This window comes from Muntiacus reevesi, chromosome 18 (assembly GCF_963930625.1).
Source record: "Muntiacus reevesi chromosome 18, mMunRee1.1, whole genome shotgun sequence".
Taxonomy (NCBI): Eukaryota; Metazoa; Chordata; class Mammalia; order Artiodactyla; family Cervidae; genus Muntiacus; species Muntiacus reevesi.
The window spans coordinates 25,857,057-25,926,110 of NC_089266.1; the positions used below are offsets into that span (position 1 = coordinate 25,857,057).

The 69,054-nt window shown below is 51.1% G+C and overlaps 2 protein-coding genes across 5 annotated transcripts; one reads left to right on the top strand and one right to left on the bottom strand.

Moving 5' to 3' along the window:
- Nucleotides 1-5,551: 5,551 nt before the first annotated feature.
- Nucleotides 5,552-15,296, top strand: SGCA (sarcoglycan alpha). Of its 3 annotated transcripts, XM_065910282.1 has the most exons (11): nt 5,552-5,756; nt 6,233-6,291; nt 7,136-7,258; nt 7,363-7,517; nt 7,694-7,766; nt 8,091-8,289; nt 8,717-8,879; nt 9,965-10,173; nt 10,357-10,383; nt 14,667-14,859; nt 15,126-15,296. In XM_065910282.1, the coding sequence occupies exons 2-10, from the start codon at nt 6,255-6,257 to the stop codon at nt 14,845-14,847; spliced, it is 1,167 nt and encodes a 388-aa protein (XP_065766354.1). In that variant the 5' UTR covers nt 5,552-5,756; nt 6,233-6,254; the 3' UTR covers nt 14,848-14,859; nt 15,126-15,296. The 3 variants fall into 3 exon arrangements, 2 of the variants coding, with proteins under 2 accessions (XP_065766354.1, XP_065766353.1); XM_065910281.1 differs by lacking the exon at nt 5,552-5,756 and having other exon boundaries at nt 6,011-6,291; XR_010659705.1 differs by lacking the exons at nt 5,552-5,756; nt 15,126-15,296 and having other exon boundaries at nt 5,977-6,291; nt 9,927-10,173; nt 14,667-14,779.
- A 7,630-nt stretch (nt 15,297-22,926) lies between these two features.
- On the bottom strand, nt 22,927-40,652 carry COL1A1 (collagen type I alpha 1 chain). 2 transcript variants are annotated; one of them, XM_065910826.1, is made up of 51 exons: nt 40,426-40,651; nt 38,748-38,942; nt 38,549-38,583; nt 38,403-38,438; nt 38,212-38,313; nt 37,315-37,383; nt 37,053-37,097; nt 36,841-36,894; nt 36,593-36,646; nt 36,033-36,086; nt 35,862-35,915; nt 35,476-35,529; nt 35,344-35,388; nt 35,174-35,227; nt 35,013-35,057; nt 34,792-34,845; nt 34,444-34,542; nt 34,313-34,357; nt 34,117-34,215; nt 33,931-33,984; nt 33,657-33,764; nt 33,525-33,578; nt 33,162-33,260; nt 32,929-32,982; nt 32,744-32,842; nt 32,077-32,130; nt 31,832-31,885; nt 31,661-31,714; nt 31,509-31,562; nt 31,032-31,076; nt 30,841-30,939; nt 30,467-30,574; nt 29,788-29,895; nt 29,526-29,579; nt 29,265-29,318; nt 28,948-29,055; nt 28,808-28,861; nt 28,636-28,689; nt 28,335-28,496; nt 28,136-28,243; nt 27,883-27,990; nt 27,725-27,778; nt 27,523-27,630; nt 26,928-26,981; nt 26,702-26,809; nt 26,303-26,356; nt 25,915-26,022; nt 25,419-25,701; nt 25,120-25,310; nt 24,588-24,830; nt 22,927-24,473 (listed from the first exon to the last, which is right to left on the bottom strand). In XM_065910826.1, exons 1-51 carry the CDS (start codon nt 40,526-40,528, stop codon nt 24,327-24,329), a joined length of 4,392 nt encoding a protein of 1,463 aa, XP_065766898.1. In that variant the 5' UTR covers nt 40,529-40,651; the 3' UTR covers nt 22,927-24,326. The 2 variants fall into 2 exon arrangements, with proteins under 2 accessions (XP_065766898.1, XP_065766899.1); XM_065910827.1 differs by lacking the exons at nt 27,725-27,778; nt 27,883-27,990; nt 28,136-28,243 and having other exon boundaries at nt 27,523-27,607; nt 28,420-28,496; nt 40,426-40,652.
- Nucleotides 40,653-69,054: the final 28,402 nt, after the last annotated feature.

Genomic DNA, 69,054 nt, shown 5'->3' on the forward strand with positions numbered 1-69,054 from the left:
TCTATTACTTCTCAGTGATGACCTCAGCTACCTTCTTCCTGGTTTTGGAGAGACCTGCCCAGGCACTTCTATTACTTCTCAGTGATGACCTCAGCTACCTTCTTCCTGGTTTTGGAGAGACCGGGGCCCATGTTGGCAAGTCCTCGTTAAGACAGTGAAATTTTGTTTATCTCCTAATCCTCCAGAAGAGAAGGCTTCTAAATCTGACCTCTCCCAGCTCTCAGGCTGTGCTAGTGCGCTGACCCTGGGCAGCTGTTGCCTCGCACTGTCAGTTATAAATAAATAAAAGCCCCCTTACTTCCTCCAGAGTTTTACAGGTTATAAAGCACTTTCACGTCCATTATCTCATCAGTCCCTATTGCCCCCACTTGACAGAAAGGAGTGCTTGTGCAGGACTCAGCTCCAAGTCCAGAGATCGAGCTGTGCAGATTACTTCGCTGTGAGACCTCAGACAGACCCTGTCCTTCCGTATCTCTTCTGTAAGCTAAAATGTTTGGCCAGGGCTGGCCTCTGGCCTTCTCAGACTCAAGATTGATAGCTTTGGGCCGTCAGGAGGCTCAAGGAACCCCTTTGAAGACAAGTTCACCGATAAAAGGCCGAGTGGGGGAGGGGTATTATGGGTACACTTAGGTCCTCAGGCTGGTTCCCCCAAATGTCGTGCGGGTGGGTAAAAATGGAATTGTCCTTTTAAGTCCGAGCAATGATATAGATGATGGGGAAGGTAGGAAAGAGGGCATTGTGTCCAGTCCCCTGCCTCCTCGCGGGTCCTCCTCCCTGCTTTGGTGTTTTGGGAGAACATCCTCTGGACCCGGAAGGGGAGGACAAGAGGCTGTGTGTCCCCTCTAGCCGCCGCGCTCAGCAAGCGCCTCTGACGTGTATCCCTAGCCCGGGGCGGGGCGCTCTGCTGAGATTCCGACTGGCCACCCAGCTCCAGCCCAATATTGCGCAGGCGCAGGTCCGGGCTGGAACAGGCGAATGCGCCCTCTCGTGGCAGAATGAGAGATCGCACCCTTTGTTTTGCTGGGGGCAGCGAAGAGGATGCGGGAGAAAAAGATGTGGGTGGAGTCTAGGAGGCGGATGCGACGGTCGGATCACAATGACGATAATCCCTTTCCTTTGTCCCTCATGACATCTAAACCTCCGTTTTAGATGCAGATGAAGAAAATATGGCTCAGAGATCAAGAGACAGGTTCATAGAGACGGAAGTGGAATGAGAGAATTGGGGAGATGATATTCAATTAATCATTTATTCAGCAAACATTGATGGAGATGGGGACAGACAGGGACAAAGGACCAAAGGGATTAAACTGAGACACTGACGGGCCAATATAGGGCGGAAAGCTGGGGGAACAGGTGCGGATGGCAAAGCAGCAAGGACAGAAAATCAACTAGTTGAAGGCAGCGCCCCCGCGGCAGGAGTAAGCAGGGGCATGCGAATCTGGACTGGGCTTTTGTAGACGCGGTTGAGAGACGGAGATAGAGAACTGACCTTCCAGTTTCCCTAGATGGATGCTCCAGCTGAATAGGACAAATCACAAGCTCAAGATGGGCTCCTATGATCACCTTTGAAATGGTTTGCCAGAGAAAGTAGAACTTACAACTGATCAGGAATCTCAACCCAACTACAATTTGTGAGACATAACAACATACAGGAAATACAATTTACAGGAAGTACAGTGGTCAGAGAAATATGTTAAAGAACGCAGTGAAGTTGCAATCAGCAAAATCCAGACAAACTCCAGGCTACACAACAAATGACCTGGTTACCCCAAAGGAAAGCCAGAGAGAGAGAGAGAGAATGGTAGTTGAAGGGGAAACCCATAGATTTAAAGAGATTTCAAGGAAGCTTATCAGTCAGTTGCAATGTATACATCTTATTTGGATCCTGATTCAAACAAATACATCGTAAAAAGAAAAGACATGTATGAAAAATTGGGAATTGGAACTCTATAGATATGATATTAAGGAATTAACCTTACATAAAATGTGTGATTAGGTATATTCATTGCAGTTATTTTTTAAAATATATACATTTTATTGAAGTATAGTTGACTTACAGTGTTTCAGGTGCTCAGCAAGGTGATTCAGTTCTACAATTTATATTATAGTTATATAATTTATATTATTTTTGAAATTATTTTCCATCATGGGTTATTATAAGATATTGACTATAGTTCCCTGTGCTATACAGTAAATCTTTGTTGCTTGTTGCATATCTATTTTTTAATTAGAAATCTAGCATTCTATTCATACTAAGTCAAACAAGTGGAATCAAAATGTCATAATTTTTTTAGTTAGGCAAAAATTAGTAAGTTTTCTAAAATATATATATCTTACATATATATGTATAAAAAAGCTTTTCTGCTACACTTGTGACGGCCCACACTCTGTCTCTGGAGTGCGCTTCTCTCTGTGTCTGAATAAATCCACTTCTTACCTGTCACTTTGTCTCTCACTGAATTCTTTCTGCGATGAAACATCAAGAACCCGAGCTTCATTAGGTCCTGAAACCAAGTACCATGGGTTTTGGCTGGGTTTGAGTCCCAGCCATGTGGGTTCAAGTCCAAAGCAGGGTTTGGCTGGGTTGCCTGCAACGCAGGAGCTACAGGAGACACAGTTTCCATCCCTGGGTCAGGAAGATTCCCCTGGAGAAGGGCAAGGCAACCCACTCCAGTGTTCTTGCCTGGAGAATCCCATGGACAGAGGAGCCTATCCTGGGCTACAGGACAGGGGATCTCAAAGAGTTGGATGCAACTGAAGCGACTTAGGACTTGGAAGAGCATACATACACATATTTTCATCCACCCCGCCAGTCTATGCCTTTTAGTTGGTGTGCTTAATCTATTTACATTTAAGGCAATTACCGATAAGTATGATCCTATTACCATTTTCTTAATTGTTTTGGGGTTATTTTCTGTAGGTCTTTTCCTACTCTTGTGTTTCCTGCCTAGAGAAGTTCCTTTAGCATTTGTTGTAAAGCTGATTTGGTGGTGCTGAATTCTTTTAACTTTTGCTTGTCTGGAAAGCTTTTGATTTCTCCATCAAATCTGAAGGAGAGTCTTGCTGGGTAGAGTATTCCTGGTTGTAGTTTCTTCCCTTTCATCACTTTAAATATGTCATGCCATTCCCTTCTGGCTTGCAGAGTTTCTGTTGAGAAATCCGCTGATAGCCTGATGGGAGTTCCCTTGTATGTTATTTATCATTTTTCCTTTGTTGCTTTTAATATTTTGTCTTTAATTTTTGTCAGTTTGATTACTATGTATCTCAGTGTGTTCCTCCTTGGGTTTATCCTTCCTGGGACTCTGTGCTGCCTGGACTTGGTTAACTATTTCCTTTCCTGTGCTTGGGAAGTTTTCAGCTATTATCTCTCTCTCTTTTTTTTTTTTCCCAGCTATTATCTCTTCAAATATTTTCTCAGGTCCTTTCTTTCTCTCTTCTCTTTCTATGATCCCTAAAATGTGAATGCATTTAATGTTGTCCCAGAGGTCTCTTAGGTGGTCTTCATTTCTTTTCATTCTTTTTTCTATATTCTATCCTATGGCAGTGATTTCCACCATTCTGCCCTCCAGGTCATTTATTTGTTCTTCTGCTTCAGTTATTCTGCTATTGATTCCTTCTAGTGTATTATTCATCTCTGTTTGCTTGTTCTTTCCTCCTTCTAAGTCTTTGGCAAACATTTCTTGCATCTTGTCAATCTTTGCTTTCATTCTTTTCCCAAGATCTTGGATCATCTTCTCTATCTTTAGTCTGAATTGTTTTTCTGAAAGGTTGCCTATCCCCACTTCATTTAGTTGTTTTTCTGGGAATTTATCTTGTCCCTTCCTCTAGGTCATAACTTTCTGCTTTTTCATTGTGAGTAACTTTCTGTAACATGGTTTGTTTTAGCTGCTGTGAGACTGTGCTTCTTCTTGTTGCTTCTGTCTGCCCTCTGATGGATGAGACTGAGGCTTGTGTGAGCTTCCTGATGGGAGGGACTAGCAGTGGAAAAACTGCTCTGGTGGGCAGGGCCTTGCCCAGTAAAGCTTTAATCCAATTATCTGCTGATGGGTGGGGTTGCACTCCCTCCCTCTTAGTTGTTTGGCCTGAGGTGACCTAGTTCTCCAGTCTGTGGGCTCTATGGTAGGGTTAATGGCAAGCCCAAGAGGGTTTATGCCCAGAGGGACCATCCAGTGCCCCCGTCCCCGTGGTGAGTCCCTGCCAACCCACGCCTCCGCAGGAGGCCCTCCAACACTTGCAGGTAGTTTTGGTTCAGCCTCCTGTGGGGTCACTGCTCCTCTTCTCTGGGTCTTGGTGCACGCAAAATTTTGTTTGTGCCCTCCAAGACTGGAGTCTGTTTCCCTCAGTCCTCTGAAAGGCCTATAATCAAATCCCACTGGCCCTCAAGGCCAGATCCCTGGGGATTCCCAGTCCCTTTGTCGGATCCCCAGGCTGGGAAACCTGATGTGGGGTTCAGAACCTTCACAGAAGTGCAAGAACTTCTTTGGTATTATTGTTCTCCAATCTGCGGGTCAGCCATCTGGCGGGTATGGGATTTGATTTGATCATGATTATGCCCTTCCTACCATCTTGCTGTGGCTTCTTCTTTGTCTTTGCATGTGAGTTATCTTCTTTTGGGTTCCAGCTTCCTCCTGTCAATGGTTGTTCAACTGCTAGTTGCAATTTTGGTACTCTTGCAGGAGGAGATGAGCGCACGTCCTTCTACTCGCCATCTTGAACCGGATGCATGGCTATGTTTTTAAAAAGTCATTATCTTTCAAAAATTCCTCTTGAAAAATTGACACAGGAAATTAATTGGGAAGCGTATACATAAAATGAGATCGGCTGTGGGTTGATCACGGTTGAAGCTCGGTGATAGATATAAGGAGGTTCATTATATTATTCTGTTTATTTTAGTTTTATTTGAAATTTTCCAAAATAGGTTTAAAGATCTTGTGATTGCTCTCACTACCCCTAGGCCTCAAAGGACAGAGGTGCTGAGTATTATAGCAGCAGATTGCAATCTGGACAGCCCTGAGGTGGGGAGGTCCTCTGTGGGCCAGTGGAGACTTTCAGGGCACTTTCAGCTGGCTCCTGGCCCAGTCCCTGGTTCCCCTGGTTTTGGGAAAAGAGAGAAGGATCAATAAGAAAGGCTGGCCTCAGTGAGCCTGGTGGCACTGGCTTCGGGCAATGCCACCTTAAGACAACTGAGGGTGTTATTGGGTGGCTCTAAAAATAGTAGGAGAAGCCGCAGCCAGGAAGGGAGGGAGTCACATGTTGCCACTGAGGGGTTGAGGCCGGGCAACTAGCCAGGTTCTGGCACCTCTGCCTGCTCCCCCAGAGCTCTCTTTCTGCTGCCTCTTTTCTTCCTCTTGCCCTTCATCTTTGAGAAGGCGGAGAGGTACCAAAGTGACTCTGAAACATACCCTGCCCGGTCTGACAGCCTGAGTGGACACTCATTGTGGAATCTGTGGCTGTCCCGGGACAGGTGGGACGGTCACGTGGGAGAGATGGAAGGGACAAGGACTGGGTGACCTGCCCATTGGTCACCTCCGTCTGCGGGCCAGCACCCTCCCCCTCAGGCTAACCCAGGGAAGATCCCAGATGTCCTTGTCTGGGGCATCAGCTTGGGGGTTCGGTGGCACAGGCCCAGGGATGCAAAGATCATAAGATCCCATTCCATCCACAACGCTGTGTGGTTGGGTTGTGCTCAGCCTGGGGCAGGATGGAGGGCAGAAAGGCTTCAGAGAGGACAGGGGGCCTGCGCTGCGGCTTGAAAAGTGAGTGGAAGTTTGCTGGTAGGATGAGGGCAGAAAGGGAACTCAGGCAGAGGGAACAGCTTACACAGAGGGGTATAGGCAGAGTGAGGTGGGGCAGAAGCCTGCGGTAGTGTGTGTGTGTGTGTGTGGTGGAGGTAGTGAAGAGAGGCGGGGATTCTAGATAGCATGGCCAGGTACGGGCAGGGCCTGCAGGCCATCAGCCGCTGGGGAGCTCAGGGCAATGGGAGTCATTAGGGTTTTAAGAGGGGCATCAAGGCAGTTAAGGTTGGTGATCTAGAAAATACACTCTGGGCCCTGGAAGGGGATGATTGGAGGGATCTTGTCATGTGAAGACCGGGTCTACCCCAGATTTAGTGCCCGCTCTGGGTGGGGATGAGGAGGGCCCTGTTGACTGAATCCGGGCCCAGCTGCTCTGGGACACCTGCCCAGGCCTCTCCCCGCCTCCCCCCCTCTGCTCCTGTCTCTGTCACTCACAGGCAGGGCCAGGCTGGGGCAGCCATGGCAGCAGCGCTAATCTGGATTTTTCTCTTTGTGGGTAAGTTGGGGGTCTTCCTCAGGGGAGAGGCCCAGGTTGAGGGGGTGAGAAGTTCTTCAGGGAAGGGATTGGTCATTGGGGTGAGGCAGGGGCCAGAAGGACTCTGGGGTATAAATTCTACAGTCCGTGGGGCTCTCGGAAACTGGGGCTGGGAGCTGAGGTGTGTGGGGGTGCTGGGAACTCTGAGGGGTGGGGTGTCAGGCTGGGCCTTAACCACACAGGCCCAGAGCACTGGGGCCCTTTAATGAGCTGGCTGGGCTGGCTTCTTTCTGGGTCCAGGCTAAATTTGGCCCTGGGAAGGTGTGAGGGCTGCTGGGGCCGATCCTTTCCCTGGGCCTCCGGGTTCAGGCTTCCCTTTGCTCAGCTCCTAGTGGACTCTGGTGTGGACCCTATTCCCCCTGCATTTGGGGGGAGGCCCTAGAGTGGCTAGCAGCCTCCTCCAAGGGGTCCTTCCCACTCCCTCCCTTCTCCCCTTCCTCTCTAGTCTCCCAGATAGTCAGCTTGGAATTCTTTTCCAACTTCCCTTACACACACACACCCCCCACACCCCTCTCAGTCAGACATTAATCCTTGCCCATTGTGACTCTCACTGGGGGCCTAGAATGAGGAGTGAGGAGCTTCCATGAATCCAAACCAAACTAAGGTCTGGGTCTCGTCACTGAGGACAGAGTACAGCACAGTCAGGGCCCCACCCACCCTTCCTGGGAGCCAGCAAAGCTGTCCCTTTCCTCTTACACATTTCTCTGGTCTCTCAGGGCCACCAAGGACTGGGTGGAAAGGGGACCTGATTCCCCGGCTGGGATTGAGGCTGGGCCGTGGTGTTTGGGGTCGTGGCTCCCCACAGGTCTCCTGGAAGGGTTGGGGCGCATCGAGGCCCAGCAGACCACCCTGCATCCACTTGTGGGCCGCGTCTTTGTACACACCCTGGACCACGAAAGCTTCCCGCACCTTCCTGAGCACGTCTTCCGTGAGAGGGGCCTGAGGGGCACTGGGGTGGGCTGGGGGGTGCCCAGCCCAGGGCTGGGGAAGGCTGCTGTCATGTCTCCAATCCCCTCTCCTTCCCTCCGCCAGCTGTCCCAGCCCCCGTCCCTATCACCTACCACGCCCACCTCCAGGGACACCCAGACCTGCCTCGGTGGCTCCGCTATACCCAGCGCAGCCCCTACCAGCCTGGCTTCCTCTATGGCACCGCCACCCCAGAAGATCGTGGACACCAGGTCATTGAGGTACCAGCAGGGGCCCCAGTTGGCTGTGTCGCATGCAGCAGGGGCCCGGGGTTCACTCATTTACATGAATCACACGCCTCTGATTTGGTGCGCTTGCTCAGCGTTCTCTCACCAGGCCCAGCGGCATCACGTTTCTCTCCTAACCAATCTCTCAGCCCCCCTTCCCCATCCTCCAGGTCACAGCCTACAATCGGGACAGCTTCGACACCACCCAGCAGATGCTGGTGCTATTGATTGGGGACCCAGAAGGTACCACCAGCCCTGTCCCATCCCTCCCCCACCATGCCAGTCTTGGGGGAATCTCCCCTGGAAGGGGTTGTAGAAGCAACTAGTGGGGGGGCAGGGCACCCTGAAAACACTGGAGCTGTGTTCTCGGCTGCTCTGCTGACAGGCGAGTAGTTGAGGCGTGGGTGCCGGGGGAGGGTGTTTGTGGCCTGTGATGTATGAGGTATTAGGCAGAAGGAAGGGATTTGAGGGGCTATGGGGAGGAGCTTAGATGGGAGGAGGCTTGGGAAGGATCCATGCCGGGCTGGGGGTTGGGTACAATCTGAGGTGCCCACCTGGCCCTCCCAGGCCCCCTGCTGCCCTACCAGGCTGAGTTCCTGGTGCGCAGCCATGATGTGGAGGAAGTGCTGCCCTCGACACCTGCCAGCCGTTTCCTCACAGCCTTGGGGGGGCTCTGGGAGCCAGGGGATCTCCAGTTGCTCAACATCACCTCTGCCTTGGACCGTGGGGGCCGAGTCCCCCTTCCTATTGAGGGCCGCAAGGAAGGGTAGGTATGCAGCCCAGGAGGGCTTCCTGGAGGAGGGAGCAGCTTGCCTATTGTCTAGGTGGCGGGCATAGAACATAGGTCTCCCTAACTTCCAAGTGGGGCTTTATCCATTGTCTTGCATGCTCACCATGCCCGTCTTTACCTCCCAGCGTCATGTCACTGTCCAATTCTTCTGGTCACTCCATCTTCCTCTTGCCTTTCCAGGGCCCAAACCCTAGATACCCTGAACTTTGCACTTCCTGGTACCCATAAGACACGAAAGATTTATCCATTAAAGGACATTGCTGGGAGGACAAGGTCCCCAGAAGACTGGGGTGCTCTGTATACTCTCACCATAATCCCAGATCTCAGGATGGCCGTAACCCCCAAATCTCCAGTGCCCAGTGACACCCTCAGTTATCTAACAGTGGTTTCTATCTGGGCCCAGGGTATACATCAAGGTGGGCTCTGCTTCACCCTTCTCCACCTGCCTGAAGATGGTGGCATCCCCCGACAGCCACGCGCGCTGTGCCCAGGGCCAGCCTCCACTACTGTCCTGCTATGACTCCTTGGCACCTCACTTCCGGGTCGACTGGTGCAATGTGTCCTTGGTGAGGAGGGCTCTGGGATTGGGGGGGACATGGCCCCCATCACGGTCTCCTCCATCCTCACCTTCCCATCCCATCTCTGTTACTCCAATTATCGCTACTGTTTCCCAGTCTCTTTCTGTCTGTCTGTCTGTCTGTCTGTCTGTCTGTCTCTCTCTCTCACACACACACACACACACTGTTACTCCAATTATCGCTACTGTTTCCCAGTCTCTCTCTCTCTCTCTCTCTCTCTCTCTCTCACACACACACACACACACACACACACACACACACACAGACACACAGACACACACACACACACACACACACACACACACACACGCAGCCTGATGTTCTACCTTCTCCCACAAGAGGGCACTAGAGTCCATAATCCAGACAAAGGGGACGCCAGCTCCTGGAGCCCCAGCTGTGCCCAACTCAACAGCTCCAACAGTCACCCCCATAGAGTGGTGCCAAGCTTCTTTCCCCACCTAGGGTTTCTGTGTGACAGCTGTTTACTTTACTTTCCTCTAAAGTGTCACTTAGCAAATTATCTTGAAACATGGACTAGATAGCTCACCGCTATGTTATAAACCAAATATGCTCACTTTCTCCTCTTTGGGATACGGAGCTGAGGTGTCTGCGGTCCCTAGAGATCCTGTTCCCAGGGCAAGGAACCCTTCCTGTGACTTGACCAATAGCACAGCCAGAAACTGGTAATCAATATTCTTGAGCACTTGCTATGGGTAAGGCATTATGCAATCCGTGTGTTTTATCCTCACAACCACCCAGGAGACAGGTACCATTAGCATCCCACATTTACAGATGAGGAAATCGAGGCACCTAGAGGCAAATCATCGCAGCACAGAAGTTTTCTGAAACAGGATTCAAACCTGAGGACTGTACTCTGCCCGTTGTATGGTCCTGCCTCTCCTAGAATTTTTTCCTGGTTTCTAGACCGGTGCTCATCCTGGTCAGTTACATGAGCTGGGAGAGGCGAGGCAGGAGGAATCCCTGCCGCTTCCTCGAGGAGAACTCCTGCTCTGTGCCCTGGGGGTCTCTGTCTAGCCATCCACTCCTGGATCAACTCTCGGCTTCCTGAGCAGGTGGACAAGTCAGTGCCAGAGCCTGCAGACGAGGTACCGGCCCCAGGTGATGGGATCCTGGAGCACGACCCGTTCTTCTGCCCACCCACCGAGACCACAGCCCGAGACTTCCTGCCCGACGCCCTCGTCACCCTCCTGGTGCCCCTTCTGGTGGCCCTGCTGCTGACCCTGCTGCTGGCCTATGTCATGTGCTGCCGGCGGGAGGGACGGTGAGTACAGGGGCAGAGGGCAGGGAGGGCACCGAGGCTGGTGCTCGTGGCACATGTGCTGCCTAGGGACCCAGATCCCTCCGAGAGTGGAATCCTCAGCCAGACAAACAGCAGGGGCCCCTTGCGTGGCTGCACCTGGAGGATTGTGTATAATAGCTAATCCTCACCCTTGTTTTTCCACAGGCTAAAGAGAGACCTGGCCACCTCTGAGTGAGTAGGGGAAGTCGGGGGGCTGGGTGGGAGCCCCCCTGGACTATTAAGCTGGACCCTCCAGCCTCCATGGGCAGCAGACAAATCCCAGATAATGGGGCCACACTTGGTCTATGCGCTCCAATCCTGGGCTGACTGGGGGCTGGGTCCCACCTATTCTGGCTTGGCTCTCTCGTTTTCTGGTCTCCATGGAAGAGTCTAATGTGGGACAGGAGAGGGGATCTAGCCAGGCTTTAGGGATCTGCTGCCACCTTCGGGCAAAGGGTTTGAGAAGCAACTTACAAGGCTTCCAGTGTGTGCACCAGCACACACACACACACACACACATACACACACACACACACTTCACTGTGAGTCAGACACTTAGGTTGCAGGCTCTGTTCTGCTGCATAATTACTGTGACCCTTTCTGCGTTGTTTCTTCACCTCCAAGATAATGCGATTGGACTAGCTAATACCCGGATGCTTTCTTCTCCAGCCCTTCCCAAATCTTACCCTTATTTGACCAGGTTTCCCCCACCCCTGGCCTTACCTTTCCTGTGTACCCCCAGACCTCTTCCTCTCCCACTCCCTTCAACCCCAAAGATTCCAGGAGGCAGGTGTGAAATAAGTTAGGCTCCTTTTATTCTCACTGCACTGAGCCTGTGGCGGGCCTGGCACCCCTGCCTGTTTGCCCAACCTTCCTGGTTAACTGCGGCGGCATCTGGCCGCCCTGCGAACACCCCTGATGGGTCGCTTGTGCCCCTGTTTGGAGCCCATGAGCACCCGGCGCTGCCCAGGCCGGCGCTGCCCATGCCGGCGCTGCCCAGACTGCTGCCGCCGCTGCCGCCGCCTCTTGGCCTTGAGCTTAAACTTGGAGGCATGATTCTTGCCCATGAGGAAGGAGCCTGTGGCCCCCTTGCCTGTCACCTGCTTGAGCATGCCCTTGTCCACCAGCCCCTTGAGCACTCGCTTGAAGCGCCAGGCATTGCGGGTCATGTTGTAGCCTCTGGTGGCAACAGCCTTCTTCAGGGCGGCCAGGGACACGCGCTTGCCTGCCCCCTTGTCTGCCACGAACCCCAGGATCACCTTGGATATTCTGGGCTTCCGGTGGGGGTTGGGGCTGGTGCGGGGCTGAGCCTCGCTCTTGCTCGGGAGTCCAGATGAGCTGGCCTGCAGGCCTGCATCCAGGGCAGTGTTGGAGGCCAAGGGCCCAGATGGGGGTGGCAGCGAAGTGTCTTTCTGCATCTCTTCCTGGGGTGGGTGAAGAGAGCTGGGTGCAAGGACCTCCAGGATGGCGGCTGGAAGTCTCTCCTGGGTTGCTTCTTGGTGGGGGAGGTGCGCCCCAGTTCCTGGCTCCCTCAGAGGCTTCCTGTAGGACTCTGGCCCGAGCCTTGCCCTGGGTGGCCAGAAGGAGGACCAAGGATGATCACCGATGCTGGCCTTGGCAGACTGGTGCCTGAGGTGCAGGGGGTGGTAAGGTTATCTCTGTAGTGACCTCAGGGGGACATTGTGAGGCCACCAGAATCCTGTGAGGGTCATAGTGGACCCATTGTTCCCCCTAGGTGGGGCAGATGGGAGATACCAAAGTGTGGGCATCTGACATGCCAGGTAGCCTGGAAAGAAGGGCTGTGGCTGAGTGAGTCAGGCAGATGGACCCATGTGGTGTGTATATGCTCACCAGCTGATTTTAGAGTGACCAAGACCCCAGTTTTAAACCCACCATTTTGACCCCACCATCTCAATTCATTAGGTTGAAGAACACCAAACTTTAGAATCAGTACTATACCTACATTTCTGAATTTTTATGGGGAATAAATTTCCCAGCGTGAACAGAAATGTAATTCTTTGATCTATCTAACTCAATTTAATTCCTTGATCAACTTTTTTTTTTAACAAAGTAATAAAACGGATTTCCTTCTTTTCTGTTTTCATGTTTATTTGGTAGAATTTTTTCCCTATTGGGATCAGTGATTTTCTATGTAAGTTTTGGGTTTTCCTTATTTTTTTTTGGCCTGTGCCAAATTTGACCAATTCTATCTTCTGCCATTGAGAATAGTCTCTTCTGACCAGTTACTTTCCACCATGTCCAGCTTTCCTGTGTCAGTTTTCTAGCTCTGCTGGTGTCAGGAAAACAGGCTTCCTCCATCAATTTTGAGTCAGTAACCAGTTTTACCATGTGTGTGTGATATTAGCCCTTGCTGGTGTGGATTTTGTGTTGATTTATTTCTACAAAGTCCAATTTTCTTTTCTTTATTCATTTTTTCTTTTTGCTTGTTCGAGGAAATTGAAATTATCCAAAATAGTGAACCTGCTGTCTGTTTTTTACCTGCATCAGATTTTATTGGTCAGAACATCCTCCAGCCCAACAGCCCTCTCCTGTGAGCTGTGCGCCAGAGGCAGGGCTCAAGGGGCTGTGTGTGTGTGTGTGTGTGTGTGTGTGTGTGTGTGTGTGTGTGTGTGTGTGTGTGAATGCCTGCCTGTTCATTTCTTCTGCCCAAGTGCTGGTGTGGAAAGATTGTGGGGGAGGGCAAGGTGGCTCTGACTTCTGCTCCTGCTCTGGAAAACATATCCCTGGACCATTTTTCCACCTGTGTGTGTTGCCAGAGTAATGAGACCCAGATGTGGGGTTAGGGGTGGGGAGGGGGCCCATCGACCAAGGCCTCCCCCCACCCGAGATCATTACCTGCCTGGCTGCCTCCACTTCCATACTCTTCTTGCTCCCTTCCCGTCTCAGCCTCCCTTCGCCTGGGAATGGAAAATTGTGTTTTGGACAACTCTGCTTGCCAAATTCCAGACTCAATAGCTCATTTTGACCCTCCTCTCGCCTTAAGAGGGTGGCTCCACCTCCTTCCGCTGGCCAGAAAGTGCTTGGTTCTATTCTTTCTGGGGAGGAGGTGGCCCATTCAGCAGGAAGCTAGAATATCTTTCCTTTAGTCTTATCTCTCAGACTCCAGCCGGAGTCTTTGTCCACTACTTGAGATGAGGATATAGATGGGAATCATTTCCCCCTCCTGGATTTGATCAGTAATCCAGTGGTAAGAAGGATGGCTTCCACCCTGACTGGGGCCACCGCCCCTTTAAGAAAACCAGTTCTTATTGTCTGTCTAACCCAGCAACCAGGGAGTCTGTGAAAAGCCCACGAGTGTGGGTGGGTTCATGCCAAAGGGCTTGGAAATGTCCTTCTACTGAAGGCCAAGTTCATCAGTGGACCTACTATAATAATACCAGTGATAATAATAGCAACAGAAGACTCCCTATAATAATAGCTATCTTTGGCTGCATGCTGACCAGTAGATGTAAATGTTTTTCTTGCATTAATTCATTTAATTCATACAACAGCTTTATTACAGTTGAGGAAATGGTGGCAGAGAGGTCAAATAACTCACACAGGGTAGCACAACCAGTAAGCAGAGGAACTCACATTCAGGCCCAAAGCAAGTCCTCATGCTTAACCACTGTGCTACCCTATTTCTCAAAATGAATTAAAGTTGCTTCTGGACAGCAGAAAACAAGCCCAAGAGAATGTCAGATGAGAAGGCACAGCCTTCCTAGAGGAAACTGGATCTAGAGCTCAGGAGGGACTTGCTAATGGGTGTGGCGTTCAGTTCATTCAGCCCCTCCTAGGGTTTCTGGCCGGGTGAGGGTGGAGCCTGGTTCCAGCCTCAAGGAGACAGGTCTGAAATGCAAACAGGAAGTAAGACTTAGCGTCTGAGCTAAGCAATGCTGGGGGCAGTGTGGGGCAGGGTGGGAGAGGGTCAAGGTTTGAGGATCCGAAACAGAAGCAGTTAAAGTCCGCCAGGAAAAGAGCTTGGGCAAAAGCTAGGAAAAGGTGGAGGAGGTAGGTTTGCCAGACTAAAATGAGGATGATAGGAAGGGAGAGAGTATTAGAAATGGAAACTGATTGCTGGAAAGGATCCAGGGGATCATCAGAATATAAAAACCATACAGAGCCTAGCAAACAGTGGCCTCTGATTATACATGCCACTGTGGGTATCTATTCATGACTTGGTATCTCAGGCACTCACCATGTGCCAAGCAATTTTCTAAACACCCAACCTGTATTTTCTCATTTAAACTCCATAGCAATCCTAGGAAGTAGGTTCTTTCATTATCCTCGTTTTACAGTTGAGGAAACTGAAGCACAGAGTGGTTAAGCAACTTGCAAAGGATACGCAGGTTTGAACCCAGGATCTCTGCACCCAGAGCTTATGCCTCATTCCCTGGATACTGAGCTGGCACTGAAGAATTTCCTGTTTGTCCTCCTCCACCTATCGTGTATGTGTCCCCCTCCTGTGCCCCTAGCATCCAGATGGTTCACCATTGCACCATCCGTGGGAACACAGAGGAGCTGCGACAGATGGCATCTAGCCGAGAGGTGCCCAGGCCACTCTCTACCCTGCCTATGTTCAATGTGCGCACAGGCGAGCGGCTGCCCCCGCAAGTGGACAACGCTCAGGTGCCCCTCATATTGGACCAGCACTGAGGGCCGGCCCAGGTGGGTCCAGCTGGGCAGGGCCAGCCTCTTTCTGGGAATAATGTGGCTTCCATCTCAAGGCTGTCATGGGGGGTTGGGGAATGGGAAGGGGCACACAGACCTGTCTGCCCCCCAGGGTAGCGGTGGGAAGGTGTTCAGCAGTGCCAGGGGTGTGGCCCCAGTGCCAAGCACTCACAGTCCGAGGGTCAGGGTGGGGAAAGCGGGAGAATTGGGGCCTGGTTCTCACGAACTCCCACTCTCTCTTCTCTTTGCTGCTCCCGTTCCAGCCCTGGCCTTGTCCTCCCTTCTCTCCCCACTCACAGAGCAGCCATGACCATGACCACATCCTTCCTCCTGACTCCAGTTCTTGGCCCTCTGGACCCCAAGCTTGGAGGATGGCGTGGGGTGAGGGTGTCTGGGATCAGTACCCCCAGAATAAATACCTGCCGCTCTGCTCATCGATTGCTGTGCTTTTGTCTCAGAAGCCTCCTTCCCAGCCCTCGCTGCTTCTGTTTCCCTTTCTGCCTTGTGGACGCCCTCAGAGGTAGCCTGGGGCTGCCGCCTGACCTCAGGACTCTTGGCATTTTTACATTTCTCAACTTCTCTGTAAGTAAGAGGGAAGGACCTGCATATGCAGCCTTGATATTGATCCTCACCTGAACCCAATAGTGAGGGACAATTGGATCATTATCCCCATTTAACAGACAGAGAGAGAGAGTGTGTGACTTACCCAAGGTCACAGAGCAGGCAAGTGACGGAGCTTGGATTCAGATCTGTTGTGTCCACCTCTACCCTGCCTTTTGGAGGGCTGAGAGGATCTGGAAGCAGGAGATCTGGGCTCTTACCCATTCAGATCTCCTGGAGGGAGGCCCCTTTGTAAGTCATAACCTAGATATGGAGAGGGGGTTAGGGTGCAGGATTCTTAATGCCCTGGATCAGTGCCCCCTCTCGGTGGGCTGCTCGGGGACAGGGTCGAGGTCCACAGAACACTGCACAGCCTGGAGCCCTTGAGCCTGATGTCACCAGCTTAGCTTGGTCCCCGTGTGAGCCCTGGAGAGCACTGATCAGGAAGCAGCCACAGCTTGTTCTTCCCAGGTGGCTGCAAGCAAAGCAGGCCAGGTCCGCTCCTGCCCTGCCACCAGAGCCACCCCCAGTCTCACATCTGAAGCCCCCTTGGGAGAGCAGGCCGGAGATGGCCTCGGAGGGGACCCGTTAAAGAGGGGGAGGGAGGAGCAGGGTCTTTTGGCTCAGGGCCCTGGCCAAGGGGGCAACTCTGAGACAACCCAGACAAGGGGAAGCTCTGCCACTCTGAGGCCTCTACACCCCTTTCTGAGCTCCTCACACTAGGCCTGAGCCCCATCCACTATCCTGGAGCTGATGCTCAATCACCCCTTCTCTGTGTGTGTGTATGTGTGTGTATGTATGTATGTATGTGCGTTATGTGTGTGTAATATATGTGTTATGTGTATTGTATGTATGTATATGTATGTTTGTGTTATGTGTGTGTTATGTGTGTATTGTATGTGTGTATATATGTATATGTGTGTTATGTATGTGTAATATATGTGTGTTATATGTTTGTGTGTGTATGTGTGTTATATATGTGTGTGTTATGTGTGTGTTGTATGTATGTGTGTGTGTATGTATGTGTGTGTGCATGTGTTATGTGTGTGTGTATTGTGTGTGTGTGTGTGTGTGTGTGTGTGTGTGTGTGTGTGTAGGGGGCAGGTGGGGGGGACACACGGGACTCCTCTCACCTGGAGGCGCCCCAGCCTGGGGCTGAGGGGAAGCGGAACCAGCTGAGGCAGCCCCCAGTCTAATAGTGGTGCCCCCAGGGCCACCGAGGAGGGCTGAGTTTCTGAACACTGCATCCCACTTTTCAGGAATGTATAGGCAAAGGGGTCCTGGGGGCCCCAAGTTGCTCCTGGACTCCCCTCCCCTTCCTCTCACTTCCCAGAATCCCCACCTTGAAAAATATCCTGAATTCATTCACTTCTCACAGCTTCCACAGTGACTTTCCCAGGCCAGCTCCAGGATCTGGAGCTCCAGGAACCCCACAGCAGCCTCCCTGTAGCCTCCCTGCCTCCTCCCTGCCCCTTCTGTCTTACCTCCAGTACGTCAGGCCAGTTCTTTAAAAGGAAACATCAAGGAGTCTCGCCCCTCTGCTGTCCACTCTCCATCGCCTTCCCGTGACAGCAGAGGGAAAACCCAAAGTCTTGGCCAGGCTTAGAGACCCCATGTATGCTTCTGACCTCATCATCCTAGCTCCCCATGCTTGCCTGCTCCAGCCACACTGCCTCCTAACACACCCGTTTCAGTGCCCCAGCCCCTGCTCTTCCCTCTGTTGGGAGCCCCAGTCTCCTATGTCCACAAAACTTCCCCTTAGTGCAGTCGTTCTGGCCTCTGGGCAAATGGCAGGTCTCTAGAGAGGCCTTTCCCCTGCTCAGAGAGCGCTCTCCACCATAGGATGTGCCCTGTATGAGCACCTTGTTGGGATGGGCTTTGGCCCTGGGCTAAGCTCCAGGAGGGCAAGATTCTGTGCTCCCCCAGGGACAGTGCCTACACACAGCGCGCGCCCAGGAAAGTCATGTGAAAGAATGTGTGAAGGGAAGCCATCAGGTCCGGGATGCTCAGAGTTCTTGAGTAGGTTGCTCCTCTCTGGGCAAAGAGGGTGAGGTGAGCAAGGCCACTGCTAGAGCTTTTACCACTATCTTGTGGTTGCCCCACTTCCCTGCTGGCCACCCCACACCCACTGGTTAGTTAATCCCAGAAGCATCCATGGAGGCAGGAAGAGGCTCCAAGCCTCTTGAATATATGTGCTCAATAAACTCAAGGGCTCTTTAGGTAACAACCCCCAATCACACGGACTCTGACTTTTCCATTCGCAATTTCCTCCTTTCCCCGGGGGCCCCTCATCTGGCTGAAACCCGGAGCTGCACAGAATCTGCTCAGATTGGAGGCTCTGCGCAGTCAGCCTGCGGTCTGGGATGGTTCTTCCCCGCTCCCTGTCCGCCCCCCACCCCTGTGAGGAGGAGGCTGCCCTCTCACCCTGGACCCATGCGCTTTTCCTGTTCCGCCTGGATGGGAGAGTCTGAGACCAGCCCCACACTTCCCTCTGCCTTGGGATCTTGGCAGTGCCTCCCTCCCAGCTCAGCTACCAGGAGCACACGGGATCCTGGCTGCTGGCCGAGGAGGAAGTGGCCCAGACACGACCAGGGGGATGGCGTGACTGCAGAGGACAGCGAGCTATGCCTGGACGCAGATGCACGCGAGCCCCACTGCCCTGGCACTCAGCACCCCTTTACATATGCTCGGAGGGGCAAGATTCCACCTGGCAGTCACGCCTCAGTCCCTCACCACCAAGGACAAATAGCTGCTCCTCCCTGAGATTCTATCTCACTCCCTCCCTCGTTTCCTCTAGCTCCATACCCACACTGCCCACAGGACTCCATGTCTCCACCTTCACCCCAAACACAGCTCTCACGTATGACCTGACTCTAGACGGTTCCTCACCACCTCTCAAACTGGTGAGGACCCTCTGCCAGCTCTAAGGACCCAGGAACACCTAAGCTGGCCTCAGCCCCTGCACACACACTTCTTCCTTATTCTGGAGACATGTTCATATCTACACATGCACACTCACACCTACGCCCATTTTATAGCGACTCCCTTGGTGTATCTGCTGGGATTTGGAGCCAGAGTGAGCAGGGTTCCCATCACGGCTCAGTTTACTCACAGACATTAATTATAACTGTCCTGGGGGCTTTTGTGAGAGTTTGGGAGAACTAGGCAAGTGCCTGGCATCTGGCAGTTCCCAAGAATGAAAACTTTATTACATACAAGTACTCCCATGATCACCCCAGAACCAGAGGTCTATGAGGTCTCCTTGTCCCCTAAGATCTGAAATGGCTCAATTTCCATTCTACGAAGAGCTCAAGCTGTGAATTGGGGAGGAGCCTGAAACTAGCCTGCTCCTAGGCTCTGGCTTGCTGTCTGGTCCAATCCTGCGCTGTCTGCTCACGCAGCTGCTGGCCACCTGTGCAACTGAACACTTGAAATGTGGCTTCCAAACGGAGATGTGCTGCAGATGGACTCATGAAATGATAATATTTGGGGATATACTGGGTTAAATAAAATATCTTATTAAAATTAACATTCCCTGTTTCTTTTTATATGTTTAATACGGCTGCTAGAAAATGAAAAATTACACGTGTGGCTCACTTTTTACTTGTATTGGGCAGTGCTGGTTTCACGGTTCTACCTGTATCTCAAGTCCAGATTGACCCAAACCGGAACTCACCCGCTTTCCAGAACACCTGCTCCCTCCAGGCCTCTGCGTGCATCAGTTTTCAGTTTTCGGAAGCCTTGAGGAGAGGGAGCAGTTTGCCTCACGGCAGTGAAATCACCTAGCATTGAATATGTGGTGGTGTTCTTGTTCTAAAACGTGCTCTGGTCTCCACCCTACCCCATCTTCCTTTCCTCCACTGCTGTCTTATGCAGAGAAAACCCCAGTCTCTCCATCACCCATGTGCACTGGACTCACCTCCCTCCAGGCTTTGCCACGCACGTCCCCTGCAAAGCACTGGATTCTCCGTGAGTGTAAGGGCCTGATCATCCTCTGTGATGAAAGCCTTCCTTCTTTCAGGGTTTTGCCTCCTGGTCCACAGACATCTCTCAGCCCTCATACCTGGAAGGGGATGCAGAGACAGCTGCTCACCTGCACTAAAACCTCAGCAGCCCTGGACTTCTGGATGGTGGCCTCCCTGCCCCCAGCTTCTCCTCATTCCCCCCACACTCCTCCCTGCTCTATCATCTCCCTTTCATCCTCATCACACAGACAAACTCTCCTATGCCCTCTGTCATGTCTGTGCACACATGCCCCATGTATGCAGAACCCCCCCCCCCACTGTCCCTCACACACCCACACTGGTGCAGGATCCCTTAGAACATCGAAGCATTTGGTCCTAGGTGAGTGGGTACTTTCTCATTTACCCAGGGATGACTGTGGGAACCCACCTCACTCCCTGTCCTCCTGTGGGTGGTCTTGCTTTCAGAGCCCCATGCTTGCTCCAGCAGCCCCGCGATCAGCTCCACGTGGCCCTGTGGGTGCCTGGCCTGAGGCTCCCATGCTCAGCCCGGAAGTCCTTCTCAACATCACCCAGCTCTGTCTTGAGGCACCTGGGGAGCTGAGAGTTAAAGAGCCAGGGAAAAAAGAGGGAAAATCCGCCATGTTTCAGTTATAGAAAGTCCTGCCAGGAGATGGGTTCGAGCCACGAAAAGGTCCAAGGATTCTGAGAGAAAGCAAAAAGTGAAAAATCCAAAGGTAACCTCCTCTCTTTCTAGAATCTTCGGTCTAGATTTGATTGAAAAATCAGTTGCAGAAACATGACCCATTCCCTCACCGAAAAGCAAAAGTGAGTCCACGGAGCAGCAGGCGGAAAGGGCCGCGGTGCCTCCACGCGTGCGGGCAGCAGGTCTCGGGGAGCAGCTCCGAACAGCTGTATTTAGGCAGCTGTGATGTCAGCAGCGAGGAGGGCTTGAATTTGGAAAGTAGCACAATGGCCCCTTTGTCCCCCTCCCCGCCTGTCCGGCGCGCACACTGGAACCACAGTCTGGCTCCAACGCACGTGACACCGTCAGGACTGCACAGCGGGGCTCTGTCACCACCACAGCCCTGACCAGCGCGGGTGTGACCTCGCACGCCCTCACGCATGCATGTGCACATTGCAAGCACACACACGTGCCCACGTGTAGATCCGCGCACATGTAGTGAGAGGCATGGTCCCCCCGGTTTGTGTAGAACTGTGTTGCTCAGCTCAGTAGCCACCAGCCATAGGTAGCTATTAAAGTTAATCACAATAAAATGAAAAATGAAATAAAATAAAATAAATAAAATGAAAAAGGAGTCCTTCGGCAGCATGTCCTCATATTTAAGCGCTCCACAGCCACAGAGGCTAGCGGGTACCACATTGGTAGACAGAGAGCGTGTTTCTCATTCCAGCAAGCCCAGGCCTAGAACCTCTCATTGCTAGTTGCTTGCACGTGGATCTGTATGTGCTCTTCCTCTCACACTTGCTCACTCTTATTGGCAGTGATGCTCACACGACACACGCTCTCCTAAAAAGGCCGCCTCTCGAGCTCACCTTCTCTTTCTTTAGTCTCCCTGGCAACTAGGCCCGGACCTGCGCCCAGCATTGCAGGACCTGGCCTCCAGCCTGCCTTGGCCAGCTCCCCTTGACCTGGAAAGAATAACAGGGTTAGAACAGTACGGCATGACAGTGGCAGCAAGTCTGGTCTGAGGCTGAGCTGAATTCCGCAGACATGGAGAGCTTTGGAAGCTCCAGTCAAACTCAGCTTGAGTTGGGGAGGAGAATGAGGGGACAATGAGACATTTGAAATATAAGAAAGATCTAGAAGTTAAGAAGCGTGGTGCAATTGCTGGTGTGACAAGTGTCACACAAGCAGGGGAGGAGACAGTGAGAAGGAACAGGTGGGTAGTGATCAGGTAAAGCCTTGGATGCCAGGCTTGGGTAGATTCTGGATCCCCTGTGGGGGGCAGATGGAGATGGGACCAAGACGGCCAAGGGCGCCAAGGAGCAGGAGGTCCAGGTGGATAGGTTGCTGAGGCTGGTGTCGGGTCTGCATCACTAATCATTCACTGGATTGATCAGAGGATCATTGGGTAACTTGAGGTAATTTGCATATTGAATAAACCTTTGTTCAAAGCCACAATCTTTTGTCCTCTTTAAGCTAATTCTAGTACTCCACTACCCTGAAGGTGAGAGAAGTGCTAATGATGAATTATTAAAGGCCATAGTTAACAGCCATGACTATTTAATGACAGCCAAGGCAGACAATGGACTCTGAGGACTTGTCCACCTCTCTGTGGACCTGAAGGAGGGATGTGGGCCTTTCCTGCCCAAAGGTTTATGCCCTAAGACCTTGCAGGGGGCAGGGGTAGGGGGGTTTGCGGGACAGGGTCGCTGTCAACGTCTCCCCATCTCTAGGTCTCTGGGCGCCTGGTCTGCGTCAGAGCTCTGACTCCCTGGATCTGCTGTGTCCCCACAGACGCACACTGCTGTCCCTCTTCCCTGAGATTGGGGATCTGGCCAGTCACCTTCCCGGTGGGGGCCTCGGGCTCTCAGGCCAGCAGGAGGGGCAGGCAGAGGGTGAGGAAAGGGGAAGGAGGGGAGAAGAAGGTGGAAGAGGAAGCAAGAATTTCTAAAAATGAGAAAGAACGAGCAGGAGGCAGGAGCTGGTCAAGGTGAACTTCCCAGGCCAGGGGCCAAGTTCTGGGGACTTAGAAGACTAAGAGAGATCTAGGACCTGCCCAGCTGGTCAGGAAGGCCTATTGCCTTCTGGTAGCTCTGGGAAAGGACCTGGGCTGCAGCTCTCCAAGGCCCAGGGTTCTCCCCTTTCCTCCCGGGGAACCCAGAGGAAGGAGCAGGAGGCACTCCTTCCTTTAGGTGTCCTCTGGCCCTCAGGGCAGCCTCAACAACCCCTTCTCATTCAGTACTGCGGGATGCTCCCTTGGAGGAGCTCAGAGAGAGCAAGGAGGGAGAAGAGGCCAGATGACTCTCTGCGTTTGCCCAGGGAGACTCCCAGTTTCTCCTCTCTGCCCCACCTCCCTCCCTCAACCATGGGCCTCCCAGTGCCCACCCCCCTGCTGAGGAAGTGCTACCAAAGACCCCAACCCTGCAGGCTGCCCCCAGCAATAGAAGGGGGCAGAAAGAGTTAATGACACTGATGAGTAGGGGCATGGGCCTGAGGTTTGGTCAGAGCAGGGCTGCATGGAAGTGTGTGTGTGTGTGTGTGTGTGTGTGTGTGGTTGCACAAAAGGGTTGCCTGTCTGGCATTGGAAGGGACAAGAGGGTATGGGAGACACTCAAGGAAGACGGCAGGAGAAAACAGAAAGGGTATAGGCCTAGGAAAGGCAAGAGGGAGGGAGAGGGGCTTTCTAGGGTGCTAGAGGAGGAGGGGCAGGGAAGGGGCAGACACGAAGAAGAGCCCACCTCCCTCCGCCCCTCCGCCCCGGGTCTCCCCTCCACCAACTCCTAGGAAGGAAATCAGGAGGCCACTGCAGATAGGTTTGGGTCATTTCCACATGCTTTATTCCAGCAATCAAAATAATTAAAAACATCTCAAATTATTATACACATACAAAATAGGTACAGAGTCTCTTGCTTCCTCCCACCCCTAGGGGGAAAAACTGCTTTGTGCTTTGGGAAATTGTGCTCTGAAACCCAGTGAGAGAGGATGCAGGACAGACTGAGAGAGGCCATGAGAATGGGATGCAGCTTAAGAGGGGGAGAGGGTTTCAGAGGAGGGAGAGGTGGGGAGAGAGAGGCAAGAGGCCTGAGGAGGTGAGAGGCGCCCAGAGGGATGAAGAGAGGGGGGAGAGTGAGTGACACTGAGGCGGCCCTCTCTCCCACATTAAATAGCACCTTTAGAAAATTCACATGAGTCCCCATCCACAAGGAATAAAAAAAAACAAAGAATAATAAAAGACTTTGAACAAAAAGGAACATTTGCTGGCCTGAGGGGGGGGTGTGTTTCCACTTCCATAGCACCAGTGATTCCCTCCCCACCCCACCCCATCACAGAGATGCAGCACCTTTGATATAAAATGAGGACCCCCTTCCACCCTGCGCCCATCCCGCCCCCACGCAGTTGCCTCGGTGACAAAGACAAGAACGAGGTAGTCTTTCAGCAATACAATTACACAAGGAACAGAGCAGTCTCTCCCACCCAGCCAGGTTGCACGGGGGGAATGTCACGTTTCCCAAATCCGATGTTTCTGCTCTGTCTTGGCCCCTCCTGACTTTCCTCCAAACCCGGTGTTGAAGGGCCAGTGGTCCCCCTGGCGTGCTCCCCTCAAAAAACAAAGAGGGAATGTTGCCGGGGCCACAGGGATGCCAGATGGTAAAGCTTCTTTGGCAGTCTGAGGACTCCAGGTCCCCCAGGGTTTGGGGGTTCTGGGTGAAGGGAGTGGGCTGGGAATGTGGGGGCCACTTGGGTGTTTCAGCATTGCCTTTGGTTGCTGGGCAGACAATGCTTTGTTTCCTGTGTCTTTTGGGGAGACTTAGATTTGGGGAGCAGTGGTGGGGAGGCCCTAAGAAGGCATGGAGAAAGGAGCAGAAAGGGCAGTGCTGGGGTGTCACAAGCCCAACGGGCAGAAAAGGACTTACCCCCACGTGGGTCTTCAAGCAAGTGGACCAAGCTTCCTTTTTTTAAAAAGTTATTTATTTATTCTTTTTTTTTTTGGTAAGGTTGAATGCACTTTTGGTTTTTGGTCATGTCCAGTTGGTCAAAGATAAAAACTAAGTTTGAGAGATGAATGCAAAGGAAAAAAATATTTTCCAAAGTCCATGTGAAATTGTCTCCCATTTTTTGGCTTTTTGGGGGTTTCAGTTTGGGTTGTTTGTCTGTTTCCAGAGTCAGGGGCAAGTGGGTTGGGTGGGAGGGAGCCAGGTTGGGGTGGAAGGAGTTTACAGGAAGCAGACAGGGCCAACGTCGAAGCCGAATTCCTGGTCTGGGGCGCCAACGTCCAAGGGGGCCACATCGATGATGGGCAAGCGGGAGGTCTTGGTGGTTTTGTATTCGATCACTGTCTTGCCCCAGGCTCCGGTGTGACTCTGGGGTGAAGGGGAGACAATGGGAGAGGGGTGTCACAGCGTGGCAGTTAGGGACTGGAGGACTGGGCCTGCCGAGAAAGCCAAAGACCAGCACAGGGGCCCCGCTGGACTCACCGTGCAGCCGTCGTAGGTGACGCTGTAGGTGAAGCGGCTGTTGCCCTCGGCCCGGATCTCGATCTCGTTGGAGCCCTGGAGGAGCAGGGCCTTCTTGAGGTTGCCAGTCTGCTGGTCCATGTAGGCCACGCTGTTCTTGCAGTGGTAGGTGATGTTCTGGGAGGCCTCGGTGGACATCAGGCGCAGGAAAGTCAGCTGGATGGCCACATCGGCAGGATCGGAGCCCTGGCCGCCGTACTCGAACTGTGGGGGTGGCAGAGCGAGGAGTGAATGGCTGTGTTTGAGACCCCAGCCCTGGCCTCCCTCCCCGGACTCCTCTGAGGGCATCCCAGAGAACCCCACTTCCAGAGGTGGCATCCCCTGCCCCCCAGGCACCCTATGTCTGAGTCAGTATCAAGGTCCCCAGTCTTCTGCCTCCCAGCCCATCACACTCAGCAGAGGTCTGGTCCACCCAGGACCTACCCTCAGGCCCTTCTGAGCCCTGGGCCAACCCATCTCTGTTAAGACTGGCTACAAGGTCCCACTCACGCACCTGGAATCCGCCGGTCATGCTCTCGCCATACCAGACGTGCCTCTTGTCCTTGGGGTTCTTGCTGATGTACCAATTCTTCTGGGCCACGGTGGGCTGAGTGGGGTACACACAGGTCTCACCAGTCTCCATGTTGCAGAAGACCTTAATGGCATCCAGGTTGCAGCCTTGGTTGGGATCAATCCAGTATTCTCCTGGGTGGGGCAAGGTAAGATGGCATCAGGGGATGTATGGCATGATGGCCCCTCAGGGCTCAGCCCCATCACGGCAGGAGCAGGAGGCACAGTTGGGCCAGCCCTCACCGCTCTTCCAGTCGGAGTGGCACATCTTGAGGTCACGGCAGGTGCGGGCGGGGTTCTTGCGGCTGCCTTCAGGGCTGCGGATGTTCTCGATCTGCTGGCTCAGGCTCTTGAGGGTGGTGTCCACCTCGAGGTCACGGTCACGGACCACATTGGCATCATCAGCCCGGTAGTAGCGGCCACCATCGTGAGCCTTCTCTTGAGGTGGCTGGGGCAGGAAGCTTAAGTCGTAGCCGCCGCTGGGAGGACCGGGGGGACCAGGGGGTCCAGGAGGGCCGGGAGGACCCTGTGCAGAGAGGGAGGAGAGCAGTGATTACTGGGGCTTAGTGCTTTCAGGGCTGGGGGCCATGGGCAGAGAGGGAGGAGAGTGATGACTACTGGAGCTTGGTTCTTTCAGGGCTGGGGGGGCCATGGGCAGAGAGGGAGGAGAGTGATGATTACTGGAGCTTGGTGCTTTCAGGGCTGGGGGGCCATGGGCAGACAGGGTTGGGGAACTTACAGCAGGACCAGCATCACCAGTGCGACCTCGAGGCCCAGGGGGACCGATGGGGCCTGGGAGACCATTGAGTCCATCTTTGCCAGGAGTACCAGCAGAGCCAGGGGGACCCTGCAGGGAGGAAGCTGGTTGGAGAAAGCCTTCCGGAAAGCAGGGGCCCACCCCAGCTCTGGTAGAGAAGCCCATCTCCCACTTTGTTTAGCTCAGACTCCCCAGCCTTATTACGGCTTGTTCCCACGGAAACTTTGTGGGAGGAAGGAGTGGGAAGGGAGAGGCCAAAGCCACATAAGGCTGTCCACAGACCCCATTCCTCTCTTTAATCCCCTGCTCCAGACCCTTCTCCAGAGAGGCAAAGGGCCCAGGGAGAGCAGACAAACAGAAGATGACTCACGCGGGGACCAGCAGGACCTGAGGCTCCAGAAGGACCTTGCTCACCAGGAGAGCCCTGCGGGAGAGACGGGAAGGCAGCTCAGGCCAAGCATAGGTCAGATGCGGCCAGCAACACCCCACTGCCACCAACTGAGTCATTCTGGAAGTCTAGCCCCAGGGTGTCCATAGGCTGAGACCCCTCCCACCATCCCTCTTTGTGCACTCTTCACCCTCCTAGAAGCTACTTGGAAATGCCCACTGATCTTCAGACCCCAGTCCCCACTAGCGAGGAGAAGAACTGTCCAAAAAGGGAAACTAAGGTAAAGTGTCCTTTCCATCACACAGCAAGGCTTGGGGAGAAGATGAAAGAAGACGCAATGTCAGCTAGGGGCTGGGGCGGGGGGGTGCTGGGCATACTCACGGGAGGGCCAGGGGGACCCTGGAGACCAGAGAAGCCACGGTGACCCTTAATGCCTCTGTCGCCCTGTTCGCCTGTTTCACCCTTGTCACCACGGGGGCCTTGGGGTCCCTAGAAGAGAGATGAGGACAGGCCGTCAGGTGAAAGTTCTGTTAGCACTGAGCGGGGTACAGTCCCCACCTGGACAAGGGTTCTGAGGATGATGTGAGGGCCAGAGCAGGGTACTTACAGCGGGGCCACGGGCACCAACGGGGCCAATGGGACCAGCAGGACCAGCAGGACCCTAGGGAGAGCAGAGAGAGCATCAGATCTCGGCCGGAGGAGCCCGGCTCAGGCCTGGAACAGCCTGAGCTGCAGGTGAGACCTCCCCTTGACCAAATCCCTTCACATCTGTTCCTACCATATCTATCCCTCCTGACCCCAGGTGAATCTTCAAGTAGATTTAGGTTTTGTGTAAGCTGGGGTGAGCACCTGGAAACAAACCCCCTTCCTTGGGGGAAACAGGGTACGGGATGGGGAGGGGCCTTGAGGCTGAGCTGTGGCTCACTTTTTTTTTTTTTTTTTCTAATAAACATTCCATACTAAGTTTGGAGCAGAGAAAAGTTTACAGCAGGGCCAAGCAAAGAGAATGGTGGGGGGTTCAGGTTCAAAAAACCCAAACTCCTATAGCTCCATTTTTCCAGGGAGGCCAAGGGCCAGACATCTTGCAAGTCCTCCCCTCTTCCCCTGCCGAGGTGAAGTCAAGTGTCCACCTGCAGATCCCCCGGCAGGTCTGGAGAGCCCCTGGCCTGAGCAGAAGCAGCGAGGCAGGCCCAGTTACTTACAGTCTCACCACGATCACCGCTCTTGCCAGCAGGTCCGACAGGGCCGGGGGCACCGGGAGCGCCAGGAGCACCAGGAGGTCCAGCAGGGCCGGTCTCACCACGGTCACCCTGAGAGGAGAAGGAGGGAGATCCGGTGAGCCCCAGCCCAAGAGGCCCAGTGGGAGCGGCTGTGGGGCTGTGGTCCTGGGTGCAGCCGTCTTACCTTGGGGCCAGGAGAACCATCTCGTCCGGGGGATCCTTCAGCACCAGGTGCTCCCTGCGGGGGGCGGGGAGGTGAACATCAGCCAAGGAAAGGGAGCCTCAGGCCAAGGCCCAAATGGCCACAGTGAGGGCGCTGGCGTGGGGCTGGCAACCACATACCTCACGTCCAGACTCGCCAGGGGGTCCAGCCAATCCAGGGGGGCCCATGGGACCAGGGGGGCCACGTTCACCACTTGCTCCAGAAGGACCTTGTTTGCCGGGTTCGCCCTGAAGGAGAAGAGAGAGTCAGGCTAGAGATGGGGTGGGAGAGGGTCCTATGGTCCCCCACATTTGTCCTTGCTGACCCTACCACCCCCATCCTGCACCCTCCAAGTCCTGCAATGGTCCTGCCCAAAGGTGAGAGGGCACTCACAGAGGGGCCAGGAAGACCAGGGAAGCCTCTTTCTCCTCTCTGGCCAGGCAGGCCGACCACACCACGTTGTCCAGCAATACCCTGAGGTCCAGGAGTGCCAGGAGCGCCCTGTGGGAAGAGGGGCAGACAGGAGTGAGATAACTCCCAATGGCCAGGGACGATGCCCCCCACTCTGGACCCCTCTGGAGGGGGTACTTACAGCAGGTCCGTCAGCACCAGGGGCTCCTTTCTCACCAGCGGGGCCAGGGGGACCAGGGGGACCGACTTCACCAGGACGCCCAGCGGGGCCAGTCTCACCACGGGGGCCTTTGCTGCCTTCTTTGCCAACAGGGCCAGGAGGGCCAGGGGGTCCAGCATTTCCCTGGACGGGGAGAATTGGGGCTGTCAGAGTCCAGCAGATTCTGGAGCATTCCTGAGGCCTCAGTCAGGCCCACCACACTCTTGACAGCCTGTGTCCCACACCCTCCCAGACCAGTGGAGTCTTCACCACGGACACTTACAGAGGGGCCAGGGGGACCGACTCGGCCAGCAGCACCTGGGAAACCAGTAGCACCCTGGAGAAGAGGACAAAGAAGTGATCAGAGGGAGAACAGCCCCTCGCCTGGCCCAGCTGCCCCACCTCCAAATGCTGCCTGGGGGGCGCTTCTGCGGAAAGGCAGAGTGGGTACTCACAGGGGGACCAGCGCTGCCACGAGCACCTTTGGGTCCGGGAGCACCAACGTTACCCTGGAGGAGAACACAGAGGCATCAAGACTGGGCCGATCCTGGGTCCAGCCTGCTGGCAGCTTGCGCCTAAACAGCGAGATACTCACAATGGGGCCAGGGGGCCCAGCAGGTCCAGCAGGGCCGGGAGGACCAGCGTCACCTTTAGCACCAGCATCACCAGGTTCGCCTTTAGCACCAGGTTGGCCATCAGCACCCTGGGGGAGGAGGGAGCGTGGTGAGTGGAAGAGAGGTCTGCGCTCACCCAGGAAGTCAGCCTAGGGGGCCCCGGAACTCCAGGCAGGAAGACGCTTTCAATGGGAGACAAACCGCCTCTAAACCCAGCCAACGCCTCTGTCCTCATCCAATCACCCAAGGCCCCAGGTCCTAGTCGGGGATGGAAGATAAACGGGATCTTGGTACTCACAGGGGGGCCAGCGAAGCCAGCAGGGCCGGGGGGACCAGGCTCACCACGGTCACCCTAGAAGAAAAGGAGGCAAATGGAGAGAGGCCCTGATTTGGGGGAAGGCAGGTGGGGATGGACAGGAGGGTGGGGAGGAGGGCCTGAGGAGCACTGCCCAGGGACCAGAGCAAGTGGGAGCTAAGGTGGAGAAGAGACAGAAAGGGCTGGGGGCAGTATGGAGAGAAGGGCCAAGTACGGGGCCTTAATCAGGTCTTCTGTACTTACGGGGGCGCCACGAGCTCCAGTGGGACCAGCTGGGCCGCTAGGACCAGTTTCACCCTGAAAGGAAGGGACAAGAAGCTCGGGATCAGGATGCCACGCTGAATACTCCTGCCAGATGACCCCAGCAGAGTCCTCCTCCCTCCTGGTCCCCCCACCACTGGTCGCCAGGTTGGAGTGGCAGGAGCTGACTCCCCTGCAGAGCCGTGCCCAGGCTCACAAGGGAAGCTGTGTGTTAGGGAAGAAGGTGAGAAGGGGGCCATCTCACCTTGTCACCAGGGGCGCCAGCAGGGCCAGGAGGACCGATGGGACCAGTCAGACCACGGACACCATCTTTGCCAGGAGCACCATCAGCACCTTTGGGACCAGCATCCCCCTAAAGACACAGGAAAGCCTGAGACTGCTGGCGTGGGGCAAGGAGGGGACCTTCAGCACCCTGCTTGTGTCTGGGACCCCTCCCCAGCCTATGCTTGCCCTGCCCCACAAGAGCGAAGAACACAAGATCTTCTAGGAGTAAGATGCCTGTGTGGGGATTCCAGGGAAAGACCTGGGTTCCATCCCTGGGTCAGAAAGATCCCCTGGAGAAGGAAATAGCAACCCACTCCAATATTCTTGCCTGGGAAATCCCATGGATAGAGGAGCCTGGTGAGCTACAGTCCAGGGGTTGGAAAGAGTCAGACACAGCTGAGCGATTAACGCTTTAGGTTAAGAAGCTCCCAAATAAGGGATCCCTTTTCTAGGAGGCACCCACTACTGCTTGTTGCCATGGTAACACATGGGACGGGAAGGGCCTGAACTACAGGTAGATGATAGTTAAGAGGTCAGAGAAGAAGGAGGATTAAGAAGAAGAGGAAAACACCCCAGGGAGCAGAAAGAAAGATGCTGAAGGATTCAAATCAGAGAGATGGGAACTACACACGGCTCGAGGGAGGGGGAGTTCAACTTACTCTGTCACCCTTAGGGCCTGGAAGACCAGCTGCACCTCGTTCACCAGGCATTCCTTGAAGGCCAGGGGCACCCTGGCTACCGGGGGCTCCAGGAGCACCAGCATCACCCTATGTGACAACGGGGAAGACTGGAGTGAGACTTGGGATCTCAGAACTAGGTCTAGGTCACAACTCTGAGCCTCCTCTTAATTCCTCCCAGGCTTGGTCCTGAGGTCAAAGATAGGCACTAGCTCACAGCCCAGAACTTCAGGCTGCACACGGACCCTGCCCTGGTCTTATCCTTCCACCCCTCCCCAGCATCGAGCCGGCTCTGGTCCCAGCCAGGCGACCCCCACCACGGGAAGGGTGAGACCTGGTCCCCGTGCTGCCCTTACCTTAGCACCATCGTTGCCAGGAGCACCATTGGCCCCACGGGGACCTGCAGGACCGGGAGGCCCTTGCACACCACGCTCGCCGGGGAAACCTCTCTCGCCCTGGAAGGGAAGGACAAGAGTGTGTGATGGTGGCTCCAGAAACAGGCCCAAGTGCAGGGCATCTTCTTGATGTGGGAAGAGGCTCTACTTACTCTTGCTCCAGATGGGCCGGGGGCACCAAGGTCTCCAGGAACACCCTGAGGGGGACGGAGGGAGAGACTGTGAGCAAAACCCACCTTGGCCCTCCCCACTAGAAAACATTCTTGCCCGCCTGGGAGCTAGCCCTTAGGGTCTGTGATTAGAGACCAACCCCTTCTGAGCACTGAACTGGGGTTATCCGTCCTCAGGATATATCACCTTCCCTGACCTTGAGGTTGAGGGAAAGCCAGAGTATTCCAGCAGCTCTAGAAAAAAGTCATCCAGACCCGCAGCCAGGCAGCTCCTTGCAGATCCTAGCATGCAGGGGTGTAGCTCTGTGCTCCCCTCTGAGCGGCGCCCTTCACGATGAGAAGCCCTTCCTCAAGTCTAACCTTGATCCCTCTAGCCGATGGCTGTGTGCTTAGCTAGGAGGGCTGGACTGTCTGTATTTCCTGCACTCCCCATCTCTTCAGCCAGCTGGTACACCTTACCTGTTCACCAGGTTTGCCTGCTTCACCAGGAGGACCAGCAGGGCCAGGGAGACCCTGTAGGTGGGAAATAGGGGAGGGAAGAATGGGCTTAGAATCTGGAAGAAGTGCTCCTCACACCCCTCTCCCAATACCCTGACCGCGTGAGACCTCACCTGGAATCCGGGGGAGCCAGCAGGGCCTTGTTCACCTCTCTCACCAGCGGGGCCCTGCATGGAGGGGATGCTGTGGTCATGGGAAGGCCCAGGAGAAGGGCGCAGGGGGCTGTCTCCCCTTTCCTGCCCCACAGAACTCCCTCCCTAGGCCTCCCTGTCAGGGACACTCACAGCAGGTCCTGGGGGTCCCTGGGCTCCAGCTTCTCCATCTTTGCCAGCGGGACCCTGGGGAGAGAGTAGAAAAGGGGTTAGGTTGGTGAGGTGGGTGGGCAGCTGAGGAAGGCAGCACGGGTAAGGGGCCTGGAGCTGGGGGTCCTGATGCCCGAGGGATGGGCTGGAGGCTCTGTATCCCTTCTGCAGGATATAGGGATGGGACACGGGCAGGGAAGGGACAAGGACCCAAAGGAGATACTTACAACAGCGCCAGGGGGTCCGGGAACACCTCGTTCTCCAGCTTTGCCAGGCTCTCCCTGGGGAAAGACAGGTAGGGTTGAGGGAGTTGAATGGGCAACCAGGCCTCCTGGGTCCCTCCTGTTTACTTTGAGTGGAATTTTTAAGGAGCTTTCTCATCTATCAGCACTGGCCCCTGAGGAAGGCCTCTGCTGGCTTTGACTGCTCCATCTTTCGGCCTCTCCCTGAGCCTTCTCCTCCCAGACGGACTGCCCCTTAGGCTCCTCTCTCACCCACTTCCCTTTCTTCTCCCCATCATATGCCTTTGGAGACCTGAGCTGCAAAGGGCATTCATTCCTCTGAAATCTCCTTTTGAGCCTCAAAGAACTCACCAAGATTTGGGGATGACTATCATGTAAAAGGCCCATCCTATCCCCAAGTGTATGTGGGATAGTGGGAGGTGGGGTAGGCAACAATACGTATTTCCAGGGATAGAGCAATGGTAGTGAAGCCAAGGAGAGGTCTCCCATTTCATGGAACAGGGAAACTGAGGCCCAGAGGGGGGCAGTAAGTGGCCCGAGGCCACATAGCAAGTCAGTGGCAGGGCTGGGCCCAGACCCTGGACTCTTCCCCCCACGCCCACACTCGCCCCAAATGTGTATGTCCTTGTGGCCCACCTCCCTGAATACTTACAGCAGCACCTTTAGGTCCAGGGAAACCCATCACGCCAGCCTGACCACGGGCACCAGGAGGGCCTGGGGGTCCAGGGCGACCATCTTGACCGGCAGGACCCTGGGAATGGAAGGTACGTGAGCGTAGGTGAAGACAGAGGGTGAGAGGCCAGGAGGCTGGCAGGGGCCTGGAGGAGCGGTACTTACAGGGGGGCCAGTTTTGCCATCAGGACCAGGGCTGCCAGGGCTTCCAGTCAGACCCTACGGGGGAGGCAGAGAGGTGTGAGCGGAGTGGAGGATACAGGTGGTGGGAGAGGGGGAGGAGGAAGGTGTAGGCTGCGTGGAGGACATTCCAGAAGGCAGATCTGCGGTCCTGCTCCAGAGCCCACATAGGATGGGCAGGGTCCTGGGCCAAGCTGGGCAGAGTGCTGGAGTCTCACCTTGGCACCGGGCAGACCAGCTTCACCGGGGCGACCAGCTTCACCAGGAGAACCTTTGGGGCCAGCAGGGCCAGGAGAACCGCGTTCACCAGCAGGACCCTGGTTGGGGAAGCCACAGCAACAATTAGGGCCTCAAGTCTGGGCCGGCATCTTCCTCCTCCTGGGCCATGGGGGTGGCTGCCGTGAGGGACACTGGTGGTGGTGGGAAGGTCAAGCTGAGCTGAGTGTGACGAGGTCGGCAGCCCCAGCGTGGGCACTAATGAACTGCGCGGTGGGGGTGGGAGGGGGCTGACTACATCTGGGAGAGGAAGGTGATGTCCAGGGAGCAGCAGGGTCAGCCTCCCAGTCGTGATGAGAGGTTACCTTGGGACCAGCAACACCATCGGCACCAGGGAAACCGCGGCTACCAGGTCCACCCTGTGGGAGGAGAGGAGGTCAGTGAGCTCAGACACGTGGGCACCAGGTCGGCACCGGGGTGAAGAAGAGGGCACTCACACGCTCGCCAGGGGGTCCAGGCAGGCCGGCAGGTCCGGGTTCACCTCGGGCTCCTCGCTTTCCTTCTTCCCCAGCGGGGCCAGGGGGGCCTTGAATACCAGTGGGACCCTGGCGAGGGCAGAAAGAAGGGGGCAGCCTGCAGTGAGGGGCTGTCCTGGTGCCAGTTCCAGAGTTGGTTTGAGGCTGGATCTCCAGCACCTGGGGTTCCCTCTTCTCCCTGGACCACCCCCCAGGGGCTTCCGGGGTAGACAGACGGAGCTGCGAAAGGACTTACAGGTTCTCCCTTGGCGCCAGTGTCTCCTTTGCTTCCAGGAGCACCAGGTTCACCCTGAGTAAGGGGGAGATGCAGATGAGTAGAGAATAGGTACAGTGCTCAGCTGGCCTGGCCCATCATGCTTCCCAGACAAGGGCCTCAGATCCAACGTAGGAGGTGGGACAGAAGAGAGACAGTGGTACTTACGCTGTTACCCTTGGGACCAGGGGGACCGCTGGGGCCCTGGGGTCCAGAGGGGCCTCGGGCACCAGGGAAGCCAGGAGCACCAGCAATACCAGGAGCGCCCTGAGGGAGGCAGAACAAGTTGAGCCCAGGAGTGGAGGGCACAGGGCGGGTGGAAGGTGGGTACCAGGGGTGGCTCTGAACCCTGCAGGATACTTACATTGGCACCTTTAGCACCAGGCTGTCCGTCAGCACCAGGATTGCCCTGTGACACAGAGGAAGGTGGGTGAGTGAAAGGCAAGGACTCTGAGTTAGGGAGGAGCCTGGGAGCACTGAGGAAGTGATACTTACAGCAGGGCCAGCAGCACCAGCAGGGCCAGGGGGGCCAGGCTCACCACGTACACCCTGGGGACCTTCAGAACCTCGGGGTCCTTGGGGACCAGCTTCACCCTGGGTTGGAAGAAAGGATATGCCAGAAGTCACCTTGGGAACCCAACCTCACCTCCAGATGGCAAGGGGTGAAGGGCCAGGGCAGGAGACCAAGAGTCATGACTCTAAGATCAGAGAAGAGACCCCCCAAGACAAAGATGCTGGGGACTAGGCTTAGCTCTTGATTCTGAGTCTTTCAGGTTTCAGGAGCAAAGAGATGCCCACCCCTTGGCCCATGGGAGCTCTGCTCATTGGAGGGCAGGGTCTCACCTTAGCACCCACAGCACCAGGGAAACCAGGAGGACCAGCGGGGCCAGTGGGACCCTGTGAATAAAAGGGCAATGTTAGCAAGAAGGAAGATGGCAGCTGCAAGTCACACCCTGGGACAGAAGAGGTCCTGGGGTCGAGACCTGGCCTTGAAGTCAGCCGCAAGAACTGACTCTGAGACCCCTCCCCAGACCCAGGCACTGAGGTCTAGAGGCTGTACTCACAGGGGGACCAGCAGCACCAGTAGCACCATCATTTCCTCGAGCACCCTGCAGAAAGATTGGGAGAAGTCCCGGTTACATTCTCTGAGCACTGGCCAGTCCCTTTAGCTCCTAAGGAACACTTTCCAGAGCTCTGGGTTCCCCAAAGGGCCAGGAGTACTTACAGCAGGGCCAGGGGCTCCAGGGCGACCTCTCTCACCAGGCAGACCACGGGGGCCCTGATAACAAAACCAAGAGAAGCCAAGTGAGATGGGAGACAGCCCCTTCTCCCCAAGCCCCCATCTTGCTCCTACACCCTGCTCCCTCCCTTCCTTCTAGAACTGGACACACTCACCATCTGACCAGGAGCTCCATTTTCACCAGGGCTACCAGGTTCACCCTACAGAGCAGAGAATGGTGTGAGGAATCTGTTCTTGGTGGGACTGTGGAGGAGGTGAAGGACCATGACCATCACACAGCATCTTACCTTGGGGCCAGCAGGACCAGCGTCTCCCTTGGCACCATCCAAACCACTGAAACCCTAAGATAGGAGGGAGGGCCAAGTGAGACCCTGTGGAGACCGTGGACCACCTTGACACCCGCCCAGCCCAGAGAAGGAGCCTCAGGAGGTCATCACATCTATCCCCCTGTGTTTGAGCTAGACGAAACCCCAACTGACCCAAGATCTCCCTCCTTCCCTTTATTGGGATTTCTTTCCCAATGAAGGGAATTTCTCTTGGACATTTACTCTCTGTCCCTTGGAACTTCTTATGGAGCTACCACCCACCATGACGCATGCCAGGATCCTTTGGGGAAAGGACTAGCATATGACACTGGGACTTCGGGAACTTAGATGATACAAACGAGACTCACTCTGTGTCCCTTCATTCCAGGGAGGCCAGCTGTTCCAGGCAATCCCCGAGCACCCTGGAGAGAAAAGAAAGAGACAAAGGCACGGCCGTTAGAAGACTCCGCTGTGGACGCAGCTCCCAAATGAAGCCCCAGTGCAGCAAAGCCTGGAGGCAGCCACACCATCCTGCTCACCTGAGGTCCAGGAGGCCCGCGCTCACCGGGGCGACCAGGCTTTCCAGCTTCACCCTGAAAGAAAAAGAAGAGGCCGTCATGCTCAGGCCCCCAGAGTTGGAAAAGTATGGAAGGCTTGGGTCTTCTTGGGATTGCTGAGGGTCAGGCTTCGGGACCCAAAATCTTATCTCAGTTTAAATGTACTATGAAACACTCGCTTGGTGAACTGTGCCTCCCTCCAAAGAACTTCTGTTTATTTCTGTCACCAGCATCTTAATCTCACCACATGGAGTGAAAACCTGAGGTTACACCTAGGGAAGCCATTCACGTCAAGGATAGAGTTGGGGACTGCTTAAGGTGACTGAGGGGAGGGGAGGGACAGCCATGTCTGGTAGGAAGATGGGGAAACATCCCAGGAAGCTCCCTATTCAAGGGCAGTCCCATATGTCAGGGAGAACAAGTCCTTCTTTCTCTGGGTGTCACTCCCAAAGGTGGTGGAGGCACTAGGGTAGAGATTACAGGAGCCCACCCATGGAGAGGTGGTGGGGGTCAGATGGTATCTCCTCACCAGGGCTACTTACATCATCTCCGTTCTTGCCAGGGGGGCCAGGGGGACCACGGGGACCCATGGGACCCTAGAGGTGACAGGAAGAGAAGATGTTAGAATGACCAGGATAAGGAAAGGGAATGACCAGAAAAGAAGGGGAAGGCTAGGATTGGAAGAAGGAGGTAAGAAAGACCCCAGATGGTGGTCCTTCAATAGGAGAATCCATATATTTGTAGAGGGGGTGTATATTTGCATAGAGAATACAAATCAGGGGCCACTTACTGAGGCTCCGGGCTCGCCAGGCTCACCAGGGGGGCCTTGGAAACCTTGGGGACCCTAGAGGCCAAGAAGAGAAGGGTAGGGTTAGAAGGGCAGGTTCTTGACAACATGTCCCCCATCTCACTAAGAGATCTCTGAGTACTTTCCTTGCCCTCATGCCAATCCTCCCTCTAAAGCCCAAAGCCCAAAGGGGTGTAGACATCCTGGATACTCACAGGTGCGCCAGGGGGGCCAGGGAGACCACGAGGACCAGAAGGACCCTATGGAAAGAAAAGAAAGAGAGGCCATAGTGAAGCCTTGGTCGTAAAGCTTATCTCCCATGGTTCCTGTTCAGACCACCCAGCTGCCTCATGTTCTCTCTGGATTCTGAGGTCCCAGAGGTCATCTTGACCTCCCAAGTTATCTATGCCACCGTATGCGCCTTCACTGGCCCGTCTGCTCTTTTTGTGCCCTCTACATCGTCTGCTGATGACTCACCATGGGACCAGGCACGGAAATTCCTGTTGATTTCTCATCATAGCCATAAGACAACTGGGGAGCAAAGTTCTAGAAGAGAGAGTGCATGAGAAAACTGGGTCAGGGCAGTGAGCTGAAAGGCAGAAGATATCACCAGTAATGGGACCCAATGATGTCACATTCTCTATGCAGGACAACAACACGACCTATGGCATAGTATTGCCCAAAATGCATCACTGGAATCTAATCAGGAAGACACATCCAACAAACCCAATTTAAGAGACAGTCTACAAAACAACTGGCTTTTGCAAAACAGTTCAGTGTCATGAAAGACAAGGAAAGTCTGAGGAATGTTCCAGGTGAAAGGAAACTAGAGAGACATGATAATTAAATGCAATTCATAACCCTGGATTGGATCTTGAATGGGGGGGGGGGGAATGGTGTAAAGCACATTATGGAGGACATTGAAGTTTGAATATGGATTGCATATTATATAATAGTATCACATCAACACCAAATTTCTACAATGTAATCATTATGTAATGCTCATGTAAGAGAATGCTCTAGCTCTCAGAAAATACACACTAAAGTATTTGAGAGCAAAGGGACACAATACCAGCAAATTACTCTCAGAGAGTTCAGAGAAAAATCCCCGATAATTTTACGTATACAGAGACTGATAAAGCAAATGTGACAGACAAATTGTGAACGATATATGAAAGTTCTTTGCATTATTCTTTCAACTCTTCTTCCCTTTTTCCCCTATAAGTTTGAAATTATTTCACAATATAAAGTATGCCATCTGCCAAAACAAAACAAAACAAAACCCAGCAAAAGAAAACACCGGCGGGGGTGGGGTGGCAGGGGGACAGGGCTGGCTCCTAAGGCCTCCCACAGAAGCCTCGACTCTCCACTTACTCCTCCGAGGCCAGGGGGTCCGGGAGGTCCGGGGGGTCCAGGGGGTCCGGGAAGTCCAGGTTGTCCAGGGATGCCATCTCGGCCAGGGGGGCCGGCGGGTCCCTGCAGCGGGAGAGGGCAGGCCTGGTGAGCGCAGGCCGGGAGCCACGCCCACTTCCCTCCCCCGACAGCCGCGAGAGGGCGCCACTTACCCTTGGGCCTCGGGGGCCAGTGTCTCCTTTGGGTCCCTAGGGGGTTGCAGGAGAAGAAACAAAAGGAACGGGGTTAGAGAAGAACCGTGAAGAGTCCTGGGGGGCGGGGTGTGGCGAGAGTCGACGGCAAAGGGGCAGAGGATTACCTCGACTCCAGTGGTTTCTTGGTCCGTGGGTGATTCTGGGGGGTGGGTGGGGAGAGACGTGACTTAGAGGCAAGGCTTGCTCCAGGTGCTCCCAGAGACAAGAGGCCTTCCCTGATAGGGGCTAAGGAGCGTCCCCCCTTACACCCCCCAGCCCCCGCCCGGCCCCTGCCCGGCCCGGCCCAGGCCCCGAGCTATATACCCTGGCCTTCGGGGCAGACGGGGCAGCATTCGTCCGTGGGGACTTTGGCGTTAGGACAGTCCTTAAGTTCGTCGCAGATCACGTCATCGCACAGCACGTTGCCGTTGTCGCAGACACAGATCTGGCAGGGCACGGGTTTCCACACGTCTCGGTCATGGTACCTGAGGCCGTTCTGTACGCAGGTGACTGGTGGGACTGGGGCAAGACGGGGAGACGGGGGCTGTCAGCGGCGCGCGAGTCCCCCACCTCGGAGCTCCAGGTATACCAACCCCACCGTCCCTTCCCTTCGGTCTTAGAGGCACATTTAGATTTTCCATTTCCCGCCTTTCCATTTTTTGTCCTTTTGTTTTTCCTTTCCCCAAATCCTTAAAAGCTCATCTGCTCCTCATCAGAGCCAGTGACAGCGCCGAGGCGCCTGGCCAGGGCAGCTATAACTCTTTCCAGTTCTCAGGAATTTAAACAAAGCTTTAGGCCGGGGTCGCTTCCAACTGTAACCTCAGCCCATTGGCGCTGAAGCCAAGTGAAATAAAAGGCCACCGGGTAGGGGTGGGGGTGGGGGTGGAGGATGGAGGAGTGGGAAGAGAGGCGCCCCATCCCGAGGGCAGGCTTCTGGGGCGTGACCCTGGTTGGAGACCTCAGAGGAAAATGGGAGGAGAGATGGGCGGTTCAACCCAGATTCCGCCCCATTCCCGGGGCAGGTGGGATGGAGTGGGTGGGGCTAAGAGGATGGGGTGGGGCTGATTGGCGTGGGATCCCGCCCAGAGACTTGAAATGTACGGTAAAAATAGGGTACGCCCTAACCTCCGGCGCCCAGACATCTCAAAAGGCCTCGTGCAGGGACAACCCCCGTTTCCCAAAGCCAGCCAGTGCTCTGGGTCACTTAGTCAAAGAACCAGAAAGTCCGCAACAGTGGTTAGTTAACCACGCCCACCGCAGATCTGCTACCTAGACGGCCACTAGGTGGCGGGCAACACTAAGCAATTTCCCCAAACTAGCTATTTCTTCTAGAGACAGGGGCTATCCCATCTCCAGCTTTATTTTCCAGATCTAGAGGTGGGGTCCACACCCAGCAACAATCCCAGTCTTCCCGCTCCAGCTCCTGCGCGGGGAAGCGCTGGATAAGGACGCGCACTGCCCAGTGTAGATCAGCAGAGGGCGCAAAGACCCTGCGTGGCCAAGTCCGCGCCAAAGTTTCTCATCATTCAACCCGCCCACTCTCTGCGCCCCCTCCCCCCTCAGTCCAAGACCTCCGCGGCCCCAGGAACACTGCTAGCCCGCAGAGAGGGCAAACAGTCTTTCCTGATGAATCATCCCATAGCCTTCCCAATCACTGTTACATCTTGGGCTCCAAATTCCCGACTCGGCGCCTCCATCCCATCTTCGACGTACTTTCCCCCAAACCGGTGCCCAGACCCTATTTCTCCCGCTGTACTTCACAGTGAGCGCTCAGAACTCCTCCTGCGCCAATTCGTGCCGTGCAGCATCCTCCCCGCTCACTCCTGGGGGCCTTCATCAACACCCCGTCGCAGAGAGGGCACCGAGGAAGAGCCCTCACCATCTTCCTTCCATCCCTGAGCCTCCGGAGCATCCCGAGTCTCAGTTTAAGTCGCAGACCCCCGGGACCGAGCGCAGGGCAGGATAGCAAGCAGCCCTAGACTCCCAAAAGTTTGGGACTTACTGTCTTCTTCTTGGCCTTCTTCTTGGCCCTCCTCTTGGCCGTGCGTCAGGAGGGCGGTGGCCGCTAAGAGGAGCAGGAGCCGGAGGTCCACAAAGCTGAACATGTCTAGACCCTAGACATGTAGACTCTTTGCGGCTGGGGTGGGGGTTAGCGTCCGCTCATGCGTGGCCTCACTCCGCGTGCCTCCTGCTCCGACCCCGAGGAGAAACTCCCGTCTGCTCCGACCACCGGCCCGGGCCCCTTTTATACCATCCTGATGGAGAGCGGGGAGGAACCCTGCCCCCGGGAGAGGGGGAGCCGGCTGCCCGTCCCCCAGCCAATCAGAGTTGCCTGGCCCGGCCCCCAATTTGGGAGTCGGAACCGAGAGGGGGAGGAGGAGGGAAGGAAAGGGAGTCCACCGCACATCTCCCCCCTTCGCAGCTCTGCCTCCCCAGCCCCCCAGTTCAGTCTGGGCCAGAGGTGCTGCCGCTGGGGTGCGGCTAGGTCCTCAACATACTGTCGGCTAAATAGTGGGTAGGGGTGCCTCTTCGGCTTTCTTTCTAGGACCCCCAGTCTCAGGGAGGGGACTGGAATTGGGGAGCTGGTTAGGGAGACTTTCAAAGATGGAAGGACTCTGGGTGATTGGGAGAGGGTCCTGCCCGCCATGCCTTGTTCACCCTCCTGATATCCAGAGCAAGAGCTCAGGGATGGGGATGGAGAGGCAGCTGGGGACCACTTTAAAGCAGGAGGACCAGAGAATTTAAAAAGATGTGCCTGTTTAGGGGTGTCTTCTGGTGTGGCTGGGGTATGGAATGTAGGAATATTTGGGGAACAACATAGATTCATTTATAGATGTTAAGAATCAGATCCTTAGGGTGGGTTTTTGTTTTGAGGATGTCAATTCTGCCATGCCTGAGGCTCCAGGATAGATTCAAATACTTTCCCCTAAACCCTAGCATGATTGAAAGAGATGGGGTGAGGGGGGCTGCTGAGGCACTGAGTGAAAAATTTGAGTATGCGGTCTCTCCAGAAGGACGCTTTAGTGTTGAGTGATGGGGCAGCAGGGTGGTGGTGGTGAGAAATTGCTAGGATTTTTCCACCCCAGGAGCAGTAAGTTTGCAGGAAAGGCCGTGGTCACTCGTGACTTAGAAAAGGGTCTTGTGTTAGAGTCTGTTGCGGCCATGGCCATGGTCTGTTTAGACACCCTTCTACCCAGCACTGTCAAACTGGAGAGAACTGTATTGGCGAGCACTTGACAAGAGAGAGGGTGCTCCTTCTGGGGGCGGTGTAAAGCTCTGTCTCTGTCTGTACCTGGATTCAGGGTTGGGGACACATGGGAGAACTGGGGTGTCTGGGGGAAGGTTTGCCTTGGAGGTCTGAGGTGGAATTACAGGTGAGTGACAGTATATTAGGGGCTGTTTCTCTCTGCCTCACCTCTTTCCTGGAAACCCAGGGCATCGCTCTTTGTCCCTGGAACCAGGAGAGAATCATCTACACTCTGAAAAGTGACGGAGACCCCAAGAACAACAGGCTATAATAGGAGATGACTCTAGAAGCCAGCGTCCTGCCTCCTCTATGTCCCAACCTCCCACTAGTACTCTACCTCAACCCCAATCTATCCAGGTTCCCGATCCTGCCAAAATCTGTGGGCCCAAGAGAATTCAAAGAGGGTCCCTTTGCAGTGCCCCGTCAACTCCGATCCTGCCTGTGCTGCTCCCCACCCCCATCACTCCAGAGCTGCAAACGTGGAAGCGGGGAGTCCCGCCTCCCCCAAACCATCCAAGATTCCATTGCCTCCCCCCTCCCCGCCCCTCTCCACGCCCTCCCCCAGCTGGTTTTGTGCAACGAAGGCAAAGGAAAAAAAAAAGACCAAGGGAACAGAAGGGGAGGGAGCCACGTCGGCTGGCCGGCTGGCCGTGGGCAGCCAGGATGAGCGGTGCGGGTGGGGCAGCACAGGGAGACTGCAGGGGCTATAATTAAAGGGAAAATATAGAGTTTCCAGGGAGGCAGGGCTGGAGACAGCAATGGAGGGATGGGCCTTCATCAATTATCCCCACCATGTGGCAGCAACTTGTGGCCCAGGATCTGCCCCCATCGTGCCAGCTACTGCAGGGCAGGGCTGGGGGCTGAGGTGCTGAGATGGCAGTTCCTGCCCCCTCCAGCGTGGCTCCGGGACAAGGAGCACCCCCTCCCTAACAGGAGAAATGAGGAGTCCTGCCCCTCAGAGTAGTCACCCCCCGGAGTGGTTGTTGGGGCAGAGAGTTATAGGCTAGAAGTGAGGGTTGCTGTGACCTTCCACCTCCCTGCTCGCTGAGTTTTTGCAGCCAGAAGACTCCTACCTACAGTTCCCTCCTGACTTGGTCCCTGTTCAGGCTGGCCCTCGACCACCTTACAGGAGAGATTAAGACTCAGAGATGCGGGTTGGGAGTTGCTATATCAGGAGCCTGGGGTTCTGAAGAATATCTAGGGAACCTTGGGATTGGGGGGTGGGTTTTGTGAGTGTGGTGTGTGACAGCCCCTGCTCCAATGTCCAGTTTCAGACCTCCATCCCAGGGGCTGCAGGCAGACGTTTCCCAAGCATCCTTTACACGTGGCAGAGAGAGCTGAGGCCCAGGGCCTCCTTTGCCACTTTTCAACTTGAAACGCTTGGCGGGCGCCCAGCCCGAAGATGTGTCTCTAATTTCTGCAGCATGACAATGAGAGGAAGAATGTGCTTGGGGTCTCCTCCCAGCCTGCCTGGGCCTCCTTGGCCAGAACTGAGGGCTTGAGACTTGGTGTGGGGTGGGGGGGGCGGGTGGAGAAGGAGGGAGGGAGCTGAAGCCAGAGAGGGGAGGAGACGCCACCTCATCTTTAGGAAACTCTGAAGCTCTGGCTTCTTGTGGAATGTAAGACTTTGTCTGGCATTTGGAGTGGGGGGAGCAAAAGCCAAAATCTCCTCCCCCCTCCCCACCCCGACCCCTTAGAAATGGTAAAGTCATCAGCAGTCAGGGAAAAAAAAATTCCTCAAGAAGAAAAACAGAAGGAAGAAAGTGCTGAGCTCTGAGTTCGCTCCTTTTCCAAATTTCCTCAAGTGCCCTTCCTCAGTGCGCTTGTGCTCCCTAGCTCCCCCTCCTCCCGGGGAGCCCCTCAAGGCCTGGTCTGGACTGCTGGTGTGGGGTAGAAGCGAAAAGGCAGCCCAGGTGCTGGTGCTGGTTGGTCAGCCCTTTCCAACTACCTGGTCCCCTGCTGAGGTTTTGTTGCCCTGCTTCCCTGATCTGACCTTTCAGAATGCTCTTCTGCCCCAGACTGGTGATGAAGAGAGGGTCCCTGGCAAAGGGGTTGAGGATAGAGGAAGGGAAGAGGTCTAAGAGTGAGGCTGCAGTGAAGACCTTGGTCTCCGTGTGTTCCCGTCATGGGTTCCCATCATGTTCCCATCAGGGTTCCTGTTGAGGATCCCTGCAGTCAGAGTCTGGGAACAGATCCCAGGAGTGGAGGAGTCTCTCTTCTTCCCTTTCTTCAGCATCATACTGTCTGGGTCCTTTGGTCCTTAGCAACCCAGCACAGCTCCACTTTTTCCATGCCTCAGCCTCAACCCAAGTCCCTTGGTCTGAGATTTCCTTTCATCTCTTCATCTTGTCCAGGTTTAGAGGGAAGACGATGGATTAAATGTGTCCATGTTGAGTGTTAGGTACCTATGAGACATTCAGTCAGCTGCATGGAGGGAAGCCTTCAGTATCTGAGTCTGGAATCCAGAGGAGAGACAAATGTGGGACTCCCGCCTCCACTGAGTGATGACGGAAGGAGTTGTTTCCAGAGAAAGTATGGAAGGAGGAGAGATGAAGGGCTCAGATGGAACCTTGAAGATCATCAGGGTGAAGGGTCAGGAAGGGGAGGAGGGGCCTGCACAGGAGACACAACAGGAGTGGGAGAAGTAAGCAGGCAAGAAGGAAGATCAAGGGTGTCATGTATGCAGAGGGAAGATTGTTCTAGGAGAGTTCTATGTTGCAGAGAGAATTAGTGTGATAGGGAGTAAAAGGGTCACTGGATTAAGCAGCATAGCAGTGCCTGGTGCCCAAAGTGTGAGCTGTTTGGGTGGAGTGATGGGTGAGGAAGCCAGACTGGAGTGGGCTGAGGAGGGAGTGGGAGGCCAGGAAATGGGGTCAGAGTGCAGACAACTCAGAGGAGGAGTTTAGCTCTTAAGGGGAGGAGAGCATGTAGATGCTTCATCCTCCCACCTACCCTCCTTCCTTCTCTTTTTCTTTTTCTTATATCCCCACGTGTATCTTTTTGTCCCCAGCCTTCCCCTTCTTCCTTGTGGAACTCTGCATCTTTCTCTATCCTTCCTTTTCTGGAGCTCTTTTTCAGGGTGACTTTTTCGATCTTCATCTTCTCAAATATCCACATCCAGTTCTTGCCTTCATTTCACTTTCTTCGAGAGCGAGTCCTTGGTCCACATTCTTAAAGAGAAAGCTTGATTTCTAGTCCTGCAGATCCTGTCACATTCTCTGGGAACCCCGCACCCCAGTCCAAGAGGGTGACTTTGGGGCAGGAACCAGGGAAGGAGCTGGGACAAGCTGGGAGAGAAGGGCTGGGGCATGGTCCTTTAGATGACTTTAGGACTCCCCAGGCCCACTCCAGCCCCACCAGGTTGTAGCCAGGTCCCAACTGAGAATAATGTCCTAGATGGGGATGTTGTCAGAATTAGGGGCCACAGTCCTAGTGTCCACTCTGGTGACTACAAGTGAGGGGCCAAAGCCCACCTTTCTTCCTGACGCATAAACTCCCCAGGCAGGGGCCAGTCAAGGTCATCATCAGATCACTGACCCCATTCGCAGCATCTGAAGGCAGAGTAAATTCTTGTTGAAGATTGAGCGAGTCAATCAAATGAATTGCTAGTTCCCCCTTCCTGGATTGGTTCAATTCTGCCCTTGTTTTATCCATCCCCCATTTCTTTTCCATTTTCTATTCTTTTATCTTCCCCTACCCTTAATCTTGTCCCTTTTCATGCATTTTTTTTTTCCTTTTCTTAGTTCTTTTCCTTCTCTCCTCTGCCTCCATCCCACTGGCCCACCCCTCCATCCACATATTCCTTCTCTCTCTCTTTCTCTCTCATATTCTCTTCCAGCATCTCTGGTGCTCCACCCTTTCTTGAGGGGTGGTGCCTGTCTCCCGCGTGCTTGGACTCCACCAAAGGAGAGAGCTTCAGCAGTCTAGGAGAGAGGGGATCAAGGGGGGTTAAGGCTTGCATCACAACCGGATATCTGGTTGAAGTGTTCAGAGGCTGGATGCAAAGGTTTCTTTGAAGCTGGGATTTGTGGGAGGAGCGGAAGAGTGAAGGGGCAGCCTGTGTGAGCCAATGGCACCTGTCCAGATCCTGATTTCTTTCTGTCACCCCCACTCTCATCTTCCCACAAGACATCCTCAGCCACAGATAACTGGAGTCCTTTTTTGTGACATCAACCACCAGTTCTTCTTCCTGGTACACTTGTAATTCTGGAGTTCCCTGGGTGGGAAAGTGAGCAGAGGGTGAATTCTGGAGTTCCAGCAGGGGAACTGCTGGAGTAGGGGGTAGTCTGCTCAACTGGGTCATCACTGGGCAGAGGACCCCTTTGTCAGAGTCTGGCTTGGACACAGGAAGGATCCAGAATCATTCATTCAGCATCCTTATATGCTGGGCACTTTGCCGGGCACTGGGCACTCAGTGCCTGTCCTCATGGAGCTTACATCTTGTAGAGATAGACAGGAATGAAGTCACGTAAGTCAGATTGTAGTTACAACTGTAAATGTTAGGAAGGAAATAAACACAGCTCTGAGCGGCAGCAATCCCAGGCAGGAGGGAACGTGGCAAGTTCTAGATGCTAACAGAATCCAGCGAAGGGCAGTGTGTCTGGAGCACAGGAAACAAAGACGGGCCAAAGAAGCCACATCAGCAGTTTCAGTCTTGTCCTTACAGCTTTGGACCCAGTAGAGGGTCTGAAACAAGAAGGGTCACAATTAGGTCTACACTTGTCAAAGATCACCATGGTCACTCAAGGGAACAGGTACTGAAAGATGATTGTGGTAGAAAGTGGCTGCTGGAGGCACCCAAGAGAGAACTGATGAGGGTCTGGATCAGGTGGAAGCGGATGGAGAAAGAGAAGGGAATGGATTCAAGAGGAATCTGGGAGGCAGAATTTAGAGAAATTGGGGTTGGATTGGATGAGGGAGTGTGGTGGTGAAGAATAGGGATGACCAGAGGGATCAAATGGTATGGTACCCTGGAAGAGAGGAGGCGGGGCAGGGACCAAGTTTAGGGATGAAGATCCTGAGATCAGTGCTTAGTGCAGACACTCTAGTCAATTCCATTCAGTGGATGGTTACTGCAGACCTCCTGGGGCCAGCCTTGCATTGGAGAGCGTTCTGGGGGCAATGACTTCTGCCTTCAGAGAGTGCAGGATCAGGAAGGGGAACAAAACAAACCTCCAGAATGTCTCTTACCCAAGGCAGCATTGGCTGTGTGATTTTTAGTACGTTGCCTCATCTCTCTAAACCTCATTTCTCCAATGTGTGAAATGGGGTTGTAAGAAGACCACTTTATCCAGCAAGGTAAATGGAAGCCTCCAGAGAGATGCAAGGGATTATGAGGATGCCAGTGGGAGACAAGGGAGGTTTCATGCAGAAGTGTGTGCTTTAGAACTGGGCCTGGGAGGGTTGGAAATGCAGGGTTGGAATGGGAGGAAAGGCATTGCTAAACCTGGGAAAGCTGAAACACACACACACATAGAGAGAGAGAGAGTGCCTTGGGCAGAGGAAACGTGAAAGAAAAGGCTGGAAAGATAGGCTGGGGCCAACTTCTAGAGCCTTGGAATTCAAGGAGAGAGATTCACAGTCAATTTGGTGGCCACAGAGAGCCAGTGACTGCTCTTGAGTAAGGTATGTTCATGAGCCTTTTGCCAAAGACTTGTCCAGAGAACCTATACCTTGACAGTAGGAGAACTCAGGTTAGAAGATTGGGGCCCTTGAAAGAAGGAAGAGGTGCAAGGTAAGTTGATGGGATTTGTGGATCTCGGGTCAACAGGAAAGTATGGCTTGGGGGCAGGCAAAGAGGTAGACCAGATGACCCCTCCAAAGTTGGTGTTCAATTCCCACTAGATTCAGAATCTTACAACTTCAGTGTGGAAATACCACAGAACAATAGACATTCAGCTGGAAGAAAACTTCTGCCCTGTCCTCCTTTTTTGCACAGAGGAGAAAACCAAGGTCTAGAGAAGGGAAGTGACCTGCTTAAAGTCACACAGTTGAGATTCAGGGATTAGAGGAAGGATCTCTGTTGTACTTCAAGATTCTTGGTGGGGGTGGAGGGGTGTTAAGGAGCTGGAGGAGCCAGAGAAGCAACTGGGATTGAGGGAGGCTCAACATGTTACAGGGATCCTGCAAAATACCTGCCCAGATCTGGGGGTACAGGGTATGAGAGTTGCTCGCCAACTCTCCACTGAGTCGTGTGGCCAGAGGGGGAAGGGAGCCTGGTGGGCAGGGTGGAACTGCCACATGGAAGACGGCTGATGTGAACCATCTGGCCTGGGCGGAGTGTGGGCTGCAGAGAGGGGAGGAGCAGGAGACTGGAAAGAGGCCATGGTGGGCGGGTAGATGGCGGGTTGGGCTGGGAGTGGCCCGGCCCAGAGGCCCCTACCTTCCAGACTGCTGCAGCCCAGATGCCTTCACAACTACGGCCTGGCCCATCCAACCCGCTGACCTCATTCCCAGCTCTCCCCCCTTGCAGGCCCCCCTCTGCCTGCCACGTAGACTGAAGGCTTTAGCTGCATCTTCTGGGGAGAGAAAAAACAGGACACAGCTGAAGGGAGAGGAAAAGCCTGGAACTCTGCCAGGTCAGGCAGAGTTGGAGGAACTGATGTGTTCCCTGTGCCCCAGACCACTCTGGGCCTCAGTTTCCCCTCCGCAAACACGCGGCCGGGAAATGGAGGGGAGCATGACAGGGAAGCAAGTTGGAGTGGGCAAGAACCAAGGGAGGTCACTGAAGCCATCCCCAGGCTTCCTTAGGACAGGAGGTGTCATCCTCAGATCCCAGGATGGCACAGAGCAAGACGTCTCCCTCTTCTCAAGAAAGGGGAGTTTCCTGAAGGCCGGGGGTGGTGGGCAGTGTCTTCTGTTCTATGCAGCCTTCCTCGCTCCTGCTTGTGGGCAGTGGGACGGCACACTGTCTCCCCTCCCTCAGGCCCCTCTCAGTCACCTTTCCTTGGATCCTGAGTCCAGGCTGCAGCCTCCCTTGGGCTCTGCCTTTTTTGTTTTTTTAACTTTCTCCTTTTTAAATAAGATTTTTTTTTTTTTTTTTTTTAATACTTTGGCCTTGCCACATAGCGTGTGGGATCTTAGTTCCCTGACCAGAGATCGAACCCATACCCTTGCATTGGAAGTGCGGAGGCTTAACCACTGGACCACCAGGAAAGTCCCTGGGCTCTGCCTCTTGACCTTCTGCCTTCCCCTGGCCTCCCTGCCCTCCCGGGTCCGGGGTCCTCTCTGGCTGCCCCAGCTGAACGGGGGCCTGTCCCACGACTGCCGCCTCTCCTCAAGGCGTTCCGGGCCTGTGAGTCACCATCGGGAATGTCTGCTCTGGCTGCAGTTTCCTCCCGGCTGTGGACCCTCTTTCCCCTCCTCCCCCAAAGGAAGGACAGAGGGAGCCCCTCCCAGGCAAGGGGCTCTGGAGGAGGGGGAGGGAGGCCCCGTGCAAGACTGCGAGTGAGGCCCTGCACCCCCAGTGCTGTGAGGAGGGGCTTCAGTGACTCCCCCGGACTCCACCTCGCACATGACAGATAGAATGTCTTTGTCCTTTCTCTCATTTCCCAGGTGGGGAAACTGAGGAGGGGCAGGTAGGGGAAGGCCTGCACTGCGTTGGGCTTCAGCTGCTCCCCTCCTCCGTTTCTGGGCTCAGCTTTGCCAAGCTGGGAGCCCGCCCACGCCTCTTTCTGAAGGGCCCTGCCCACATTCGAGGCTGGGTCTGGCCAGAGAGCTGGAGAGAGAGACCGCTGCCGCCGCAGCCGCCGCTGCTCCAAGGATGACACGTCTCAAATGAGTTGGGGAGTCCACGTCTGCAGGAGAGGAGGAGGCTGATGCCTGGACCCTGAGAGGCTGCCCCTGGCCCCTCCTCTTCTCCTCCTCCTCCTGCGCAGCCCGGTCCTGCCACCTCTTCCTCTCCAGCCTGGGAACGGAGAGGAGCTGGGGCGGGGGGCGGGGCGGGGGCGGGTAAGGGCTGGCGTTAGATAAGTTCCAGTCCCCTCCTTTCTAACCACTCTGTTACCCCCACCTTCCCTAATCCCGCTCTCAGCCCTGGATTCCTTGTCAGGAGACCAGGGTCTAGGGCCTGACTTGCCTAGTGACACCCCCACCGTCCCGGCTTTCCACTGCTGAGCCTGTTTCCTAATTTGTAAAATAGGAGTCTGGACCAAACAAGTCCCTGCTGGTGAAGTTGGTCTCTGATTCTGTCTCTTCCCCGTCAGACACTCAGGCACTGATACATGCACTCACCTGTACCCCTGACTCACGTTCTTGCTCTCACACACACCACTCACAACTCGGGCATTCTCCCTTTTGCACGCGCCTGGCCCCCTGTTCACTTGGGTGCTGCAGACCCCTGCATCTTCTCGGACAGCCGCTTTCTTCCCTCACCCCCATCACACGGCCCACCACCTTCCCACCCCTTTTCATTCTCTGCTCCTGAGGTCACTGGCAGGGCAAGGGCAAGAAGGGGCAGTGGGATGAGAGTTGAACCTCAGACCTCTGACCCTGCCAAAGAGCACTCCCACCACCTCTCAGGTCCCTCGGCTGTCCTGAGTGTTCTGAGGTTCTGTGGGGAGGATGGCGGGGAGAGGAGGAGCGAAGCAGAGAGTGGCTCCTTCCCCTCCCCCCCAACCCCGGCCCCAGCTGAGCTTTATTAACATTCACTTTCAAAAGCGTCTGTCCATCCTGGAGCCTCCCTGGAAGTGTGATTATTTTTGCAGCTTGCACTGGCCGGGTTGCCCCAGGCTGCACCCTTCTAGGAACTCCGGCCTGAGGGAGACTGGTCAGAGCTCAGAAAAAACTGTTCCAGGGGATGAGCTATCTCTTGGCCAGAAAAGGCGTGGGAATTGTGCACAGAGCACAGCCCTCAGACCCAGCCCTACTCTGTACCAGGCCATGCCATCAGCACACATTTGAACTAGCATTCTCCTCGCAAGGCCCTCCCAGGTGGGTGCCGTTATTGCCTCCAATTTCAGAAGAAGAAAGAGAACCACAGAGAGGCTGAGTCAGTTGCCTGAAGTCACAAAGCTTGAAAGTGGCTGAGCTGGGATTCAGACTCAAGCAGCCTAGCTCCAAAGCTCACAGACTTAACCACTATTCTCCACAGGTCCAAGAGACCCAGAGTGGATGCCAAGGGGTGCTCTCCCCAGTGTGAAGAGCGTTTTTTTGCGCAAACACACACACTCCATCTGTGTACATGTAGGCTAAAGATCATAGCATCCCATGGCTGGAAGTGGACTGCTGGCACCATCACAGCTGGCCTAGCGGTGGCCATCTCCCTCCTTCTGCCGGAGAACTGTTGAGAGGTGACCGCACTGCAGGGGTCATCCAATTTAATCCTCACAGCAGCTCTGGGAGGTCAGTCTTAATATCTCTGCTTTACAGATGGGAGAGCTGAGACCCAGAAGGATCAAGGCATCGCCCCAAACCCCCTCCTAGAACTGAGAGGGAACCCACGTGCTCCAACAGCCAAATCAGGCTTTTTTTTCTTTAATCACCCCCTGCCTGCCCCTGCCCAGTACTATGCGGTAGATGGGGGCTGTGTCCACTCTCACTCTCCTTTCTTCCCAGAGAGCATCCTCCCCAGTGAGCTAGGACATGTGGATCTTGGTTCTGGTTTGCATCTGACATCTTGTGAGGGAGAATACTGAGGTGGTGCCAAAGCCTGGATGGCAGCTCAGAGGTAGGGAGACGTCAATGGAGTAGGCCAGAAGGGGTGTAGGGGGAGAGGCTGGGTTGAGTGGGGGGGCAGGGCTGAGGGTAGGGACATTGCTCTGTTTCTGTTCCATTTTGGTTTTCTGCTTCCATCTATTCTGGACTCTCTAGCTCAGATCTTCTCCTGGCATCTCTGGTTGATTTTCTCCATATCTGTCTCTCTGTATCCCTCTGTCTCCTATCTTTCCCTGTCCCTTCACTGCTTGTCAGATGCTAACAGGCACTGTGGAGACAATGGATGGGGGACTTGGGCACCCACCATCAGAGTGGACATCCATGTCTGAGCTGGGTCCACTTCTGGGGGACACATCAGCTCTGTCCCAGGATTCTTCCTACCAGCCTTCTCTCTGAAAAAGACCACAGTAGTCTTCTCCTCAAGCCTTCCTCCCAGGCTCTTCCTGTCCATTGTCCAAAGACCAGTCTTGATATCATATCTGAATGTCAGAGAGGCGACCTGCCTCCCCCTTCATCCTGGGGGAGAAAGCTGTCCCTCCCCATCAGAGTATATCTGATGTATATCTCCTTGTTCAGACTTATGGCTCCCTGAGGACAGGGACCATGTTTCTCCCTCAAGATTGGGGTTCCTTGAGGATATAACCTGAGTTTTCTTTATCAGCTGTTCATAGGTGTTGGAGGTTCCCAAGGAAGAAAGGATGGAATTATTTTACTCATAAATTTGAAATGCACAATTGATTAAGATTTTTTACTGCAATCCCATTATGTTCTTAACTGTCACATGCTTTAGCATTGTGCATGATACAAGGTTTGAATTTGGTTGATCAATCTTGGCAGTTTGTTTCAAGTGATATATTTTTAGGATCCTTTATGGGTTTTTGGTTATGAATTTGTTATGTATAGTGTCCTCAACTCAAATAAGAACAGTGGTTCAGTGGAACTACAGGTAACTTTGTTCTCTATTTTCCAAGTCATCTAAAAATGTGTTATCATACTTTCATTATTTAAAAAATAAAAAGGAAAGGGGAAAAAAGAGAAGTCAATGGTTCAAAAGTGGCTTATTCAAGCTGAAGAACAGTGATGAAAATAGTAATCCGAATACTACAACTGAGAACAGTGTTGTAAAAGTAAATAGTGAACCAGATTCTGGTTCCAAAAAAATGTAAATCTGTAAGAACTTGGACATGTATGAGGATTTCACACAAGCAGCTAAGAAAGAAAAGTGTGAATAGTGAGTATGATATTGAATACTGACACTGGACTTCACTGGATTGGCTATCTGTCCCATCCTACTCCCCAGCGTGTTGTGTGTTATGAAACTTTGTCAAATAGTGGCATAAAGCCATCAAGGCTTTCACATCATTTTCAAACAAAGCACAGTGACCTTTCTGGTAAACCATTAGAGCCATTTTCTTCTTTTTTTTCCAGAACAAGTGTAAAATAAGCTTTCCAGGACAAAATTGATAGCTTTTTCCCCCCCCACTAAAGGCAGGAAGAAAAACAAAACTATGTAGGGAGCATTTAAAATTGCATTCCTCTTAGTAAAACACAGACACAAGTAACACTATCAAGAAGCTTGTAAAATAGCTGTGCTATTAATGACACATTTTTCTCAGACAGCACTGCAAAACCAGTTTTTGACAAACTTCCTCCAACAAAAAGCAGTGTTGGGCATCACACAGTATCAATGGCATGCATTATGAGAAAATAGTTTGGTTTTAATAAATCCTGTTATGTTACACTCTTCATGAAAATTGTAAATTTCTGCTCTTTTAAGTTTAGGTTTGGACTACCGTAGGTAGCGAACATTTTGGCATCTGAGCAAGCTGTTTGAGATCTCAGAACTGGTCTCAAGTGGCATAATCAATGACTTGAAGAAACTGTTATATCTCATCTTTCTTTTCAAAAGAGCTGTGACTAGTGTGTGAAGTTAGTGAAAATCAATGATGTGCAGCGTCCAAGCACATTTAGCATATGTGTAGCTCATATTGATGTATCAGAGGAAAACATTTGATAACTTTTAATTTTATCACTTAAAACCCATACTTCAGGAAAAAAGATTCCTTGCTTAAGTGATTGTCCTGTGAATCACGAGAAACACTGGCAGCACTGCTTGGCAATTACTGCTGAGGGAGCCCCGGGAAGGGCACTCCTCCAAGGCTGATAGGAGTTGTGCCTGAAAGCCAAGTCCCATCTATTTTCTGAACTTTCACCAGCATTTTGGCAACACCAGCTAGTGCCCCCCAGTATCGCTTTCCCCTTCTGTCTCATAGTAATTGTATTCCCGAATTTTAGCTGGATCCATGACCATGCAGAATAAAAACTATATTTCCCATCCTACCTTTCAGCTGGATGTGGTCATTTCACAATGTTTTAGCTAAAAGGGTATGAGCTGAAGTATGACTTTCAGGTCCTTATAGGGACTCGCCTTTCCATCCACTTTCCTCCAACTACTGTCTGGAATCTCACGTCATGGTGAGCCAGTTTCGAGCATATGAATGAGAGTAAGACTTAAGTGTGGCAGAATGGCAAGAAAGAGCCTGGGTTTCTGGACGAGCAAATGCAGAAGAACCACCTTCCTAGCACTGGACCACTTGTCTCTGGACTTTTAGATGGAAAAGAAATAAATTGCTGTCTTGTTGAAGTTACTATTATTCTGGGTCTCTGTTCTACCCAATATAGAGTTGAGGGAAATACTGAAAATTGTGGCTATGATCCAGTCTCATTCACTAAGAATACTTCTCAGCATCCTATGCAAACACAAGGATGGCAAGTTCAAGAGCCCACTTTTCTACCACCCTGATATAGTCTAGCTGTGGAAGGAAAAAGTTCCCAGGAGGAGTTTTGAAAAGAATGATGAAATAAAACCATTTTTTATATCACTAATAATGTCACTCAAGACCACTTCTACGATCTTAAGTATTCTGCTCAGACAGCACTATGTTCAACCTCTGTACTGCCCAGACATCACCAAATTATTATATTTACTGATGACTATCAAGTTAACAATTTTTAAAAGACAAACTGCAGTGTAACTGCTTCATTATGAGAGTTTAATTCTTTCTGAACACGGTGATTCTTGTTTCTGAGCAGGAGAAAAGTATTGGTGACATATTATTAAGATTATTTAAAAACCACATCTAAATATTACATCAGAACTTAAAGAATTCTTTCCAGAGTCAAATTCAACCAAAGAGAGGATCATGGCTCCATTTGTCAATCTCTTTCTTTTTCAAGGTGAAACAGTCAGTCCTCTAATGTTTGGAAGCTTGACCTGCTTTCTTCTTCAGTAAGAACAGCTCTGTGATTTCTGGATTTTTGTTTGGTCTGAATCCACAACCATCTGACATCCACCAACATTTGCTGCCATTTCTAATGACCTATAATTGTGGTTTAGGATTTTCTAATTTAGTACAAATAAGGAGTAAGAAAAGAAACTGACAGGATGTGAAAACTCATGGCTCCTTATTGTCACACAGCATAGATACACTGGTGGAAGTTTTTGGACAGTATCATGTCTCACTGATATGAAACATCTATCCTTCACATTACTTTTGCAAAGTTACATTTTTTTTATTATTTTAGAAATACAGTGTACTTTTAAAATTTGCTTAAACTTGGTGGTGGGTGTATGAGCTCGACACCCACTAAGGGATTGCTGATACTAAGAGTGTGAGAAACATTTTCCCCTACTGCCTAACATGGCTGCATTCCACAGCAGATAAAGAAATCCCTAGAGGGAATCCATGGTGGGGGGCGGGAGGCTAAGATCTGGCAGCCCTGCCTGTCTAGTGCAGGCCCATGTGCCAGCTGGACTGACCCTCCAGCGCAGCCTCTCCCAGTGGGTCACAAGCTCCTGCTCACCCTCTGTTCCCTCTGCTCCACCCTAAGTCCGGTGTGGGAGGTATTTGTGTTCCCAGTGTAGGGACAGGACCTAGAAGCCCAGGGAATTTCTCTCCAAAGTCTTCAGCTTGTGAGGGAGGGGCTGGGACCAGAACCCAAGTCTTTTTATGTCCCCAGAAAGGCTCTTTCCTTAACAGTTAAATGTCTGCCAAATAACCTCAACTACAGAATAATAATAAGGGCTACAGTTTACTTGGAGCTTAGTGAATACCAGGCCCCTACTCTCACATCGCCTCAGCCTTCACAGGGGCCAGGTGAAACACACCATATGCCATGTATTAACTCCACTGTACAGATGAGAAAACTGAGCTTGGGAGAGCTGCAGTAACTTGCCCTCTGATCCATTGCTAGGAAGTGGCAACACCGGCTTCAAACTAAAATCTGACAGCCCCGGGGCTTTTAACCCCCCATTGCAAACGGCCAACGCATTGGGCTCGGAGTTCTCCCCGCTCTAAAATCTCTGTCCACGGCCCTCCTCGGAGCTGCTCTGTCTTCGCCTGCCTCGCCAGCTCTGCAGAGCCTCCCTCTCTCCTCTTCTCCCTGCCACGTCCAACTGCTTCCCCTAGAGGCCGGAGTGGCCTTCCACACCGCGCCGGCTCCTTCCACCCGGCTCTGCCCCCGCCGCAGCGCCCCCTCGCCTGGGCAGGACCCGAGCCCCCAGCCGCCTTCCTGGGACCCAGGCCGGTGGGTCGGGCTCCGCTGGAATCCGGCCCAGCCAGCCCTGCCCCCGCTCCCACCCTGCCCCCCAACTCTTCCGGAGTGTGACCGTCCTGCGTAGACGCCACCGGTGGCTCACACACACACACACACACACACCTCTGCCACTCGCGCCCTTCCCCGCCGGTCATTGTCCTCTGTCACTTCCACAGACATTTTCCTCGGAACCGCTACAATCCAGGACTTTCCCTGCCGGACCCCAGGCCCTCTTCCTCTCGAGTACCTTTCTGAAACCGGCGCCCACCGCCCTCCAAGTCGCCCCGCTCCCCGACCCCCGCTGGAGCCTCCCTCACCCTGCGGCCATTTCAGGGCTTTGGGGGCCTGCGGCGCTTGGAGGCCTTGGCGCCAGCGCCCCTCTTCTGTCTGGGGCAGCCTCGTCTCCACCGTTTCACCTCTACTCTCCCTTTTGTGTCAGGATTCCTCATCCTGGAGACTCACCTTGGGAACCTCGAGGACCCCCATCAGGGTCCCCCCAGAGGACCCACACTTCCCCTACCTGAGCCCAAGCCCAGCCTGGCTGGCCGCCCTCTCCCATCCCACCTGCAAGGGCGCCCTGGCCTGTCATCTTCGTCCCGGCTCCCAGCACGGGGCCTGGCCCAGACTGAGTGCTCAGTGAAGACGCTGAAAGCAAGAGGAGCTCTTGCGAGTTTGGGCTCTGGGCTCAGACTTCCAGTTCAAATCCTAACCGCTCCTGTTCCCAGCTGTGTGACTCTGGGCGACTTAACTTTCCTTCTATGTGTTTCAGTTTCCTCAGTTCTAAAATGGGGCTAATGATAGATTTTTTCGTGAGACTGTAAAGCTGTGGAATAAGGAGTATTAGGTATTCATGTGATTACTATTAGCTGTATTCATGTTGTTAGTTTACTGTTTCCTTTGTGAGGCTCTTCCACTCAACAGCAAACTCCTTATGTGTGGGAGGAGCCTTCTATTCCTGAGTCCCCAGAGCCCCATCCAAAGCATGACATCAGGCTGTCCTTGGATCTTCCCTGGGGATTGAATATCCTCTGTGAAGCTCCCCTACCCTGTCCCAAACAGCATCCTGACCCCTGACAGACTTCCCATCCCACTCTCCTCTCCTGAGCGCTCATGTGCCCCTGAAAGCCTGACCACCTTCTCATTCACTCAAGGGCAGTCTCAAAATCCAAAGGGAGAGATTCTGTCTTCCACCACACCCTCCAATCCCTCAGGCCCTTCTCAGAAATTTCAGAGCTCGGAGAGATCTGGACTTGGAGAGAGGAACCCTGTCCCCTACTGGCTCTGCCACTGAACAGTGTGACTTTGGGAGGGTTGCTTTCTCTTTCTGAGCCTTACTTTCCATATCTGTGAAATGGGAATAATCTCAGTCCTGCCTGCCTCATAGAGCTGTCCTGATGCTCAGTTGCACAAACTGGAGGCAGGGTGCTTTATAAGCAGAGGCAGTGTGAAGAAATGCGAGCACATTGACCATGGCGTCGGAAGTGGGGATATTGGCATTTCTGGGCCTGCAGGCGTTTCTGGTTAGGGCTGTGCCAAGGGTGTGACTACTGGGCTCTGAGTGGGGAGCAAGCTTTTATGAGGTGGGGTTGGCTAGGGATAAGCCTAGTGGCTACTGCTTGGTCATTCTGTCCATGCCGCCTGCTCTCACCGCCTTTCCAAAAGTACCTTCAAGTTCCCCTGAGGGCCCCAAGATCCCTTCTGAAGCCTGATACCCAGAGGCCCTGCCATGTCTGACTGTCAGCTACAACTCTCTTCCCCTCCCCCACCCACAAACTCCCATCCCGCTGAATTAGGAATTTCCTAACATTAGTCATGAATCTTTCGGTTGCAAGTGCCAACAACCTAACTCAAAGTGGCTTATGCAGAAAATTAAATATACGTGGGTTATTTAACCAAAAAGCCAAAGTACAGCTGGATCTGTGGGCTAAAATGTTATTAAAAAGACTCAGTTTCTCTGTCTCTTACTTTTGCTTTTCTTTGAAATGGATTTTCCCCCCTCTGGACCGTCTGGCTCCATGTAGTGGAGTCTCGGGCAGTTCCAGGTTTATTTTCTAAAAGCTAAGCAACCCCAAGAGAAAAACAGAACCTCTTTCACAATAGTTTCAGGAAAAAAAAAAAAATCACAATGTTGACCCATATTAAGCTAACTTGAGTCTTTCCCTAAAGCAATGACTGTGGCCAAGAAGATGAAATGTGCTTGTTGACCTGGGCACATGCCCACACCAGTGACACATAAACCAAGAGCTGGGAAGGGGCAGTTCCCGAAAATAAAATCTGGATGCTGTTTCTGGAGGGAGGAGGAATGAATGCTAGGGAAGGCAGAAACAATGGATGTCCAAAAATTCCACCCCTTGGCTGGTAGCATATAGACACACATGTACTCTTTCCATACACATAATATTGATAAGCTTTTCGTCACCATTTTTTCTTCTTATTTGGAAATCATTTCAAATTTACAGAAAAGTTCCAAGAATAGTGCAAAGAACTTTTCTTTTCCTGAAGCATTTGAGGCTAAATTGATGACATGATGTCCCCACCATTCATGAAAACTTTAGTTTAAATCCTGCAATGACATTCTCCTAAATAATCACAAAGGAACCATAAGAATTGCAGATGTATTACTGTAATTTATTCCTTTTTCACCATTTGTTCTAATAAAGTTAGTTGTAGCAAAAAGACCCGGTTTAGTGTCAAGGGATGCCATGCCCCTTTAGTCCCTTTCAATTTGGAAGGAGACCGTGTTAAAAATAGTCCTTCCTTGGCGATCTTGACTTTGTAAATTTTGAAGCGTATGGGCCAGTGATTTTGTAGAGTATCTCTCAATTTGGGTTCGTCTGATATTTCTCATGATTAAATTCAAGGTATGCAAAAATAAAATAAAATTCAAGGTATGCATTTTGGGCAGGAAAATTACAGAAGAGATGCTGTGTTTGCACTGTATCTTACCAGGTGATGAACAATTTAAATTTGTCCCATTACCAATTTTGTTAATTTTGATCTTTTAATTAAGATCGTGTCTACCACATTTATCTACTGTAAAGTTACTTCTTTTCCCATTGTAATTAATGTTCTTGATGGAAGGTACTTTGCAAAGTACTGTGTAAAGTCCCATCCCTCATCCAACTTGAGCCTATTAATTTTAGCATCCATTGATATTGCTTAGATATCTCATATTACAAAGTGAAGTGAAGTGAAGTGAAGTGAAGTCACTCAGTCATGTCCGACTCTTTGCGATCCCGTGGACTGTAGCCTACTAGGCTCCTCCGTCCATGGGATTCTCCAGGCAAGAATACTGGAGTGCGTTGCCATTTCCTTCTCCAGGGGATCTTCCCAACCCAGGGATCGAACCCGGGTCTCCCACATTACAGGCAGATCCTTTAACCTCTGAGCCACCAGGGAAGCCCGCCCCTCTGTAGATGAACTAATTCTATCATTCCTTTTGTCATTCTTCTCAATGGAAAAACTTTGTCTCTTTTTATTTATAATCAATATTAAGATTATCATCTATTTTGGTACTCAAATAGTCCAGATTCTGCCAATGGGAGCTCTTACAATGCACTTTCGATCCATATATATGTATACTTCTCTTGAATGTGTACTCAAGAGTGGAACTCAAGTTAGATAGATTATAGGGAGTGCATATGTTTAGCTTTAATAGTAAGTGATCATACAAATTTACAGTATGAGAGTTCCAGTGGCCACATCATTGTCAACACATACTATTGTCAGTCTTCTTAATTTTAGTCATTTTGGCGAATGTCTAGTGTTATATCATTGTGGTATTCGTTTAAATTTCTCTAACTATGTTGAATACCTTTTCATGCATTTATTTGATATTTGTATATTTTCTTTTATGAAAAGCATGTGAAGTGTTTATACATATTTTAAAAATTGGATTGTCTTTTTCTCTTATTTTGTAGGATAATTTTAATATATCCTGGATATAAGACCTCAGTCAGGTACATGAATTGAAGATATTCTTCCCCTTTGTGGCTTGCCTTTTCACTCAGTGCTATCTTTTGATAAGTAAAGTCTTTAATTTCACTGAAGTACAATTTATTAATCTTTTCCTATGGCTAGTTATGTGAGTGTGTTGTTGAAGAATTCCTTGCCCAGGGACTTCCCCGGTGGTACTGTGGATAGGAATCGCCTGCCAAAGCAGAGGACATGGGTTTGATCCCTGGACAGGAAGATTTGACGTGCAGTGGAGCAACTAAGCCTGTGACAATCGCTGAGACCATGCTCTGGAGCCCATGAGCTGCAACTACTGAGCCCGTGCACCTGGAGCCTGCTCTCTGCAACAGGAGAAGCCACTCTAAAGAGAAGCCTGTGCACCACAAGAAAGAGTAGCCCCTGCTTGCCACAAGTAGAGAAAGCCTGCACAGCGATAAAGATCCAGCACAACTAAAAAATGTTGAGTTTTAAGCCAGCTTTTTCACTCTCCTCTTTCACCTTCATCAAGAGGTTCTTTAGTTCCTCTTCGCTTTCTGCCATAAGGGTGGTGTCATCTGTATATCTGAGGTTATTGATATTTCTTCCGGCAAGCTAGATTCCAGCTTGTGCTTAATCCATCCTTGCATTTCACATGATGTACTCTGCATATAAGTTAAATAAGCAGGGTGACGGTATATAGCCTTGATGAACTCCTTTCCCAGTTTTTAATCAGTCCATTGTTCCATGTCTGGTTCTAACTGTTGCTTTTCGACTTGCATACAGATTTCTCAGGAGGCAGGTAAGGTGGTCTGGTATTCCTATCTCTTTCAGAATTTTTCACAGTTTGTTGGGATCTACACAGTGAAAGGTTTTAGCATAGTCAGTGAAGCAGAAGTAGGTGTTTTTCTGGAATTCTCTTGCTTTTTCTATGATCCAACAGATGTTGGCAATTTGATCGCTGGTTCCTCTGCCTTTTCTAAACCCAGTTTGTACATCCAGAAGTTCTCGGTTCATATACTGTTGAAGTATAGCTTGAAGCATTTTGAGTATTACTTTGCTGGCATGTGAAATAAGTGCAATTATGTGGTAGTCTGAACATTCTTTAGCATTGCTCCTTTTTGTGATTGGAGTGAAAACTGACCTTTTCCAGTCCTGTGGCCACTGATGAGTTTTCCAAAATTGCTGGCATATTGAGTGCAGCACTTTAACAGCATCATCTTTTAGGATTTGAAATAGCTCAGCTGGAATTCCATCACTTCCACTAACTCTGTTTGTAGTGATGCTTCCTAAGACCTACTTGACTTTGCACTCCAGGATGTCTGGCTCTGTGTGAGTGACCACACCATCGTGGTTATCCAGTCATTAAGAACTTTCTTATGTGTATTCTTCAGTGTATTCTTGCCACCTCTTCTTAATCTCTTCTGCTTCTATTAAATCCTTACCATTTCTGTCCTTTAATTGTGCCCTATCGAATGAAATATTCCCTTGATATCTCCAGTTTTCTTGAGGAGATCTCTAGTCTTTCCCATTTTATTGTTTTCCTCTATTTCTTTGCATTGTTCACTTAAGAAGGTTTTCTTATCTCTCCTTGCTATTCTCTGGAACTCTGTTCAGATGGATATATGTTTCTTTTTCTCCTTTGCCTTTTGCTTCTCTTCTTTTCCCAGATCTTTGTAAGTCCTCCTCAAACAACCGTTTTACCTTTTGCATTTCTTTTTCTCGGGGCTGCTTTTGATCACTGCCTCCTTTACAATGTTAAGAACTTCCATCCATAGTTCTTCAGGCACTCTGTCTATCAGATCTAATCCCTTGAATCTATTTGTCACTTCTACTGTATAATCATAAGGGATTTTATTTAGGTCATACCTGAATCACCTAGTTGTTTTTCCTAAGTACTTCAATTTAAGTCTGAATTTTGCAATAAGGAGTTCATAATCTGAGCCACAGTCAGCTGCCAGTCTTTTTTTTTTTTTTTTCCTATATAGAGCTTCTCCATCTTCGGCTGCAAAGAATACGATCAATCTGATCCTGGTATTGATTACCTGGTGATGTCCGTGTGTAGAGTTACCTCTTGTGTTGTTGGAAGAGGGTGTTTGCTATGACCAGCACATTCTCTTGCAAAACTCTGTTAGCCGTTGTTCTGCCTCATTTTGTACTCCAAGGCCAAACTTGCCTGTTACTCCAGGAAGCTCTTGACTTCTTACTTTTGCATTCCAGTTGTCTGTGATGAAAAGGACATCTTTTTGGGGTGTCAGTTCTAGAAGGTCTTGTAGGTCTTCACAGAGCTATTCGACTTCAGCTTCTTTGGCCTTAGTGGTTGGGGCATGAACTTGGATTACTGTGATACTGAATGGTTTGCCTTGAAAACGAACAGAGATCATTCTATAATTTTTGAGATTGCACCCAAGTACTGCATTTCAGACTTTGTTGACTATGAGGGCTACTCCATTTCTTCTAAGGGATTTTTGCCCACAGTAGTAGATATAATGGTCATCTGAATGAATTTTGCCCATTCCTGTCCATTTTAGTTCACTGACTCCTAAAATGTTGATGCTTACTCTTGCCATCTCCTGTTTGACTGCTTTCAATTTACTTTGTACAATTTTTTGTACTTTGTATAATTTTTCAATTGTACTTTGTACAATTACTTTTACAGTTTCAGGGACCTAACATTCCAGCTTCCTATGCAATATTGTTCTTTACAGTATCACACTTTACTTTCACCACCAGATACATCCACAACTGGGCATTGTTTCTGCTTTGGCTCAGCCTCTTCAATCCTTCTGGAGCTATTTCTCCACTCTTCTTCAGTTGTGTATTGGCCACCTACTGACCTGGGGGGTTCATCTTTCAGTGTCATGTCTTTTTGCTTTTTCTTCCTGTTCACGGGGTTCTCAAGGCAAGCATGCTGAAGTGATTTGCCATTCCCTTCTCCAGGGACCACATTTTGTCAGAACACTTTGCTTCTTTCCTACATCTAATTCCGTCATTTCCTAAAGCCCTTGTCTTTCTCTTTCTTGTTTTATTCTCTTGTTTCTTGGAGCATATCCTCCAATAAGTTCTTGAAAAGATGTGCAAAATGGCTACAATTTCTGAAACTCTGAATATTGAAAATATGTTTAATTTATCCTCATGCTTGACTGATAGTTTTGCAGAATATAGAATGCTAGGTGACAAATGATTTTCCTTTAGAATTTTGAAGACATATTTCTATTGTCCTTTACATTTGGATTAATGATCTATCTAGGACTAATTTTTATATTAGTGAGGTAGGAGTCAAAGTTCATTTTTTCCCCACAGGGGTATTAAATTTATTAGTTACCACATTATACCATCAGACTATATAGATGTGGATCTGTTTCTAAACTCTTCGTTGTGTTCCACTGGTCTATTTGTCTACAAGTTTGCCAATACTAACTGATTTAACTATTGTAACTTTAATATGTCTTACTAATATTAGTTTAAGTCTTTCAACTTTTGTACTTCTTTAAGATCAGCTTTATTATTCCTAGATTTCCTGGTGGCTCTGGAATCTACCTGCAATGCCAGAGACCTTGGTTTGATCTCTGGGTCTAGAAGATTCCCTGGAGAAGGAAATGGCAACCCACTCCAGTATTCTTGCCTGGAGAATTCCATGGACAGAGGAGCCTGGCGGGCTACAGTTCATGGGGGTTGCAACTGAGTGATTAACACTATTATTTTTGGCCTTTTGCATTTCCATATAATTTTTAGAGTCATGTCAATTTCCACCAAAAACAGAAAAGATCAGGAATTTTTAACTGAGTCACATACCTACAAATCACCCACAAATAAGTGGATAATTCAATGGACCTTAGTATATTCAGAGAGTTGTGTAACACTCACCACTGTCAATCTTAGAACATTTCATCGCCCTCTAAGTAAAACCCTATGTCCATTAGCAGTAATTTTTCTCCCAACTCCCCACTCCCAACCTTAGGAAACCATTAATTCCATTTTCTGTCTTTATATAAGGACTTGCCTATTCTGACAGTTCACATAAATGTGAAATAGGTTGTTTTTTGTGACTTGCTTCTTCCATTTAGCATAATGTTTGCAAAGTTCATCCATGTTGTAGCATGTATTGGTACTTCATTTTGTTTTACAGATGAATGCTATTTCTTTGTATGGATGAAAATACATTTTATTTTTCCATTTATGAGCTAATGGTTGTTGGGTTGTTATTTCAATATTTGGGCTATCATGAATAGTGCCATTGTGAACATTCATGTGCAAATTTTTGTGTGGACGTGGTTTCATTTCCCTTGTGTATATACCTAGTAATAGAATTGGTGGGTCACATGGTAACACTATTGTTATCCTTTGGAGGAACTACCAAACTATTTTCCAAAGAGACTGCACCATTTTACATTCCTACCAACAGTGTATGAAGTTTTATTGCAGTTGAATTGAACCTATAGATCAATTGGGGGAAAACTGATCACTTTACAATACTGTTTGGAGAAGGAAATGGCAACCCACTCCAGCTCTCTTGCCTGGAAAATCTCATGGATGGAGGAGCCTGGTAGGCTACGGTCCATGGGGTTGCAAAGAGTCGGAGTGACTGAGTGACTTCACTTACAATACTGTTACTACTGATCTATCAATACAATATATGTCAATTTTTTAAGTCTTCTTTTCCTCTCAGTAATATTCTGCAGTTTAATGTGTAGAATAATGACTACATTTTGTCAGATTTATTTCTATTTTTTATTTAAAATTGTATTGTTGATTTTTTCATTTTTAATTGCTTACTGTCAGCTTATTAAAATACAATTGATTTTTGTATATTGACTTTGTTTCCAGTAACCTTGCTAAATTTATTCTTAATACCATATCTGTAGATTACTTTTTAGTTTCCTAATTTAAATCATGCATAATCAGGCTATCAGTAAATAGGTACAGGTTTTGTTATATCTTTGTTATATACAGCCTTATATCTTTTATTTTTTCTTGCCTTACTGTCCTGGCTAGGACAACATTAAATACAACATTAAATAGAAATGATGATGGTAGATATCCTCAATTTACTTCAGTTTCAAGGAGATCATTTTCAATACTTGACCATTAAGTGTGAAATCTGCTGTAGATTATTCTGTTTCATATCATTATATTAAGAAAATTCTCCTTTATTACTAGTTTGGTAAAATTTTTTATCACAAATAAATGTTAAATTTTTATTGAATGCTTTTTCTATATCTATTGAAATATGACTTTATTCTTTTATACTTTTAATGTGATAAATTACATAATTGGTTTTCAAATGTGAAGCCAACCTTGCATTCCTGGAATAAATTCAAATTTGTCATGATGCATTATTACTATTTGATCACTGTTATATTGTTTAGGATTTATATATATATATATATTTACAGAAATTGTTCTGTAATTATCCTTTCTGTATCCTATCTTAGTTTGCTCTTAATATCAGGATTATGCTGCCCTCATCCAAAAAGTTAGGAAGTGTTTCGTTTTGATTTTCACTCTATTCTCTGGAAGAGTTTTGTAAAGCTTGGATTATTCCTTTCTTTGATGTTTTAATAATGCACAATGTCTTGTATCCATCATTAAAGTATCCTACAAAAGAATTCAACTGCCAAAAAAAAAAAAATGTTCTGTGTTCCACCTCCCTTTCTCCTTTTGGGAACAATTGATTTTTTTTTTTTTTTACTGATTCAATAGTTTTGCCTTTTCCAGAGTGTTATGTAGCTGAAATCAGTATGAGCTTTTTCAGAGTGACTTTTTTCATTTAATAATATAACTTAAGGTCCTTGAATGTTTTTTCTTGCCATGATAGTTTATTTCTTTTTAGTGCTGAATAATAAACTGTGGTACATTATTCAGATGTACCACAGTTTGTCTGTTTAGCTACTGAAGGACATCTCGATTCCTTTCAACTTTTGACAACTATTAATAAAACTTCTATAAACATTCATGTTCAGGCTTTTGTGTAAACATAAGGTTTCAATCATTTGGGTAAACGCCAAGAAGCACAATTGCTGGATCATATGGTAAGAGAATGTGTAGATTTGGAAGAAACCACAAAATTGTCTTGTATATTAGCTATACCATTTTTCATTCCCACCAACAACGAATGTTCTTGTTCCACATCCTCACTGATGCTGTCAGTGTTTTGGATTTTGGCCATTTTAATAGCTGTGTAGTAGTATCTCATCATTGTTTTAATTTGCAATTCTTTAATGACAAATGATGTTGAATGTCTTTTTGTTTGCTTCTTTGCCAGGGCTTCCCTGGTAGCTCAGCTGTTAAAGAATCTGCCTGCAATGCAGGAGACCCTGGTTCAATTCCTGGGTAGGGAAGATCCCCTGGAGAAGGGATAGGCTACCCACTCCAGTATTCTTGGGACTTCCTGGTGGCTCAGATGATAAAGAATCTGCCTTTTTCAACATGGGAGGCCTGGGTTCAATATCTGGGTTGGGAAGATCCCCTGGAGAATGAAATGGTTTACCCACTCCAGTATTCTTACCTGGAGAATTCCATGGACAGAAGAGCCTGGCAGGCTTCAGTCCATGGGGTCACAAAGAGTCAGACATGACTGAGAGACTTTTTTTTTCTTTTTTTTGCCATCTATATATTTTCTTCAGTGAGATAGCTGTTCAGATCTTTCAGTTCAGTTCAGTTCAGTCGCTCAGTCATGTCCAACTCTTTTCGACCCCGTGAACTGCAGCACGCCAGGCCTCCCTGTCCATCCCCAACTCCCAGAGTCCACCCAAGCCCATGTCATCGAGTCGGTGATGCCATCCAACCATCTCATCCTCTGTCGTCCCCTTCTCCTCCTGCCCTCAATCTTTCCCAGCATCAGGATCTTTTCCAATGAGCCAGCTCTTCGTATCAGGTGGCCAAAGTATTGGAGTTTCAACTTCAGCATCAGTCCTTCCAATGAACACCCAGGACTGATCTCTTTTAGGATGGACTGGTTGGATCTCCTTGCAGTCCAAGGGACTCTCAAGAGTCTTCTCCAACACCACAGTTCAAAAGCATCAATTCTTTGGCATTCAGCTTTCTTTATAGTCCAACTATCACATCCATACATGGCTACTGGAAAAACCATAGCCTCGACTAGACGGACCTTTGTTGGCAAAATAATGTCTCTACTTTTTAACATGCTGTCTAGGTTGGTCATAACTTTCCTTCCAAGGAGTAAGCATCTTTTAATTTCGTGGCTGCAATCACCATCTGCAGTGATTTTGGAGCCCAGAAAAATCAAGTCTGACACTGTTTCCACTGTTTCCCCATCTATCTGCCATGAAGTGATGGGACCGGATGCCATGATCTTAGTTTTCTGAATGTTGAGCTTCAAGCCAACTTTTTCACTCTCCTCTTTCACTTTCATCAAGAGGCTCTTTAGTTCCTCTTCACTTTCTGCCATAAAGGTGGTGTCATCTGCATATCTGAGGTTATTGATATTTCTCCCTGCAGGCTTGATTCCAGCTTGTGCTTCCTCCAGCCCAGCGTTTCTCATGATGTACTCTGCATATAAGTTAAATAAGCAGGGTGACAATATACAGCCTTGATGTACTCCTTTTCCTATTTGGAACCAGTCTGTTGTTCCATGTCCAGTTCTAACTGTTGCTTCCTGACCTGCATATAGGTTTCTCAAGAGGCAGGTCAGGTGGTCTGGTATTCCCATCTCTTTCAGAATTTTCCACAGTTTATTATGATCCACACAGTCAAAGTCTTTGGCATAGTCAACAAAGCAGAAATAGATGTTTTTCTGGAACTCTCTTGCTTTTTCTATGATCCAGCGGATGTTGGCAATTTGATCTCTGGTTCCTCTGCCTTTTCTAAAACCAACTTGAACATCTGGAAGTTCACGGTTCACATATTGTTGAAGCCTGGCTTGGAGAATTTTGAGCATTACTTTACTAGCGTGTGAGATGAGTGCAATTGTGCGGTAGTTTGAGCATTCTTTGGCATTGCCTTTCTTTGGGATTAGAATGAAAACTGACCTTTTCCAGTCCTGTGGCCACTGCTGAGTTTTCCAAATTTGCTGGCATATTGAGTTCAGCACTTTGACAGCATCATCTTTCAGGATTTGAAATAGCTCAACTGGAATTCCATCACCTCCACTAACTTTGTTCGTAGTGATGCTTCCTAAGACCCACTTGACTTCACATTCCAGGATGTCTGGCTCTAGGTGAGTGATCATACCATCATGATTATCTGGGTCGTGAAGATCTTTTTTGTACAGTTCTTCTGTGTATTCTTGCCACCTATATTGCTCATTTTATTGTTGAGTTTTAAGCTTTATATATTGAGTAAGAGTCTTTTATCAAATATATCTTTTGCAAGGATTTTCTTTCCATCTGTGGCTTGCATTCTCACTCTCTTGACAGTATCTTTTGCATAGCAGAAAATTTTAATTTTATTGAAGTCTAGCTTATCAAGTCTTTCTTTCATGAATCATGCCTTTGGTGTATGTAAAAAGTCATCACTATATCCAAGGTTATCTGTTATGTTATCTTTTAGGAGTTTTAGAGTTTTTCACCCTATACTTAAGTCTATGATTTATTTTTAGTTAACTTTTGTGAAAGACGTTAGGTCTGTGTATAGAAACACTTAATTTCATGTGGATGTCCAATTGTTCCAGCACCATTTGCTAAAAAGTTTATTTTGCTGCATTGTATTCCCTTTATTATTTTGTCACAGATCAGTTGACTACATACATATGGATCCATTTCTGGACTCTAGTCTGTTTCATTGATCTAATTGTCTATGCTTTCACCGATAATAAACTGTTTTCATTACTATAGCTTTATTGTCAGTCTTCAAGTTGGACAGTGTTATTCATCTATGTTCTTCTCCTTCACTATTGTATTGCCAATTCTAGGTCTTCTGCTTTTCCATCTAAACTTGACACTTAGTTTGTTGATATCCCCAAAATAATTTGCTGAGATTTTGACTGGAATTGAATCTATAGGTCAAGTTGGGAAGAACTGACTTCATCAATATTGAGTCTTCCTAGCCATGAACATGGAATGGCACTCCATTAATTTAGTTCTTCTTTGGTTTCTTTCATAAGAGCTTTGTCATTTTCCTCATGTAGATTTGGTACATATTTTGTTAGACTTATGCCTTACTATTTAGTTATTATGGTGCCAATATATAGGATATTTCAAATTCTACTTGTTCATTACTGGTATGTAGGAAAGTGATTAACTT

Coding starts and splice junctions, on each gene's coding strand:
- SGCA (XM_065910281.1), top strand. CDS start 6,129: ATGAGGAGGGCCCTGTTGACTGAATCCGGGCCCAGCTGCTCTGGGACA. Junction 7,767..8,090: donor ATTGATTGGGGACCCAGAAG/GTACCACCAGCC, acceptor TGGCCCTCCCAG/GCCCCCTGCTGCCCTACCAG. Junction 8,290..8,716: donor ATTGAGGGCCGCAAGGAAGG/GTAGGTATGCAG, acceptor ATCTGGGCCCAG/GGTATACATCAAGGTGGGCT.
- COL1A1 (XM_065910826.1), bottom strand. CDS start 40,528: ATGTTCAGCTTTGTGGACCTCCGGCTCCTGCTCCTCTTAGCGGCCACC. Junction 35,530..35,861: donor CTGGAATGAAGGGACACAGA/GTGAGTCTCGTT, acceptor CTCCTATCTTAG/GGTTTCAGTGGTTTGGATGG. Junction 32,131..32,743: donor CTGGACCTAAAGGTGCTGCT/GTAAGTATTCAG, acceptor GTCTTTCCCCAG/GGAGAGCCTGGCAAAGCTGG.